The following is a 56,666-nucleotide window of genomic DNA, read 5'->3' as shown; positions in this document are numbered from 1 at the left end:
TATACTCCGGCGTGACTTATAGTCCGGAAAATACGGTACGTTAAAAATATTGAAAACTTGCTCAAAGGAAAATATATTTTCATTAAGGAAATAACATATAAACTTACCGATTTAATACTTTTTTATTCACAGAAAGATAGTTTTCATGAAAAAGCGCCGCAAACCACACAAACTCCGTGTGAGCTTCAGGTCGCTGGTGTTCCAGAGTTAGCTCCGGTTGTAGCTAGGTAGCGACCTCCATTAGCTTAGTTCCCACCTCCTTTGGGTTAGCTTCAGGTTAGCTTGTAGCTAGTTCGACCGGGAGTCGTCAGTTGATCCCAGCCTTACAGCCACACCCTCAGCTCCTCCTCTCTTCCCTTTTGTGGAATTGTCTGGGCTTGACGGAACCTGTGACACGGTCAAAATGGCGGTGGTGGCCACCTCCCATTTCTCCTCAAAAACGTGTTATTGGAGGCTATGGAAACCCATTGTCCATATATGTATATGGCGATGGTCCCAACAGGAGCAGAGTGAAAACATGAAATGTTTCTGGGAAAACTGTGAGCTGCAGCAGTATCTGATGGTCAGATGTGGATTTTTATGTTTTACAGTGTTTAATGTGGCAAAAGGATGAGTTAAACGAGCCTCTGCTCTTCATTAAGGAAGCCGGATAGAGCAAGGTCAAAAGTAGACACTGGAAGAAAGAAGCGTACCTCTGTCATTGGGTTTTGTATGAGCAACAACTTCATCCAGATGTGCATCACTGATATTTACCTCTGTAAATATGGTTCCTAGTGTGTGATGTCATGTCTCTGTGCATGTGGGTCACTTCAGGGCTACAGGCCAGTCGCTCGGGAGGTGATCGCATAGAAAGTAGAAAGTGAACTTCCATAAAAGCAATAATTACTGAACATTTAAGCAGTGCAGTGTAATAGGATTGTGTAGAAGTTTTCAAATGGAAAATCATTACAAATCAGTGTTATATTTTGTTTTTGCATCGTCCATGTAAATTAACGTGGTTTATATAGTAGAAAACATTTTCTGTAGGCTCTGATTGGCATTGCAGAAAAATGAGGATCCTCAGTTGAACTTCTTATCTGTTTCCAACCTTAAAACTGTGTTAAATTACACAAACGATGGGGCAATCAAAAGAATAGTAATGCAGTGAGATGTAGAAGATCTGTTTTTATTTTTGATAGTTTTTTTCTTCTTTTTAGTTCATTTACAAGCATCAGCTCATTCTTCTCTGTTGTTTCAGTCCAAAAAGGCTGTTTAAAACATATGGTGTGGGATGCACCTTGTTGGCTTTTTCTCTTGATTGTTTTTGATTTGTACAATATTTAATAACAATAGTGTTTCTGCCAAAGTGCAAACTTCATCTAGACAAACAGACCTCAGAAAGTATAATACAGGCTGCCTCTTGGACCCGAAACACCAGAAGCTGTTAATCTCAACCAGCTCATTGTGACCTTTGCATGGCCGAGGCCCACAAACGCACCTGGGACTTTCAGTGAGACGATGCCGTTCAGCCACATTTAAAGATGCACGGAGGTCTTAAAGGGGAGATGAATTAAATATCTTTACATTTGCAGAAACAAACAAAAAACCCATAATTTTACATAAAGCTTCACACATTGCATTAGACATTCATGATATTTTGCACATATTTACAAACGGGTGTGCATACGGTTGGCAAGTGCTCGTTTTCTGTAAAATCTGTTAATGTGCGGCCTTGATGAAGCTTTGCAGCTTCATAAAAGCTGTAAAAAGAAATGAAAGGTAAAAACCTGCCAGTAGGGGGGGTGTTCAGGTGTGCAGGACACAGCCGCCCCAGCATGGATGTAAACACGTGTTCTGGACGTTCATCCTTTCTTTAGAAATCTCTCACTCATTTGCTCGCTCTGGAACACACAATCAATCAATCAATCAATCAAAGCTTTATTTATAAAGCTTTGACACACACACACACACACGCACACACATGCCTGGTAAACCTTCTGGACTTTGGAAGTGGAGACAGATTTAGTGGAATGTATGTTTAAAACACCGAGTTGCGGTCCCTGCTGATTCGTAGTTTAGTGGTCTCTAAAATGATCCCGAAACCGTTTTACCGAGCTTCTCGGTCACATGCTGGATTCTCTTCTGCAGAAGTGAATGAAAACAGACATGTGTCTATTTAAAGGTGCACCTATAAGGCTCAGGCTGAGGAACTGAACCGCAGGTCCATTTCTTCTTTTTTTAAAAGGGAACAATTCAGTTTCTCTCGCTTTATTTTGGTCTGTGCACAAGTCCAGCATTTAACCACGGACCGAAGACGAGGCAGGCATTGGAAACACGAGTCCGTTATCATATTGGTCCACTGTTGATTTGTTCTTCATCCGACTGTGGTGAGAGAAGCACTTTCATAGAGCCCCAGGACTAGAGGATGACCCTGGTGTCTCCCACAGGGAGAGCTGGGTTTAGGTCCAGTCCCAACATGATCCTCAGCTGCTGTCTGGCGTAGCCAGGTGAGAATGAGAGGACCCCCCCCCCCCCCCCCCCCAGGCCTGAAGGAGACAGGGGAGACCAAAGGAGGACAAATGGAAGGAGCAGACGTGAGTGCGGAGATGATCTTCTGAAGAGGTTTGGAGAGAATTTAGGATTGTAATGGAAGACTTTTTTTTGCGTCACCCTCTTCGTCCACGTGGAAACGACACAGTGTGAGGAGGAAGACGAAGGTGAACAGGAGACAGACAGACAGGAAGATGGACAGAGACTTTATCCTCCTCCAGATCTGAAACAGAAGGATGAAAACAAGATAGTGTAAGGGAGGAAAAGCTGCTGTGGGACTTGGATTATGGATGAAGACATTCTACTCAAGTATATTTTGTTGTAAGTTCAAAATTTTAAAAATAAACTAAAAAGAAAAGATAAAATGTAAAAAAGTGGAGTAAGTTTTGTTTTCCACACCTTAGTTGGTTAGCTGTTCTGTCATTAATGAAAATGAGCTAATAACACACCCAAAGTTCAATATCTGTGTAAAGGTTTCTGTGGTGGCCATCTTGAATTGGTCTGACTGATCCAAATCTGAAACATGTGATCTAGTAGCACCTAAAATACAGCAACGTGCAAAAGTTTTACGCCAATGTGAAAAATAGCTGTAAACAAAGAATCATTTCAGAAATAGAAATAACGATTTATTTAATTTTTTATTATCAATTTACAAAATGCAAACCCCAAATATACAGCCAGTCATTCAGAACTATCTTCAGCTTTAAGAAGTAATCCTGGAAGTGATGGTCTGGTCCCCACAGAGCCTGATCTCAGTGTCTGGATTACACAAAGAGACAGATCTTGACAGTGAGGAAGCCTACATCCAGAAGATCTGTGGTTGGTTCTCCAACATGTCTGGAACAACCTACCAGCCCAGTTCCTCCAACAGCTGTGTTCAAGTGTAGCTAGAACTGATGCTGGTTTAGAGGCAGAGGGTGTCAACGCAGATATTGATCTGATTTAGATTTATCTCTAGTTCATTCACAGATTTTTGTTGATTGATGAAAAGAAATGATCAAAACTTCTGTTTTCAAAGCATCATTTTTACACAGAATGTTTTCACACCTGCCTAAAACTTCAGCACATCGCTGTCAATAATGAGGACGACTTAATAATTAAAACACAAAACCGTAGCCCGGTGTTCTTGTGTTTGCTAAGGTTGGCTAAGATTAGTTGTGCCAACAGTTTCATACTGGGCTGACTTGGGTTAGGGCTTCACTGATTACTTTCTAAAAGTTTCCTTAAAATCTTTCTAGCACTTCACAGCTATTGTCAAAGTTTTCATCCATTTTCATCCTCTTGTTTGGACTCGGGTCACGGAGGCAGCGGCCTAAGCAGAAGGGCCAGACTTCCCTCTCCCCAGCCACTTGGGCCAGCTCCTCCGGGGGAATCGTAAGGCATTCCCTGGCCAGCCGTGAGACATAGGCCCTCCAGCGTGTCCTCCTTTAGGCCTCCTCCTGGTTGGACGTGCCTTGAAAACTTCACCAGGGAGGTGTCCAGGAGGCATCCTAACCAGCAGCCTGAGCCATCTCAGCTGACTCCTCTTGATGTGGAGGAGCAGCGGATTTACTCCAACCCCCACCAGGATGACCGAGCTTCTCACCCTATCTCTGAGGAAACTCATTTCGGCCGCTTGTATCCCAACGCTCGAGACCAAAGGTGAGGGTAGGAACGTAGATCAACCGGTAAATCGAGAGCATTGCCTTCTAGCTCAGCTCTCTCTTTACCACGACAGACCGGTACAACGCCCGCATCACTGCAGACGCAGCACCAATCCGCCTGTCGATCTCACGCTCCATCTTACCCTCACTCGTGAACAAGACCCTGAGATACTTAACCTTCTCCACTTGGGGCGGGACCTCATCCCTGACCCGGAGAAGGCATTCTACCCTTTTCCAGTTCAAAACCAGGGCCTCGGATTTGGAGGAGCTGATTCTCATCCCAGCTGCTTCACAGTCAGCTGCAAACCGCTCCAGCGAAAGCTGGAGATCACGTTCTGATGACTAACAGGACCACATCATCTGCAAAAAGCAGAGACCTGATCCTTGGGCCATCAAAGGAGGGTAAAGCAGTGCATTACCAACAAAGTTTATAATGGGGACAATGTGTGACCTTGACTCAGGACACCAAGGATCGATGGGTGGAGTACTTCAAAGACCTTCTCAATTCCACCGGCACATCTTCCAGTGAGAAAGCAGAGTCCGGGGGCTTTGGGTTGGACTCTTCAATCTCTGGAGTCGAGGTCACCAAGGCTAAGACCTGCTCAGAGCTCTGGATGTCGTTGGCTGACGTAGCTCTGCAATATCGCGTGGACACCAGGGATGGCTCCACTGGACTTGCAGACTGGGGTGGTGGTCCCCCTATTCAAAAAGGGGGGCCGCAGAGTGTGTTCCAACTACAGGGGGATCACACTTCTGAGCCTGCCAGGGTTCTAGAGAGAAGGGTCCGTCGGACTGTCGAACCTTGGTTTCAGAGGGAACAATGTGGTTTTCTTCCTGGCCGTGGAACACTAGACCAGCTCTAAACCCTTAGGCGGGTCCTGGAGGGTACGTGTGAGTTCGCCCAACCAGTCTACATGTGTTTTGTGGATTTAGAGAAGGCATTCGACCGCGTCCCTCGGGGGGCCCTGTGGGGGGTACTTCGGGAGTATGGGGTACCAGGCCCTCTGATACGGGCTGTTAGGTCCCTGTGTGACCGGTGTCAGAGCTTGGTCTGCATTGCCGGCAGTAAGTCGGGCTCGTTCCCGGTGAGACTCCGTCAAGGCTGCTCTTTGTCACCGATTCGGTTCATAACCTTTATGGACAGGATTTCTAAGCGCAGCCAAGGTGGTGAGGGGATCCGTTTGGTGGCCTGGGTTTTGGACATGACCTTGTAAAAGCATCTATTGCTCTAAGTGCTTAACGAGGATCTGACAGTTTCACTTAAATTTATTCTGTTATTTTTTTGTTTTGATATTTAGCTCATGCACAGGCAAGCACATTATCTCCTGTTATTTATTGCTTGTGTCTTGTTGAGTTTGCGGCATTGCAAAGAACTCACCTTCCTCTTCGAATGTTCCTGCACCCGACGAGCACGCCATGAGAAGAGAGAATGTGTCAAAATATTTTGTGTCAACAAATAAAAAAGGACAAACTTAAGGCATAAACAGATATTTCAGATGTTTCTTAAAAATGCTACAAACAAGCATGAACAGCTGTGCACGAAGGAGATTCAACATGATCTGTTCCTGATCTGTTTCCTGTCGGACTGGCTGTTTGAAACACACCGTCAGATTTCAGGACAAAGCATAAATCTAACAACTCAGCTCTGCGGTTGTTCATCCACCAGTCAGCGTTTGGCTGTTTCACTAATGAGATCACATGCAGCAGGGTTAGCATGTGATGTGGAGCTCCACGCCACAAACCACAGGTTTAACAAGAAAAAAGAAAATCTGCACACGGCTCATCATGCACGCATGCACACACACTTACCTCTGGCCCTAAAAGGACTGGCTGCATGCAACAAATCAATTAATGTAGCCTTTAAATTAATGCTTTTGGTCAGCCAGTAGGAGCAGTCCTTTTAGGTCAGACCTTCGTTAGTTAACAATAGCGAGCATGCTGCATAGCTGGGATGTGGCACTTCATTGAGGGCTTTGGGGTTAGGAAGGAGCCTAAAGAGGAAAAAGAGTCATGGAGGCTTGAGAAACAATACAATGATCAAGTAAAAGACTGTTGAAGTCACTGTAAAGAAATGTTTTTGGAAAATGTACTGTGCATAAGTCTTGAGTCATTCCTGATTGTTTTTATTTCAAAGGAATAAAACTTTTAACAACAATAGAAACCGGTTGTGATCAAAAGATTTCCAGAAACTCTGAAGGTCTTCTAGAGTTTGGCCCTGGACCTGGCCTGCTTGTTGGGTCATTTTCATGCCATGTCAGAAAAACATCTTCCCAAGAAAGAAACTACTTTGCTGCACACATTTGGACAAGAAGACACAAAACGATAAACAGTTTCGCTGAAATGGTAAAAAACAGAACATTTTAAAGAAAACCATTCATCAGACAGGAGTAGGGATGGGTACCGAATTCGTTACTTTTTAAGGTACCGACCGAATTCCACAGTACCGACCGAGCACCGATTCACTTCATTTCAAACGGTGCCTCGTTTCGGTACCCGTCCTTCATAACGAGAACTTGGCTGGACAGCTGCGCATGCGCAAGAGCGTTATGTCATCGGTCGCTGTGAACCAGTTGTAAACAGAGCAGCATGGTAGAAAGAACGCATGCTAAAGCTTGGGTCCACTTCACTAAATGTGATGGGTAACTGGGTGATGATGAAACCAGCGACAACGATCTGAGTGAGACATCCTCATCTTAATCTGCTCCGGTAGGTAAATAAAATGTTTAAGATAACGTTAGCTTGATTTGTTAGCTTCCGTTTCACTAATGGTGCGTTCGCTTCCTCCTCGGAACTCCGAAATTCCGACTAGAAGAACATGAACGCGCTCTAAAGTTTGGCTTCACTTTACTAAATGCGACGGGTGATTGGGTGAAGATGAAACCAGTGACGATCTAAGTGTGAGGCATCATCGTTTAAATCTGCTCCAGCAGCTAAATACACTGTTTAAGATAACGTAGCTCGATATGTTAGCTTCCTATGCCACCATTGTCATTATCTAATGGTGCGTTCACTTTCTCCTCGGAAATTCTAACTTCCCAGTAGGAAAAATCAAATGAAAAAGGACGGTAAAAGGAATGAAGTTACACAGTAAATTTAGTTCACAGTAAAGATGTTTGCTTCAGTTTAATTATCAGCTTATAAAACTATAAGGACGATGTTAAAATACAAACAGTTGTATGTCATTTATCGTGATATTTATCAAATATGGTTATATATTGAGAAAAATATATATTTAATTATAAAAGAGAATTAAAAATATTAAACACTCAAAAGTATCGAAAATTGGTACCGTTAAGTACCGGTATCGATTCATAGGTACCGGGAATTAGTACCGAATCGATTCAAATGTCAAAGGTACCCATCCCTAGTGTGTGTGTGTGTGTGAGGGGACCCCTCACACACACACACACACACACACACACACACACACACACACACACACACACACACACACACACACACACACACACACACACACACACACACACACACACACACACACACACACACACACAAAAATAGAAGGGCTCAGCAATGAGAATGAAGGCTGACTATGAGAAGTGAACATACAGTAATTACTGCATTTGCATTTTGTGCAATAGTGAATATTATCTGTAGCCCTTAAACCAAAACTACCTGCAACATGCAACAAGACGAGGGAAAGAAGTCCAGAACTTTGAATCACCTAGGATCAAAATGCCCAAACCCAAAGAACTGGACAGAGAGAGAGCAACCTGCAGACACACTGGAAAACCACCGGTCACGACCACTTTAACACGATGCAAGGAGATCTGCCTACTCAAAGCTAATTATTTTAAATATTGTGTCTTAAAACTTTTGCACAGTACTATAAGTTTGTCTTTAAATGAAAAAAGTAGGGGAAACTTCCGGATGGCACCAGTGATGTAAATAAGAAGTACTGTGGTGCCATAAATCCTGGCAGAGGACAACTCAGTCCTGTTCTGTCATTAAACTACAGGGGGGTGGGGGGTTGGGTGGAGGGGGAGGTGCAGGATGGAGCTCGGGTTTATTCGAAATTAAAAACAAAGCAACCTCTGCGATGGTTTGATCTTAAAGTTTATAGCATTCAAGCACTCGAGTGTTTCAGACTCGACTCCCCCGTTTCCCCTCCCGAGGACCGAGCAGTGATCGGATCAGGGGGATGAGAGTGGGAGGGGTTGGCGGGGGGGTTCTCTAGGTAGAAGCAGACAGGTACACAAAGGCATGCCAGAACTCTTACTTAAATCCCCATCCTGTTCCCCCTAGGACTATAGCTGCCAGGAGAATAGCACCTGCGATGGACCCTATAATGATATTGGTGCCACTGGGACCTGCGCAGAGGAGGAGGGAGGGGGGAGGAAGGGTGCGGAGGAGGAAGAGGAGGGGCAGAAACAAAACAACACCACTAAAAAACACGTCAGAAGACAGCATCAACACAGTACATCAACAACATCAACTAGAGAAGGAAAGAAAACGGCAGATGGTGAGATACCTGCAGACAGACAGAGAGATGACAGGAGGGAGGAGGAGGAGACGATCACGCTGAGATGGGAGAACAAGCAGGTGAGCAGGGGAGGTCAGAGGGGAAGGGGGGGGACAACAGTTACATCAAAACAAAAGGAGTGTTTGTATTACTTTGTTCTCATCCCTTCTTGCTCAGGGTGGATTTTTGGCCCTAAAGCAGCAGCTGCTTAACTGCTCTGAGTCATTGGCAGACTGCAAGAAAGTAAGGAAGACACTTGAAGAAAAAAACAAAGTAGCGCCTGTAAGACATTCAGTAGCGCCACACACACATTTAAAAACAGCACACACATAAACGTGTCTCAGCACACACTCCAACAAGACGGGACTCAGCAGGGGGAAACACAGAGTGCCTCAACGTTTTCACAAGCACCAGGTGGGACATCCTACTCTGGTCCAGAACACGGAGAAGCTACATGGATGGAGAGCAGAGACTATGAGGGGGCGTGACACGAGGCTGGGAGCTGCTACGGACCTTTTTTTTCTGGACCCGTTGCCACAGTCGGCTCAGGAATAGGATCATACACGCTGCAGTCCTTCCCCGTGTAGTCCCGGTCACAGATACACTTCACCTCATTACTGCAAGTCTGCAGGGGAAAAAACACCACGTCAGAGTGAGTGCAGGGATGACCTGGGTGGCTACACTTGATGAAACTCCAAGAACGTCTTATGAAGCCCGATACTGATGTTTGTTACATCACTGGACCACATGGTTTAGCTAGATTAGTTGAGAAGCCACACTCAGACATGATTACCACCCGGCATTCACTTCAATAGAACATGCGTTTTGTGAGGCTTCCTATCTCTGGCTCCTTCAAAGGCAGTTCGAAATCTGGGTGTTGTGATTGATGAACACCTGAGCTTTAAAGATCATGTTGCCTCTGTTGCTCGTTCATGCCGCTTTGCGCTGTATAACATACGAAAGATCAGACCATACCTAACACAACATGCCACCCAGCTTCTGGTGCAATCTACTGTCATCTCCCGCCTCGATTACTGCAATGCCCTTCTAACTGGTCTTTCGGACTGTACTGTGAGACCTCTTCAAATGGTCCAGAATGCAGCGGCGCATCTGGTCTTCAATCAGCCAAAAAGAGCACACATCACCCCTCTGTTCATTGAGCTCCACTGGCTACCGCTAGCAGCACGCATCAAATTCAAATTGCTAACACTAGCATACAAAGTCCGAGATGGTACGGCTCCCATCTACCTGAATCCTCTTGCAAAGGCGTACGTCTCGGCCCAGCCGCTCCGGTCATCACAGGATCGTCGGCTAGCAGTGCCTACACCACGCTCAGGACAATCCAGACTCTTCTCATGCATCGTTCCACAAATGTGGAATGACCTTCCAAGCACTACCAGAACAGGGGCTTCCTTTTCAAATTTCAAGAAACTCCTGAAGACCCTGCTCTTCAGAGAGCATCTTCTAAACTAGCACCCTCCCTGCACCCGTACCCCTCTCTACTGTCCACTCCTTGTTCCCTCCTCTCCATGATTGATGTCAAGTTGTTGTTATTGTTGTTGTTAGCCTCAAGGGCAACATGCCGATTATCACTTGTAAGTCGCTTTGGACAAAAGCGTCTGCTAAATACATAAACATAAACATGTCTGCAACATGAAGGAGGCTAAAAGATCTCAAAAAGAACACAGAAGATCATCTAAAGGCCACTCTTGGGCAAGGTCAGAGGTCACAGTTTAATGACAGGAAAGGCATGTGGGACATGGTGTTGACACCATGAGCTCTTTCACTCATGAGCCATTCAGGGAGCCTCAAGTCGTTTATGAGTGGTCAGGCCGTGGCGGTCATGTGGTGCAATCGTGTACTTTTTACAAAAGATTAGGCGATGGCGGCATAAAGGGGGTATGGGGCGCTCTCTGCACCGCCGCAATCATTAGGTTTTTGTTTCAAGGCGCTCCTAAAGGTGTCTGTCCTCCACAGTCCCCGTGAACCGTCAGATGATCTGAGCTCCAGCTCTAACGAAGAGAAGCTCCTGGATCTCTCCAGCTCAGCTGGTTCTGGTAACAAAGGCTAAACTAGCTGCCCGTGTTTGCTTTCATTTTTAATACACTTCCCTGCCGGAGCTCGGCAGTAACTCCCCACGTGATCGTGACACCTCCCTCTGTTGTGCCAAGACATGATATACATTCACAAGTCCAGCGTTGCAGCAATATTATTAAAGAGCCTGCCGGCACGAGCGCCGCTTAATTCCCACATCGCCATGCCGCCATGGCGCTTTCATTAGGCACACCAAGGTGGCAGCGTTACATGGTGTGTCTTCTAAAAAGGGCTCATGGAGCCACGAATTTGGCCCTCCAGCAGAACATCTTGAAGAAGAGCATCTGACCTTTGACCTTAAACAGGCTGTTGCTGTCCATCTATCTAAGAAGGGTTAAAGGTCATTTTAAAACAACGTGGAGTTTGTCGTTCTACAGGGAGAACTTTACAAGACAGCAAGAAGTTACAGAAACATCAAGAGATCCGTCTCAGCCTCTACAGACAAGTACACGGTTAAAGTTAACAACAGGACAGTCGGAGGACGAGTCAAAAGTTTGTTTAGAAGCATTTTGGGAGAAATCCTCTTTTTTAAAAACAAAGATGGCCGCACGACTCAGGTTCGTCAAGTTCCGCCTGAACCAGAGGACCCTAAAGGTTGGTTTATGCTTGACGCGTCCACGAGGTCCGCACGGCTCCGCGCGGAAAATTTGCTTCATTTTGCGTCATTTTAACAACCACGCCCCTCCACCGCGGCTCCGCACGGCCCAGAATTTCCGCAACGCGCACCTCGGAAAATTTCTAACCACGCAGACGGACGGACGCGGAAAAACATGGCGGACCGGCAAGAACTAGAATGACAGAGGTCCGTAAATACAGACATTTGTATGATTCAGCTCTCAGAGATCACCGTGATCAACATGTTGTTAATAATTCTTGGAGAGAAATAGCTCGCACTGTCGGAAAAGACGAGGACGCTGTTAAAAATGCTGGAATGCCGTGTTGTAAACAGTAATTTCTACTTCTACTATGGTGTAGTGTTGGGTGCATGCCGTAGAGCTCCATGATGCCCCCTACAGTTTGGGAGAATATTGGCTCACCGCAGAGACGAGCCGCATGAACCATAAACGCTGCGAGTTGTGAAGCGCGTTCCATCCGCGAGCCGCATCACCGCGCGGAAAGTGAATGCGTCAAGCATAAACCAAGCTTAAAGCACGGCAGCGTCACTGGAGAAGCTCACACCCGCTCTCAGCTGGTGGATTTTCTTTGGTTTGTTTTATTTTCAGGTGACAATCTGGTTTCTACACTTTAGCGTGGATCCCATGATCTTTACAACATCAGATCTTTCTCATCATGTTCGGATACATGAACTCTAAAATTAAAAGAGCAAACTTGCCTTATAACCACGACTACTGCTTTGGTTTGAAAAGCAGCTATGTGAACAATAAACCAGATATGCTTTAGAAAAGGACGAATCATAAACGGCCTGTTCTGTATGGTTCCTTCAAAGGTTCTACAACCCCCCAAGGCGCTTCACAGCACAATCACTCATCCACCAACGCACACACACACTTTCACACGGTGGTTATGATGAGCTACGCTGTAGGCACAGCTGTCCTGGGGCGTGCTGACAGAGGTGGGCCTGCCAAACGCTGGCGCCGCACGTCTTTCCGACCAATCAGGATCAACAAATCGGTTTCAAAGAAAAATTTCTCCTAAACGAAAACCTTCATTTGTTCAAATCAAAAATTTAAACTGCTGTATTTAAATAATCGTCTGAAGTTCGTAGAGCATGTTTTCACCCCGTGGTCGGAGCAAATATGTCCAAGGGTGGACCCCGAACACGTGCTGAGGTTGAACGCCGTAACAGGGAGGCAGCGTCTTTCCAAGCACATCATGTTTGGACCACAGGGAGTGCCGTCCTCCACGTAGCCCATATCGGAGCCGTCCTCTAGCAGAGCGTGGCCACCTCTGTCAAAGCATCCAGAGGCTTCAGTCAGACAATACCGAGGGAGGACTCTCTACTTCTTTAATCTGGACGTGAACCAGACCCAAGCACCAACCTGCAGTCCAGGTACTTGTTCTGATGGTAAAGGGTGAAGCTGGTCACTTCACCCTGAAGATCTCCAAATTTTGGCTTGGCTGTGATGTTGGCACAGAAGAGGAAACCGCATAAAACATCTCTGAGGAGATTTGAGAAAACAAGCACAAAGCAAAGCAGATCATTTTTTTAATCCAGATGTGGAAAAGAGTTAGAATTACATAAAGAGTTGAGCAGAACTCACGGCTTGTTGCACTGCTGCCAGCCTTTCCCTTCAGGATCCCGACCACAGTTCCCCTTCTCTGTTCCTTCAGCGTTCAGCTTCTCGTAACAAAACCTGTCTGCTGAGCCTGAGGCGACAGGGAAACGTTTATGAAGGCAGGTGAGAAGTGATGATTGCAATCCTAATCTCAATTATTGCGTTTAATCACTTAATTTTGAAACACAGCAACTACCGTATTTTCCGGACTATAAGCCGCTACTTTTTCCCACGCTTTGAACCACGCGGCTTTAGTCAACCAGAAAGGATGGATGCTGGAAAGTCTAATGAAGGAATGGTTAAAGGAGTGGTACGGAAATCGCCCAGGAGGACTTTTTTCACAGTAAAACGGCGCTGCTTGTTTTCCCAGCTTCACCCGGGGATGATGACAGCAACACGGACATCACCACAGAAAAGGTATGTGACGAAGCTCTTCTGAGGCTGTTCAACTCCGACACTGAAAAAGAGGACTTTAATGGTTTCAGAGCGCAGGAGGACGATGAATAAACTAATCAATAACGTTTCTGTTTTGTTTGATACTGATCAGTTCAATTACGCTCAGTTAAACTACGTTTTCAGTTCAGTAGATATCTGTGGCTTTTAGCCCGGTGCGGCTTATGTTGAGGTGCGCTCTGTAGTCCAGGAATTACAGTATTTCTCCTCTTCAGGGGAAAACAGATCAAGAACTTCCTGGTGTGGCCTCAGAGCATCGAGTCTCATCTTTAATACGCTCAGGAAGCACCTTTCAGCAGGGCTAATTTATTATGGTCTGTTTATACAGCTGAAGGATTTTATTAACCGCAGAACATTTTCATTTCCAACAGGGTTTCTCTTGAAAGGACATCGTTTTCAAAGCAGAAGTTTTCAGATTCTGCAGGACATTTGTCTTCAGCCGTCAGAATTGCATTCTCTAGTGGCGATTTATGCTAATTAAAATCTAAAAAGTATAAACTATGAAACCAAAAAGAATTTCATCACCTTAGAATAAATTAAACGTGACTATTAATCAGTCATTTAAGACTTAGACAGACTGCACTGCTATAAAAGCAGCGAAGAGCTTCTGGAGAACATAAACGTGTGGTTCACACTTTACAATAAGGGTCCCTTTATTAATGTTACTTAGTTAATTAATAAGCATTAATAAAAAAGGGTCCCTTTATTAATGTTTCGGATACTGTTAACTACAGAGTATCATTTAGGTTAGGACAAAGGGTCAGAATGTGTGTGTGTGTGTCTGTTTAGTCATACATTAAATATTATTAACATTAATATTAAGCAGTTGTTAATACTTTATTTAATAGTTTATTATTGCTTAATAATGCACTAAATAACATTAACAAAGGGACCCTTTTTGTAAAGTGTTACCCAAGTGTTTAATCAGCATCAATGGACACTATGGCACAGGATGTGTCACGCCCAAAAATAACAGAAGCATTTCTTTCATATCAAATCAAATCAAATGGCTCTTTAGTGTTCCCATGGGGGAAATCCCTCTTGGACTCAGGAGCGTTACAGTGACTGCTTGCTTATACAACAGACAAACACATAAGTGTCACTCTGCAGCATTTACATGTGCTGACTGTTTAAAACACCACCACATGTGAATTTAACCTTTGCAATGCATGGAAATGAGTCTCACACAAGCAGTGTGACAAAATAAGAGCATGCTCGTTAAGTGTCTTCATTACATACTGAAGCCCCACAGTCCTTTGCATTGTCCATCATGTGTCCTGCATCGCCCACTGTAGCAGCGTCCCTGTGGAGGTGAAACGTGCCGATCAAGCTTTTCATAGCAGAAGCTGCGAACCAGAGGATGAGTCACAGAGCAGGTCTCACCTGGCTGTTATCACACATGTAACCATCCAGCTTGTGCACATTATGAGGGCACTGCACAGTAAAAACATCTTATGAAGATTGTTTGATACCATAGTGGGATAGTTTTGCTCAATTGTGTCTAGAGGAGGTTTTACCTGGCTGGAGTCTCCTGTGCAGGTTTCAGGGATATCACAGTCGTTTACGGCCTCTCGACACACAACTCCTCTGAGCTCGTACTGCAGGACATACAACCAGAAGGCCTCGGATCATTACTGAATAGATGGTTTCTTGTGAGGGCTAAGGGGGTTGGTTTTACTCTCATATTTCAACAATTCACACCAAAAAGCATTTATGTAACAGAAACACAATCACACATTTTCTCATTAAAACAATTTATCATATATATACATATGTATGTATGTATATATATATATATATATATATATATATATATATATATATGATAAATGACCCGCACTTGTATAGCGCCTCTCAGAGTAAGGCCTCCAAAGCGCTTTACACTACAGTGTATCATTCATCCGTTCACACACACATTCATACACTGGTGGGGATGAGCGGCGAGGCTGCCACGCACAGGCGCCACTGGACCCTCCGACCACCACCAGCAGGCAAGGTGGGTTAAGTGTCTTGCCCAAGGACACAACAGCAGAATTCTCTGTCCGGAGCCAGGATCGAACCTGCAACCTTCCGATTACTGGACAACCCGCTCAACCTGTTGAGCTACTGCTGCCCCAGATATATCTATCTATCTATCTATCTATCTATCTATCTATCTATCTATATATATATATATATATATATATATATATATATATATATATATATATATATATATATATATATATATATATATATATATATATGCATATATATATGCATATTGTAACCCAGAAGCTAGAACCTTAATGAGGTATTAACTAATTGGCTTACTAATATGATCCATCCTCAATTTAGATAAAATATAAAATATAAATTAAGGAAATTAACAATACTAATTAATAGATATCTAATTAACTAATAGATAATTTCATAATGAATTATTGGAAGGGTGAATAACTAAAATAACGAGTTTAATATTAAACATCGGTTAAAACAAGAATCTTGAACATCACTAACAGAAACAGAAGAGGAAAGCTGTATACTATTGGTCCAGGTGGGAATCTGAAATTTCATTGGCTGAGAGAAATAAGTCCCGCCTCCGCGAAATAAAACCGTGCGACGCAGCTGAGCGAGAGGAGAGACAAACGGCTGTGCAGCACGCAGATACAGAAAGCAAAGACTGAGCGGTTAGAGAGAGAGAGAGAGAGAAAAAAAAACAACGGTCGAGGCCGTGAAGAACCCTGATTTGGGTGCCGCATAGATAGAGGGAGAGGCGGACTTGACTCCTTCTAATAAGAGCTAGGAACTTGGAACCAACGCGATTTGTGTGGAGACGACAGAGTGAACCAATCCTCTGTAGGAGGGAACCGTTGGAGCGCGTTGGCTGGTTTTTTTTTTTTTCCTTGGGTTTGATCCCGACTCCTATGATCACTCACTTGGAACGAGAACTGGATTTCTTCCTGACGAGGGAGATGGCGAGCCTTAACCACTGAACGAACCAGGACATCTCAAGTAACTGAAGAGCAGACTGCTCTCTTCTGTGAACAATCTCAACGGTGCGGTAGGAAAAAATCGCACCACCGGACTCTGACTTTCACCCCAAGCGTGGGGATTTGACTTGACGCCGGCTGACTTGTGACTCATATGATCAAATCTCATACCGAGCATTTTACTATTGTCGATTGTTTTCATCTGTTTTTGTGTTATCTTTATGTGTTATATTTCCCATTATTATTAAAATTTAGTATATAAACCGTTTCATGCTATACCCGTGACTCCAGTCATTCTTAAACAACCTCCAATTCTCCCCGAACCTAATTATTGGCCCATTTGTTTATTTTTTCTTTTAATTATCTTATTGTATCCTGTAATCCGGTTACATAAAACTTGGCAAGCCAGCCAGGAGAATTGTAGAGTTGTTACCTTAGCTAACCATTGACTGACATCATAAGAGTGCCTGGAGGTCACAGTGGTTTGCCATTTTGGCATTATTGGTACTTTTGAGTGTTTTAAAATGGAAGTTGTGAAAACAGAAAAGGTCAAAGTTTCAAATGCTGTTTTAATCAGTGGGTTAACTGATACAGACCTTGATAACGAAGTCTTTGGGTTTATGGAAGGATTCGGACCAGTTAACAGGCGCATTAAGTTACCAAACTGTGATCAGATTATTGTGGAGTTTCAACATGAAGCCACTGTTAAGGAATTAAAGAAACAATGTTTACCCTATGACAAACCTTGTACTAGGAACCCAGATGTTTTCTTTCATATTCAAGACCTAGCCAGCGCGTACAGTCTAGAAACTAGCACATCTGCCACTGATGCCTATCTGTCAGAGCTCAGGGACATAGCTGCGCGTAGCAATCAATCATTTAAAGACCTTCTAATGGAGGAACTGGCAAAAATTGGGGAATCTTTAGGAAGGGATACCCATGCATCTGAACCAGTCACTGAACCAGAGCCAATGCTCCATAGTGACCAAGTTACATATTCCCTGCCTTTAACACCAGAAGTTAACTATATGAACAACTCAAAGGACAATTGTCCACCTACAGAGACTGGAAAACAAAACCCTTGCATTCCACCAAATCTTTTAAACACACCTGAGGTTCAGCGAGTTATTGTGGAACACATTGTTAAAAGCAGTGAGGTTATCCCTCCGCCTACTTCACAATACAGACTAAAACCGTTCTCAGGGCGAGTTCCACACCCTTCTTTTGAAACTGACTATGATACTTGGCGTAGTAGTGTAGTGTTATGCATAAATGATCCTTCACTCACCAAGTCCCAAATTGTACGAAGAATCGTGGAGAGTCTGTCAGCCCCAGCAGCGAGCATCGTTAAAGCTCTTAGTCCAAAATCCGATCCGGAAACGTACCTTGAACATCTCGATTCAGCTTACGCAGCTGTCGAAGACGGCGACGAGCTCTTTGCTCGCTTCTTAAACACAAACCAGGACAGTGGTGAAAAACCTTCCGATTACTTTCAGAGGTTATACACCTTGTTAAACCTAGTTATTCAGAGGAATGGAATTTCCTCCAGTGACGCCGACCAGCAGCTGCTCAAGCAGTTTTGCAGAGGCTGTTGGGACAGCTCGCTGATTTCAAACCTGCAACTCGAACAAAAGAAAGACAACCCGCCTCATTTTACAGCACTTCTCCTCAAACTGCGCACTGAAGAAGACAAACAGGCTACTAAAGCAGCACGCATGAAACAACACTTAGGGGCACAACGAACTAGAGTGTATTCAAATGTGCAAACAACATGCTCTCAGAGTAAAAACACTTGTGAACTGGAAATAGATGATAACTGTGATGACTTACGCAAACAAATCGCTGAGCTCAGGAGCCAAATTGCACAGCTTAAGGTTAACAACACAGATAAAAAGGCAAAGAAAACTCAAAAAGAGTCAAAACCCCGTGTGGGGACTAAAATTCCAGATGAGCCCAAACAGATTCAGCAGATAACAGCAGTGGTGCCCAGACCAAAGCCTGGATACTGTTTTAAGTGCGGAGAAGATGGGCACATAGCTTCTAGCTGTAGCAACGAGCCAAATCCAGCACTAGTTGCAACTAAAAGACTTGCTCTTAGACAGAAGCAGCGCGAGTGGGAGATGTCAAAGCCAATTGCTCAGTCTCCTCCTTTAAACCGGTAGAAGCTCCTATCGTGGGACAGATAGGTGCTAAAGTAGAACCAAGTCCCTCTAAGGAAAGGACAGAGAGACTTTTTTGCAAGCCAGTTCATGCTCATTCAGTGCCAAAACTTCCCAAAAGATTAGTGGGTGGGCGATGCACAGCTACAGTCTCAGTTAACAGTGTTGAATGTAATTGTTTACTGGATTCAGGGTCCCAGGTAACCACCATTGCCAATTCTTTTTACCAAGAACACTTACCTGACCTCTCAATTAAACCCATCAGTAATCTGTTAGAAGTCGAGGGCGCAAACGGTCAAGCAGTTCCTTATTTAGGATACATAGAGATAAGTGTCACATTTCCAAAAGAGCTCGATCAGTCTGGACTTGAGTTACCTACCCTCGCGTTAGTGGTTCCGGATATAAGCTCAAACTCTGATACACCACTACTCATTGGCACAAACACACTCGATCCTTTGTATGAGCAATTGTCTGCCAATAACTTACCTGATTCCAAGGCACTCTCTTATGGGTACCAACACGTGCTAAAAGCCTTAGCAGTCAGAAAAAAACAAAGCAAAGATGGACGAGTTGGTGTGGTGAAGCTTTGAGGGAGAACCCAAGAAGTTCTCCCTGCAAATAAAAAACTGTTACTAGAAGGGTTTATGCAACCCAGCCAAAACAAGCATGAGCCTTATGCACTCATTGAACAACCCACCAATGGTTCTCTACCAGGGGGTATAATTGTAGACTGTTGCCTCATTTCCTTACCTTCACATGGTCCATACAAAGTACCTGTTGTACTAAGAAACGAAACTAACCATGACATCACATTACCCACTAACTGTGTGATCGCTGAGTTAGTTAAAGCCGATCGTGTTATGCCATATCCAGAACCTGACAAAAGTGATCAGAAAGTACTTGCGGCGTGTAGTTCGCAGCAACAGACTTCACCTTCAAACCCTCCTCTCAGTTTTGACTTCGGTACTTCGCCCTTGTCCGAAGAATGGAAAGGGAGGATCACCAACAAACTTAACACTTACTCCGATGTGTTTTCGCACCACGATCTTGATTTTGGTCATACACAACAGATAAGACATCACATCAACTTAAAAGACGAGACCCCATTCAAACAGAAATCTCGGCCGATCCATCCACATGATTATGAAGCCGTGAGAAAACATTTGGAAGCCCTCTTGGAAACCGGTATAATAAGAGAGTCGGAGTCTCCATTTGCCTCACCAATAGTGGTAGTTCGGAAAAAGAATGGTGAGGTACGTCTATGTATAGACTATAGAAAGCTTAATCTGCAAACCATTCGCGACGCATATGCCCTGCCTAACTTGGAGGAGTCCTTTTCTGCTCTCGCTGGATCACAGTGGTTTTCTGTGATGGACCTCAAGTCAGGTTACTATCAAATAGAGATGTGTGAAAAGGATAAACCTAAAACTGCTTTTGTTTGCCCGTTTGGGTTTTATGAATTTAACCGTATGCCACAAGGAATAACAAATGCTCCAAGCACTTTCCAACGGGTTATGGAAAAGTGTATGAAGGACATTAATCTGAAGGAAGTGTTAGGTTTCCTAGACGACTTGATCGTCTTTTCCAACTCCTTGGAAGAACACGAAACCAGACTTTCTCACGTTCTTGAACGGCTTAGAGAATACGGACTCAAGCTATCACCAGATAAGTGTCGTTTTTTCCAGACATCTGTGCGTTATCTTGGACATATAGTATCTCGAGATGGCATAAAAACCGATCCAGATAAGGTGGAAGCACTCAAAACATGGCCGAAGCCTCAGACTTTGAAGGAACTCCAATCTTTCTTAGGATTTACCGGTTATTACCGACGCTTCGTTAAAGATTACTCAAATATTGTCAAGCCACTAACATCTCTCACGGCTGGTTATCCACCCAAACGGAAAAACTTTAAAACACCACCATGTAGATCAAAGTACTTGAACCCCAAAGAACCCTTTGGGAATCGTTGGAGCCAAGACTGTGAGAAGTCCTTTCAAACTATTATTGAAAAACTTACCACTTCGCCAGTTCTTGGCTACGCTAACGCAAAACTCCCATATCTAGTACACACAGATGCTAGTACGACCGGACTCGGTGCAGCGCTATACCAAGTGCAAAACGGTGTCACACAGGTAATCGCTTATGCAAGTCGCGGTTTAAGCTCTAGTGAAACTAGGTACCCTGCGCACAAGTTGGAGTTTCTAGCCTTAAAGTGGGCCATAACAGATAAGTTTCATGACTATTTGTATGGGAACACATTCACTGTCATTACTGATAATAATCCGTTAACTTACCTCTTAACAACGGCAAAACTCGATGCAACGAGCTATCGTTGGCTAGCTGCGTTGTCCACCTATAATTTTGACATCAGATACCGTGCAGGTACACAGAACGTTGACGCGGATGGCCTGTCTAGGAGGCTGCATGATAAACCTGAAGACAACTCAAAATTCACTGAGGAATGCCAACGACTAGATGAGTTCCGATCTCATCTTTTATCCTCTGTCAAAGAAGTCGAGCTTCAACTTCAAGCCGAAGCAGTGAAGGCAACATGCCAAAAGCACATGGTCTTGGATGAGGCTGATTCTCCTTGTGGTTTAGTTCAGTCACTTGCCATGTCTGCAGCGGCCATTCCAGACCTATTCCAGTTGGAAGACAATAGTGACAGTTTCTTTGCTGTGCCCAAGTATAACCATGCTGACCTTGTCTCCTTGCAGAGGAAAGATCCAACCATTGGCCGAGTCATTCAGCTGCTTATGACTGACAATAAACCGCCAACTGATACTATTGCAGAACCCCCGGTGGTTCTTAACCTTTTGAGAGAGTGGAAACGGTTTGAGTTTCAAAATGATTTACTGTACCGGAGACGCCAATTAGGACCAGAGACATCATTGCAGTTAGTCTTGCCTGATTCATTACGTTCAACAGTCATGCAAAGCCTACATGATGATATGGGGCATCTTGGGGTTGAACGTACGACAGATCTCATTCGGTCCCGTTTTTACTGGCCAAGAATGGCTAGTGATATCGAAATCAAAGTTAAAACTTGCGAAAGATGTATCCGTCGGAAGGCCCTCCCTGACAAAGCTGCTCCAATGGTGAGTATTACCACCACCAGACCTATGGAGTTAGTTTGCATGGATTTTCTCTCCATAGAACCAGACAGTAAGAACACTAAAGATGTCTTAGTGATTACAGACCATTTTACAAAGTATGCAGTGTCCATCCCAACCAAAGATCAGAAAGCCACCACCGTCGCGAAGAACCTGTGGGAACATTTTTTAGTCCACTACGGGTTTCCTGAGCGTCTTCATAGTGATCAGGGACGGGATTTCGAATCACGTACAATCAAGGAACTTTGTTCTTTACTTGGTATCCGTAAAGTCAGAACGAGCCCTTATCACCCTCGTGGCAAACCCGTTGAACGGTACAATCGTACATTACTCAGCATGTTGGGAACTTTACAAGCCACTGAGAAACATCACTGGCGCGATTTTGTAAAACCACTTACTCACTCGTACAATTGTACAAAAAATGACGTGACGGGATACTCTCCCTACGAGCTAATGTTCGGTAGGCAGCCTCGGTTGCCTATAGATATTGCCTTTGGGTTACCGCATTTGAACAAGCCCTCTATAACTCATTCTCAGTATGTTAAAGAACTGAAGAGTCATCTGGAACAGAGTTATGACATTGTCATAAAAAACTCTCAAAAAACAGCGAGGAAGAACAAAGAACGGTTCGACAGAAACATTCGTGAGTCCACACTAGGTGTGGGAGATCGTGTTTTAGTCCGAAATCTTCGCTTAAGAGAAAAGCATAAATTAGCAGACAAATGGGAGCAAACAGTGTATATAGTTCTCAAACAGATGGAAAACTTGCCAGTATACACTGTAAAACCAGAGAACGGAGAAGGACCCAACAGAACACTCCACAGAGATCTTTTACTGCCTTGTGGTTTTCTCTCTTCATTAGAAAATGAAACAGAACGCGTTACGAAACCTAGCAGACCTCATACAAGACAGAGTTCAGCCTTAGAACCTGACCCAGATGAGCCACTTGACGAAGAGGTAGATGAGTTTTATTACTCTGATCTTCCACAAGTGCTAAACCGACCATCCTATCAAATAGCGGTCACCTTGCCAAATAGGGAACTCATAGCAGATTCAGGACCGGTAAATAATATTCAACAACAAAACACACTATCCTTACACACAGGGGATCGCAAGGAACCAACCTTAGCTGGTAATGAAAATGCTGAATTGTCCTTACTTGACAAAGGCATCAACACCGAAACATTCTTACCTGACAGAATGAGTGAAACTGCGACATTCTTACCTGAAAGAGTGAAAGAAGCAGCAACATACTTACCTGAAAAAACGAAAAAAAACGAAGTATACTTACCTGACGTAGAAACGGGGGATGAAACTAACACAAACCTACCTCAATTGGATGGTGTCCTAAAGTCGCAGCAACGTGATGTAAGTTTTGAACCCATCATACACGATCAGACACATACATCTGAAAAGACCAAAGTCTTAGAGAATAGCTCATCAGCTCTGTCGGAAACAGAGAGCTCACTTCGTCCTGTCTCAGTTGAGAATCAAACCGAAACGGATGAGCATGATACTGTGCAACCAGAGATGTATGTCAGGAGATCTGAACGAAGTAGTCAGCCTCCTCAAAGACTAACTTACTCTCAATTGGGCAATCCACTAGTGACCGTAGTTAGGTCCCTTTTCCAAGGACTTAATAAAGCTTTTATTGACTCTCTTACTCAAGAAGTTGTGTACCCCGTAGAAACAATGCACAGGGACGTGCATGATATTTAATGGGGGAGGATGTAACCCAGAAGCTAGAACCTTAATGAGGTATTAACTAATTGGCTTACTAATATGATCCATCCTCAATTTAGATAAAATATAAAATATAAATTAAGGAAATTAACAATACTAATTAATAGATATCTAATTAACTAATAGATAATTTCATAATGAATTATTGGAAGGGTGAATAACTAAAATAACGAGTTTAATATTAAACATCGGTTAAAACAAGAATCTTGAACATCACTAACAGAAACAGAAGAGGAAAGCTGTATACTATTGGTCCAGGTGGGAATCTGAAATTTCATTGGCGGAGAGAAATAAGTCCCGCCTCCGCGAAATAAAACCGTGCGACGCAGCTGAGCGAGAGGAGAGACAAACGGCTGTGCAGCACGCAGATACAGAAAGCAAAGACTGAGCGGTTAGAGAGAGAGAGAGAGAGAGAGAGAAAAAAACAACGGTCGAGGCCGTGAAGAACCCTGATTTGGGTGCCGCATAGATAGAGGGAGAGGCGGACTTGACTCCTTCTAATAAGAGCTAGGAACTTGGAACCAACGCGATTTGTGTGGAGACGACAGAGTGAACCAATCCTCTGTAGGAGGGAACCGTTGGAGCGCGTTGGCTGTTTTTTTTTTTTTTTTCCTTGGGTTTGATCCCGACTCCTATGATCACTCACTTGGAACGAGAACTGGATTTCTTCCTGACGAGGGAGATGGCGAGCCTTAACCACTGAACGAACCAGGACATCTCAAGTAACTGAAGAGCAGACTGCTCTCTTCTGTGAACAATCTCAACGGTGCGGTAGGAAAAAATCGCACCACCGGACTCTGACTTTCACCCCAAGCGTGGGGATTTGACTTGACGCCGGCTGACTTGTGACTCATATGATCAAATCTCATACCGAGCATTTTACTATTGTCGATTGTTTTCATCTGTTTTTGTGTGTTATCTTTATGTGTTATATTTCCCATTATTATTAAAATTTAGTATATAAACCGTTTCATGCTATACCCGTGACTCCAGTCATTCTTAAACAACCTCCAATTCTCCCCGAACCTAATTATTGGCCCATTTGTTTATTTTTTCTTTTAATTATCTTATTGTATCCTGTAATCCGGTTACAATATGCATATGCATATATATATATATATATGCAAATATATATATATATATATATATATATACATATACATATATACATATATATATACATATATACATATATACATATATACATATATATACATATATATATATATATACATATATACATATATATACATATATATACATATATACATATATATACATATATATACATATATACATATATACATATATATACATATATACATATATACATATATACATATACACATATATACATATATACATATATATATATATATATACATATATATACATATATATACATATATATACATATATACATATATACATATACACATATATACATATATACATATATATATATATATATACATATATATACATATATACATATATATACATATATACATATATACATATATATATATATATATATATATATATATATATATATATATATATATATATACATATATATATATATACATATATAATTCAGCCATTCCTAAGTGTAATGTACACCACAACTGGCCATTCTGAGGTCAAACTAATTTTAAAAATACTTTGATTCAGCTGTGTGCTCGTGTGTGTTTTGTGTGTGTTCTTGTACTTACATACTGAGGACCATTTTGACAATTTTCTCTACAATGTGAGGGCTTTTTTCAAAGTGAGGACATTTTTGGTCCTCACTTTTCTTTAGAAGCTTACAAGTTTTAGAGGTCTGGTGTGAATTAAGTTTTTGTTAGGGTTAGGAACAGATCAGCATTGGTTATGGTTATGGTTAGGGTATGAGTTAGGCATAGTGGAGTCACAAAAATGAATGGAAGTCAATGGAGTCCTCACTATGATAGAAAGACAGACATGTGGGACATGGGAATCTGGGGTCATTTTGTAAAGCACTTTGAGTAGCACTTTGTTTGAAAAGCGCTTTATAAATAAATCTGATCTGAGCTGACGTGTGCGTGCGTGTGTGTGTGTGTGTGTGTGAATTTAGACCATTTCAGGTGTTCTTGGATAGTTTTTGCAGATGGTAATGTCCTGCACAAACTCTTCAAAAACAAAATTACAGTATTCTCTGATGAATCATATTCATATTGTAAAAATATACACACAGAAGTAAAACGATGGTTTCTTGTAAAAACGAAATAGTTCTTTAGAGCAAAATGTCATTTTCCTGGACACAGCTTTAGTTTATTCTCTATTGTCTGAGTTAAAAAGAACAAAATGTAAATAGACATATGAACATTTCTAAACAGTTTTATACACACCTTAAGGGTCCAGTATTGGTTTTGTGTGGATTTCATTTTGAAGGAAAGTGATAAAAGTGGCTCTTTGAGTTCTTCTGGTTTAGACATTAGTCTGTACTAGATCTACCACTAGGTGGCAGACTAGGATTTCTTCTGACAGAAACATGACTGTCAGCAGCGTCCTACCACATAAAGTGTGTTTATTCTCTGAAATCAGTTGTCAGTTTTGCATTTGCACCTAAACACAACACACGCCACTTGATCTTAATGTTTACATATGTGCACGTTATGGTGTTTGGTGCAAATCTTTCCAGAGTCAAAACCCTTTAGATCTCAGAAGATGGAGGCAAGTAGCTCCGTATGGAAATTAACCGTTTCATATTTATGATCCTCTGTGGTACTTCAGATTACTCAGATGGCTTTAGCTCCTCCCTTCACTGACTGTTTAGATTTTTGTTCAACTTACTTTACAGCCACTGCAGCAGAGTCCATTGCTGCACATGGCATCATGGGTGAGGGTGCACTTTTTGCAGCAGGCTCCTCCATTGCGTGCACACTCCTGCAGCCAAAAAGCAGGAAAACAAATAATCAGCTAAGTGCTGGGCTGATGCATACTTAACAAAAGCCAAAGTTGCTACTTACCACCAGGGATCCACAGTCGCACTCTTCTCCTGGCTCCACAAAGCCATTGCCACACTCTGGAGGGTCTAACAGCTGATCATAACAATGAAAACAACATGGGATTACTGACTAGAAGTGTTGGGATACTCAGAAGAAGGTGTTATTCAGGATATTTAGAGGCAGATGACACACGGCCCTCACCTTACTGGGCTTGTTGAAGAGGCAGCTCCCACCCCCCTGGAGTAGGAACTGGTTGTACTCATCAACACTGCAGCGAGAAAACTTTCTGGGCAGATAGAATCTGTGAACACACACACACGCACACACGCACGCACACACGCACAAACAAAGTAAAACACAAGCAGTACAATGCTTTTGGCTGCTAGTGGACAGCAGATCCATTGTGGGTGTCTGTGCCATCACTTTGCAATCTGACACAAACGTTACCATCTGCAGCAAGATATGACTCAAATAACTGAAATCTGTATTGTTCCATCTGCCCAGGGGATCCTAATCCAAATCACTCATGTAGTAAATACTTTTAGTTCACAATCTGTAATGATGGCATCTGCTGCCTCAACACTAATTCTCTGAGCTTCAAATGCAGACTGTGACCGTCAGCAGCTGGAGGTCAGGATAGGGGTCAAAGTGTTGCTTTTGTACAGGTGTTGAATTGGTAATCTGAGAGAAATGAAATGGGACAAACTTCCACGTCGAGGACATTTACCCTGTGTCTTCCATGATGCAGCCCACCCAGGCATCTGGACACCTGCAGTCACCTGCAAAAAGACAAAAAACAAAACAAAAAAACAAGTAAAACATATGAAGTTACACATCAGCTTAACACAGAAGTAGACAAAACAAGAATAAATTACACCGAACATCAGGTTTAGTCTGCTTCATGCTTTTGCATTCAAAGTTTAAACAGGTCTGGATTTCCCATGACTGAACCGGTAAGTTCCTGCATGTTAAACCTTTTCCTGCGGACTCACCTGCTGACGTCCGTGCGTTGTTCCACCTCATCCCGATGTTCTGACCCAGACTCTGACACAAAGTGATGGCCATCGCTCCGACACTCCCGTACTGAAACAACCCCACACACAGACCTACATGTTAAACCCAGAGTTCAGTGTCGTGATAAAAGTTAGGTTTGGGTTTTTTATTCGTTAGATTGGCCGAGACACCATCCTGTTGCCTCATGGTTGTTGCTGCTTTCTGCCATTTGAGGGCGCTCTCACAAATACTGGTGGTTTCCAGATAAAGTGTGTATCAGTGGTTTTGGTTATGTTTGTTTAAACAGCTTTTAGCATGCAAAACACCTGCAGAATGACAACAACCAGCTTGATGATCCAGACTTCAAAAATAACTCCACCAAGGAAACTTAAAGAGTAACTAAACCCTAAAACTACTTTTTGCTGCTTATAAACTGTATAATTGGGTCTTTACAAATGTAATGTATCTGTTTCTGTGCATTTTTGACATGTTTGTGTGAACTAGATTAAATCTAGACTCTAGGTCTAAAAACGCCTTAGTGCTGCCCCCTGTGGCAGAACAGCGGCTACTGCATTTTGAACTTCTGCAGCATCATGAATGTCCTGTTTTTGACCTAAAGGTCATGATCTGCTGCGTCTGCTCGAGCAGAGACATAAAGTCTCTGACAGCCTAATCTACATGAGATAGTGGCCAAGGTCTTTCATGCACTCTGTCATCTGAACTGCTTCACCTCTGTTACAACGAAGACAAGAACTCTCTTGTGATAAAACACATAATCAACAACTCTGTTATTACCAATAATAATGTGAGCCCAATGTTCAATCAATCTGTGAAATGACAATGTATTACTTGATGTTATAATCCTGTGATCAGTAGTATTTTACAAGTTATTATAATCCTGGACATCTGCACTAGACACTGATGACACGTAATGCTAAAGTCACACGACACATTTCCTTTTGTCTGATCCAATCAGAACCTTCGTTTCTGGCTGGGCGTGGTTATCTGTGGTGTTTGTATAAACCCTCTTTGGCATGTCAAATTCTGATTCGCCAGTAAACCAAAATATGACAATTATAAAAACTATCCCACGCCACCTTTTCTTTAGTTCAAGCGTTCTAGAGAAGTCCTGGACCGGCCATCCGGACTTCCTCTTCAGCCTTAAAGAACCTCGACAAGCTGGATAAAATCTGTTGCACGTTACACCTGACCGCAACGGTTCCTTCAGAATAAAAGCTGAACCTCATGACCCCTTCAGGGACTGGGAGACGCCAGTGATAACCTGTCGTGACCTGGAAGCATTCCAAGACTAGTTTGGTCGGCACCGCTGCTTTTCTACCGGCTTCGGTACCAAGGAGGGTCCAAGAGGACCTCGACATTCTGGATCTAACGGAGGCTTCCCCTGGGGTACGTAGACCGACAGATGGCGTTTCATGTGTGTTATAAATCTACTAAAGTTTAGAGCGAAACATTCACTCCCACTCAGAACTAAATGCTTCTCCAGATCCGCTGGTTCTGAATAACATTCCACACACACACACACACACACACACACACCATCATCATTCATCACGTCTCACTCCACCTTACTCCATCAGTACACAGAGTGTTAAAGTTACCCCCAAATTCCGCTACCTCCACTCCGCTGCGCTCCGCTCCGACACGAACGCCGGAGCAAAATCGGTCCCGTTCTAGTCAATCAGAGCAATTCCACTACTGCGGCCGTGCTCCGGCAGTGCGGCGCCGTGCGCCGCCCTCTGTTCCGGCGTCCGGCAAAAATAGAATCGATCCTATTTTCGCCGGACGCCAGAGCACCTCCGCAGTAAATGGACAGAAATCACAACGGCCCAACAGGAAAAGGAGCAAGCACAATTTCCGTATTTCACAATAAATCGATAAACAAAAGGTGTTTATCACCACTAACTAACTAACCACTATCAATCACGGCTGAAGTTTAAATGCACAAAATTAAGCCATAAATACAGTTTCTACTATCAAAGTAGTCACACTTTGTTGATCCAAACACTGCTGATCTCTCAACACACATGATGGGCAGATTAAACAGTTCATTTCGATGCTTCTCCCACACAACGGGTGTTTGGATCTAACTTCCGCGTTTATTGCTCGGACTGTATCGCAAGATCTCGAAAATCCCGCGCATGCTTGTTTGCCCCCCTCAGGTCTCCGCACCGGAGCGGAGCCGTTGTAGAGCGGGTACCAGTAAAAATTGAGTTCGGAAGCGAGCGGCTGCGGAAGGCGGGGGCGGACCGGAGCGGAGGTAGTGGAATTTGGGGGTTAGTCTTGTTTAAATTGTGTAGAAATAAATTTCTTAACTATTATAAACCAGACTCTCTCTCTTTCCTTGGAGTTAATACGAAGTGTCGCTTAATCCCTGCAATAAAAAGTTCTCATCTTCTGGTTAAAATATTCAAAGATCCATCAGATTGATATTTCATATTTCTATGGAATCTCACATTTTATGGTTCATAAGTAAGATGTAAACTACCCATCCTTTACACTTGTGATTGACTGGGGCTGGAACAATTTCACATCATCGACACAGTCTCCTCCCACTCCCTCGCCCTCCCGTGATGGAAATTCCCCACACTTGGCCATGCCACTCTGTGCCTCCTGAATCTTGACTAGGGGCGGAGTTACGTTTTCTGATGGTGTGCAGTCCCTCTTTAACTCCACCTGACTTCAGTACACCCGCAGGCAAACTGAGACTAATCACCATCAAAGTATGTTTAAAATAAGTGAACTAAAGATGATTTAATTGTGCACTTATTTAACCAGCTCTTTTAATTTACTTTAAGATACCAACTGCAAAATCATGACTGTCGCCTTTCAGAGAATTTGTGTTTGAAGTATTGAGTAGAACATTATTTTATAAGTAACATTTTATTTGATTAAACTTAGAATATTGAACAATAATTCAATGGTTTTATTTTTGACTACATGAATGTTTTAACATTTATCTGAAAAATACTTTTCTAACTCAGTCCTTGCTAGAGACATTTATTATTCTCCTCACGTCATTGATTCCTCCTCCTCTTGTCTGAGAACACACCCCTCCTGTGTAGGCTGTCCCACTGCGGCCGCTGTGGAAGGTTCTCCCTCTGAGAAATAAACAAACAGAAAAACAACAACAACCTTTCATTAGAAATGAAAAGTCACCTAGAACCCAACTCCCATCAAAACCGACCCTCAGGAAACACGGCTTATATTTATAGATTTATCTTCTCGTACGAGAAAAGATGGATGATGTCACTCTGCTCCTTGATGCTGCCCTTCCTGTACTTCATGAAGTTCTGCAGTGTCACCAGCGGGTCCTCCACTACCGGCACCATGTTCTCAGAGGTCCAGGTCTCCATAGCAACCAGCACAATCCGTGTGTTCAGTTGTTCCTGAAAGATCTGAGGAGCACAAGCTGTTCATCAGCTTTGACTGTGAAGAGAAACTTCTTCCAAACAAGAACATCCAGCTGGTGGTTTGTGTGTGTGTGTGTGTGTGTGTGTGTCTAGCAGGAAGTTTTCAGACCTTACCGTGTCGGCTGTGTTGACCACAGCTTTAGCAAAGTTCTTGGTTTGGCTGCCTGAGCGACGCAGCTGTACAAACTGCAGAGAGATGAAGGTCCACAGATGGATAAAGAGGAGGATCTGATAAATGCTCACATCAGGGGTCTCATTTATCAAACATTGTGTAGAATCCTTACTAAAACCGTTCTTAAGCTCAGTAAAACAAAAAGTTCTTACGCCAAGGTTTGTGGTCTATCAAACATGGAGTACAATATACATTTCTTTTATTTTCCCCAATATAAATAACCACAATGAAAATTCATTAATGTCTATACATACTTTTCATACCCTGTAAGTATGTGACACTTCACACCTGCTTTAAACTTTAGTAAGGAAGTACATTTCTTCAAATCATCATCTAACTCATTCCACAATTTCACACCAACAACGGAAACATCTTGATTTCACATTAGTTCTGGCTTTTACACATTCAAACATAAATACACCTCTGAGATTATAATGATCATCTCTTGGTTTGAAATAAACTTTTATGCAATTTGGGATATTATTATTAACTACTTTATGAAGAATCTCTAAGATTTTTACTTTAATAATATCTCCTAATTTTAGCGTTTTAGTTTGACTAAATAGATTATGGGTTGGTTCGAGGTATCCCGATTTATTAGCTATTCTAATCGCCTTTTTTTGTAATTTAAATACAGTCTCAACACACGTTTTACCTGCATTTCCCCAAACCTCTGCACATTAAGACAAATAAGGCATAACTAAAGAGCAATAAATCAAAAACAAGGCTTTTTTTATTTAGTACATCACTAGTTTTATTAAGTATAGCAATAGATTTAGACACTTGCTGTTTGATATATTCAATATGTGGTCTCCAACTGAGTTTACTATCAATAATCACACCGAGGAATTTAGTTTCATATACTTGTTCAATTGGGACTCCATTTAAATACAGCTTAGCACCGTCATTGTCCCTGTTCCCTGAAAATATCATAAATTTGGTTTTATTTTCATTTAGTGATAGCTTGTTGTAATCAAACCATTTTTTCATTGAACCCAATTCATTTTCAACCTCTTGTAATACTTTACTCATATCTTTACCTATACAAATAAAATTAGTATCATCTGCAAACATAATAAATTTTAACCAAGACGATACAGAAAAGATGTCGTTCAGGTATAGGTTGAATAATTTCGGTCCTAGCACCGAGCCTTGCAGTACACCACATATTACTCTTTCAAGCTGTGAATCTATATCATTAACATTTACATATTGAAATCTACTGCTTAAATAACTTTCAAGCCATTGCTTGGTTTTACCATGAAGACCATAGTATTCACATTTCTTGCGCAGGTATGTGTGATCAATTGTATCAAATGCCTTACTCAAGTCAATCAAGACAGCCACTACATTAAGATTTTGATCCACTGCTGTTGCAATCTGCTCTACCAATTCCATAACTGCTAATGAGGTTGAACAATTCTTACTAAACCCATACTGATGGTCATTGAAAAGATCAAACTTGTTGGTAAATGCTTCAAATCTAATTACAAAAAGTTTCTCAAGTATCTTTGAAAACTGTGGCAGTAAAGAGATAGGTCTATAGTTACAAGCTAATAATTTACCACCACTTTTATAACTAGGAATAACTCTGGCTATTTTCATTTGTTCAGGGACTGTGCCACTTGAAAAGGATTTATTACAAATATAAGTGAAAGGTTCAATAATGCAATGGATAACCTCCTTGATGAGAGACATGTCTATCCCATGAAAATCTAAGGACTTTTTACCTTTGAAACTATGTACCGCTTGGATCACATCACTTTGGCTTACACTGCTCAAAAACATTGTATTATTATTTTTATTTATTTCATGGTTAATGTCAACTTCTGGCAGCTTTTTAGCTAGATTAGGGCCAACATTCACAAAATATTTATTAAACTCATTTGCATTGTTCTTTTCATTTTTATGTGAATATCTATACCTGCTTCTTTTGTATTTCTTATTAATTTATTTAACATATTCCATGTACCCTTGATATTATTTTTGTGTTTTAGGAAAAGCTGATCATAATATTCCTTTTTTTGCTTCCTTATTATTGCAGTTAATTTGTTTTTTTATTCCTTATACCTTTTTTCTTTTTCCTTTGTTGGACTTTTTATAAGATCCAGATACAGTGAGTTCTTTTTCTGGCAAGCCCTTTCCAATCCCCTAACAATCCAGGGTGGGGACCTTTTTTTAAGTTTTGATTATGATAGTTTAGAGGACAATGTTTATCATAAGCTCCCAAAAATATTTCTAGAAATGCATTATAAGAATTATTAACATCAACAACATAAACATCAGTCCAATCAGAGCAAAACAGTTCATATTTCAGAGCTTCAACTGCAACAGGAGTTTTTTTTCTAGTTGTGGTATAATTTACATTTTCCAGAGATGTTTCATCACTTCTCATCATTTCCACCACACTAAACACCAGTAAATGATCAGTAATATCAGTTAAAAAAAGACCATTCTTTGTCTTGATGTCAGATTGATTTATAAATATATTGTCAATCAGTGTAATACTATCGGCTGTTATCCTGCTTGGTCTCAATATCAAAGGAAAGAAACCTAAACTAAACATTAAATTGATAAATTCAGCTATTTTAGTATTATCATCTGATTTAAACATGTCAATATTAAAATCACCACAAATTAAAGTCATTTTGTTCCTACATTGCCCAAATAATGTTTCAATACGTTCAGTAAACTGATCTATGGAAGAACCAGGACTACGATACATACAACTTATAATGATGTTTCTGGATTTTTTACACTTCATTTCAATTGTCAGACACTCCATCAAATTCTCAACAATGAAGGTCATATTCGTTAGAATCGTACAATCAAAACCAGTCCTAACAAAAACACCCCCTCTTTTGTTTTGTCTGCTCTGAGTAAACATTTCATAGCCATCCAGTTTATTCAATAACTCTTTTCCATCTTTGGTCCAGGTTTCAGAAATTGCAACTACTGTAAATTTCTCCTTGAACTCATGTAGGTAATCTGAGATCTTAGATAAATTGTTGTAGAGACTTCTGCTGTTAAAGTGTATGAATGAAAATCCACACATACTCACTTTGAAGTCCTCTACAATATAATATTCGCAGTCCAGGTGGGTGTTGCTGCAACCATTAATTTCTGAGTCAACTCCATTATCTATCAGATTTGATTTATGATCTACATCACTGACAAACCTAACAAATCTGCTACTTCCTGATTTCTTGTAGTCTGCTTTGTCCATGAACTAAATACCATCTTCTTCTTCTCATCATTTAAGTTTTTCCAGTTCAGAGAGGCTCCTGATGCTCACCACTTTAGCCTGTTCTGGTGGTGCATTAAGCTTGATCATTACTTTACAGTTACTTATCCAGGTATCCTGTGTTTTCCTCTCCTTCTTCAGAATTCTTGCTTGCCAGGCAATCTCTGCATTCTTCTTTGTCAGGTGCTCATTTACATACACTCCTGTGCCCTTAAGCTTCTTTACGACCTTTAACAAGTGAACTTTATGTTTCCTGCTCACAAACTGAATTATTGTTTATTGATTTTTTTTCCTGTTTTTTAGGAATTGTGTAGCATGCAGCTATAGTGGTGCTGTCAATAGAAACGCCCTTACTTCCAAAGAACTGAATAACTTGTTTCTCCAGTGACAAGTTCTTCTGCTGGCGCATCCTCTCCAGCATTTCCTCCAGAAGCTGCCCGTGCATATGTACGATGTGTAGTCTCCAGGCCTGAAATCACCACCTCCTCCATTCTTGCATGTTGCTCCAGCTGCTCCACTCTGTTTTCAAGCTCTTCAATCTTCTTATCTTTCTCTTTAATCATTTCCCTCAGATTTTGTACTTCAACTATAAGTTTCATCAAATCACTTTGTTGTGTCACCATTTTAGTTAGGTCACCTGACATAAAGTTTAGTGACTTCTTGACTTCATCCAAATCTTTTTCCATTTTCTTAGCCATTTAGCAGGAATGGATTTCCATACCATCCAGTAGGCCTCAGAAGGCAAAAGGTGCTCCACAGTACAAGTATAAAAAAATAGTCCCAAAGTCTTAAACATCACTTCAAGATGTATCCAATAAAATTCAACCTTTTGGTGAAACAAGTGAGAAATAAAAAGAAAATTAAACATGTGGCCATCACAGCCTTCTGTTTCTCACAGACTTTGTTTTTTTTTAACAAAAATCGGCATCTGTTTGTCAGATGTTTTCTGTTTTAGTCTTAAATCCTGTCTGCCTATAGAAGCATTTTCACTGAGTGAGTTAAACAGGTGTGTAGTTATGATGGTGGCAGAGGGGTTTAGTTCCCGCCTCGCGACCGGAGGGTTGAAGGTTCACTTAACCCTAGTTACCTGCTGGTGGTGGGTGGAGGGAGCGGCCATTTATGATGGTCCAAATGAGGCATTGTCACTGACACTTTCCTTTGATCTGGTTCTACTGTGCCGTTTTTAAAAAAGGATAATATGTCCTTTTAAAAGTATTCTAGCTGGAATTAGCCATCCTAGTTTGTGGTATTTGGTTGTAAATATAAACGAAAACCCGTGTGGTTTCTGCTACGTCAAGACAAAAAAACATGACATGCTTTTAAAGTTGTATCAAAGTAAAACTGTAAAACTTTTACAGATTCATTTATGTATGATCATCTTTAAACATCTCCCCAGAAACATTGTCTTTATCTCCTTTTTGAGTCAAAACGTAGCAGTCAGGAAAACAAGTTCAATCTAGATGTTAAAACATGTTTATCATCTACCCTGCTAGTGATGATAACCCCCCAAGGCACAACTATTTCCTTTAAACAACACAATCATTTACACACACACACGCGCACACACACACACACACACACACACACACACACACACACACACACACACACACACACACACACACACACACACACACACACACACACACACACACACACACACACACACACACACACACACACACACACACACACACACACACAGAAGGAAATGAGGCTGCCGTACACTGGCACCACCAGTCCATCTGACCACCACCAGAAGGCAAGATGGGTGACGTGTCTTGCCCAAGGATAGAGCAGCGACAGACTAAGGGCGGCTTAAACCTACAACCTTCTGATTGCAGGGTGGAGACAAACTCCTAAACCCACCACCGGCAGAAAAGCAGACAAAAAAACTTTCACTCACCAAGTCATAGTCATTGACGACCATCAGTTCTATATATTTAGTCTCGGCCTGGACTGAAGGCTTCCTAGCAAATCTCTTTGATCTTCTCAGCCCCCCGGTCAGGTGGTGACCCCCCGTTTGGTTTGGTCTGTTGTCACTGCTGCTGCTGCTCCACTCGTCCTCAGAGCAGTCTGCAAACACAAACCAGTTACTTAACGATAAAAGTCCTGTTTTATTTTACTGTGATGAAACGGTCTTCTAACAATAGAATAAAAAAGGAATACAGCTACTTATTTTTAATGAAAAGAGCTTCTTTGGACGTATGAGAAGCATTTAGATGTTAGAGTAAAGTTAGCTTACTTAACATAATTACTGCTTTTCTGGAGTGTAGTATGAATAATGAAGGAGAAGTAGACACATCATATTTAATTGTTAACATTTAGTATAATGCTACACATTCATAGATTCATATTCGTATCTAAAACATTCTCCTGTGCTACACTGGTTAAAACAAGTTTAACCAAACATCACCTTCACAACTTCTGCTGATTGAAAGACAAAAGGTGTGTTTGATAGCAAAATACCTCGATTACCTTCTGATAGATTTCAATGTAATCCTTGAACATACATCTACAAAGGATTACATTTTGGGTAGGGATGAGCGAGTACACCATTATCTGTATCTGTATCTGTTCAACCATCTAAATTATCTGTATCTGTACTCGGAGTGGGCGTGGCATAACCCGGAAGTGGGTGTGGTTTATCCGGAAGTGGGTGTGGTTTACATCAATACGTTATTTTAAGTCTCATCAGAAGTTGCTATGTGTATTGTTTATTTGAAAACTATTTACAGAGCAGCCTCAGAGTTGAGATTAAATGTTTTTGATCACAATAGTAAAGAAACTATTACAGAACAAGTTTTTCAATAAAATCAGAACATTAATATTTAAGTGCATGAATTAAGAGAGAGAGAGAGAAGAAAATATATTTTCTATAGTGCCTCTCAAGATAAAAATCACAGGGCGCTTCACAAAAACAAAACATGTAAAGTAGAAAAAAGAATTTAGAAAATGATTAAAATATATTTAAAATTAGCAAAAAATAGATAATTGTGATTAAAAAATGTAAAGAAAGAGAGAGTGAATAGGAAAGAGGGAGTGGATCCTGAGGAAGAGGAGAGAGAGAGAGGAAAAAAAAAACGACCGGAGCGGAGGCAGTGACTGACGCAGCACGAGCCGTTTTCAGCTCTGTCTTGTCAAATGCACCACGTACGTTACGAAAAAAGTAACTTTAAATAACTTTGAAGTAACTTTAAAAAGAAGCAAACTGAAGAAAACATAGGGAGCACTGAAGAAACATGAACAGTGAAGCAAGCACAGAGAGATCCGTTACTGCCTGTGTGTGCGCGTGGATGGACCGGACGCAGACTGAGCTGTGAGTTCCCGGCTGCAGAGTTTTGTGTGTAGGGAGGGGTGGGCGCTCTATGTGACTGGCCAATCACAGAGCGTGAAGACAGTCAGTTACCCAATGAGGATTTTCCTTCAGCTAGATTACAGATATTTATGAGTTTTACTCGTTTCATGCTCGTACTCGTCAAAAATGCATTATCTGTACCGGATACTCGTCTGAAACGAGTATCCGGCTCATCCCTAATTTTGGGAATCAACCCAATTCCTGATGGCTGCTGCAAATACGAGTGCTGACATATCACTTTGTATATTGCAATATAAGGTGGTGGACTACAGCATGTCTCCAAAGAATTTTGAAAGAAGCCAAATAAATTTTGTCCCGGTACATAAAGCCTTAGACGACATACCTGGGCAGTACGGGGACAGTCTCACATCTGGCATCCTGTGGATGAAGTGAGCACCATCGGCCTCAAAAAGAAAACAGAACAGCATCCAGATTTCACCAAACATTAAAAACTCTTCAATAATCACTTTTATTTATATTGTAAAATCTGATATCCATCAAGATATTTTCTACCATTTAGACATGTATGATCAAAACCTTCATAAAGCATCTAAAACATCATGTTAAAGTCAGAGAGCGGCTACCTGTTTGCTCCTGTTGTGGACTGGCTCAATTCCATAAGAGAAGAAACCATCAGAGAACATGCCCCTGCAGGGCAACAAAAGGATAGTTGAATAGGAGACATGCTGGTGAAGGTTCTCAGTCATCCAGGTCAAGATAATCCAAAAGGGTTCAAATCAAAGCAACTAGACTTCTCTGGTTTCTTGAAGACATTTCGCTTCAAGAAACCAGAGAAGTCCAGTTGCATTTATTTGAACCCTTTTGGGTTAAATAGGAGACAGAAAAAACTGGTGTGAAGACACAGGTACAGGATTTGAACCAAACCAGTTCTCTGAGCTCACCACAGGCCATGGCAGGTGGAGACGGCTGCCCAAGACTCTGCTAAACCTCTCAGCCTTCCTTGGTAGTAACAGTGCTCACCGCCCTGTGGGAACATGGAGAAAACATATTCCTTGTCTTTTGATTTTTTTTATTACAGATAGTTTAGTCAGTTTTCATGCTGTGTAACTTAAAAAAACCATGGAAATTATGCAACAAAACCTGAGGTTCAGAAAGAAACCAGTTACAGCTTGTAGCTGCTAACATTTCCCCAAAGACAGAAACAGGATTTTGGTTAAACATTTTGGAGCTGTATGGGGAGCCCAAGTCACGCCCATCTACTTCTGGACCATGCCCCCCCCAAATGAATGGAAATCCGTGAGAAGATACATTATCTTCTGAGCTTGTTTGATATGTGCCAAGGATTTCACATAGGATGTCCATAAATTTAAGACACACATATTTTCACATGGAGCACACATTTTTTAACAGTGGCAAAAGTTTTTTGGGGGGATTTGCGTGAACAGATGTAACAGACTACAAATGTGCGTCTCACCAAATGGATTTCAGAAAATCAGACACACCAAAGAGAAGAAGAAAGCTGGCTGTGAGTTTAGAGAACTTCAAATCCTTATTAGGATGACAGAAAGAGTATTAAACGAAGAGAAAACCCCAAAAATCTGGCTACGTGGTAAGAAGCAGTAATGATGGGGGGAAGAGATTCTGCTCTACAGTCATATATGCGACATCCGATTTGTAGTCATTTTAAATAGGAGGTTTTACAAGCTAATAAAATCTAAAGGTATGTGACAGACAGTCTGTTCAATTAAAATCTTTTTCTTCCCACCCTGTTGCTGTTTCTGCCGGTGTTCCCAGGGCTCTGTCCTTGGACCTCTCTTATTCATCATCTACATTCTTCCACTTGGCCAAATCTATCGCAAATACAAGATAAATTTCCACTGCTACGCAGATGACACCCAGATCTATATCTCCTCTCAACCCGATGTAATCTTCCCTTTGCCCTCCCTGTCCATCATGGTTCTCATCAAACTTCCTGAAACTCAACAGCAATAAAACTGAAACTCTACTCATAGGGAAACCCTCCACTCTGAACAAATCTCGCAGCATATCAATTAACATAGAAAATTCCTCCATCCTTCCTTCCCCCCATGTAAAGAGTCTTGTTGTCGTCCTTGACAGCACTCTATCATTCAAAGCCCACATCAACAACATCATTCGCTCAGCCTACTTTCATTTATGCAACATCAACCGACGCCGCCCCTCTCACACCCCTCATGCTACAGCCATCCTCGTACACAGCCTAGTCACTTCTAGAACTGATTACGGTAACTCTCTCCTTTTTGGTCTTCCCCATAAATCCCGTCATCAGCTCCAACTCCTCCAAAATACTGCTGCACGAATCATCACTCGTACCCCCTCCAGAGATCACATCAGCCTGTCACGAGTTGGTTCAGGAGGAAGTTTAGGACCCAAGATGCAGATACCAGATGAACGAGGCAGAGGTGGAGGATAAAGTAAAAATCCTTTATTAAGGTTGTTAATCCGAAAGCAGGGAGCCAAAAACCAAAAATCAAAAAATCTAAACTGAGTCATCAAAAACACTAGAGAAACACTGGAGGCTAGGAACAGTAATGAGACGAGACTGACAAGAACAATGGACTGACAAAATATTGAGACACAGACAGGGTTATATACAATGGGGAGAATGAGAGGGAGATGAACAGCAGGTGTGTGGGGAGAGAGAGACCAGGTGAACTCAATTACTAATCAGGGAGGAAACTAACATGACCTAAGAATAAAACCTAAAGACAAGAAGAGCAGGAAACATAGCTAATAACCTAAGAGGGGAGAAAAACCACAAACACCAGTGGGAAAAACACACCAAAGAGACTAATAACATGAACAGCTGTAACTAAAGGAAAATGACCTAAGAGAAAAACCTAAAGACCAGAAGGGCAGCAAACATAACTAATATTCTAAGGGGGAAGCTGAAACTACAGGAAAACACTACAGAAAGAAAAACTACAGGGGCGTGACTAAAGGGGGCCAAGGGAGCACAGGACCTGGGAGGGGGATGCCTGAGGAGGGAAACCTAGAGGGCTGAAGATCTGGGGGCAAATGAGGAACACAAGGAGACACATGAGGAAGACGCAGACAAGGACACATGAGGGCACTAGGAGACACAAAAGGAGAACCTAGAGAGGGATGGAGAACACAAGGAGACACATGAGGGGAGACGCAGACCATGACACAGCCCTGCTCTACAGCATCTCCACTGGCTGCCTACTGAACACAGAATCTCCTTCAAAAGCCTGCTTCTCACCTACAAACGAATCCACTGTCTCGCCCCTCCTTACCTCTCTGATCTCATCCATGTTGCTGTCCCATCTTTCTCCCTCAGGTCTTCCTCTGCCATTCATCTTGTGGTTCCTCCTGCTCGTCTCACCACCATTGGAAACAGAGCTTTCAGTCGCTCCTCCTGACATCCAAAACACAGACTCCCTCCTCTCATTCAAATCCAAACTCAAAACTGGCTTACACTTTCTAGTCCACAAACTTTCCACTCTGTAATTTATAGTATATTCTTTGTAATTCTATTGTTTAAATTATCGTATTCTTATTTTTGTGTGAGTTTTATCAAGTTTTTGTGAGGTGACCTTGGGTTTTGAAAGGCGCCTAAAAATTAAATGCATTATTATTATTATTATTAATAATTCAAACTCACATCATTACTTTTCATTTAAATTGAAGTTTAACATATGTGTGATTCAGAGCGTAAGGCAAGGTGGGTTAGAAAATCATTTTTATATCCCCATTCTTTTACATTCATGTTATTTTTTGGAGTTCAGGGAACCTATGAGCCGTCCAGAAGGGGAGGAGACTAGAGGTGTTTCTCAATGCCAAGGGACCTTGCCTTGATCTCTTGGTCCCGCCCTGGTTGCCTGGGAGATACATCATCAGGAACCACCAAGATGTGTTCCAATGTTCATGTTCTACTGAGGCGTGTGTTCTCCATTTGTTAGCCGTTTAGCTAGCTGAGCAAGGATACACGGGCAGTATCTTGTAGCCTAGCCTTGGTCAAAATTTTCTCAGAATACACAGCAGTATTTTCAAAAGGACGGCAGATCAGAAGCCGGCAGCTATTTTGGAGGCAAATTTCAAGTTTAATTGTAAGCCAACCAATTGTAGCTATCGGGTTGATATCTGAAATGTTTTTTATATCCAATGCTATGGTTGGTTACTGCTCAGTAGTTGCAGCTTCGGTGGCTAGCAGGTAGTAACTCACTTATATATTTAATTTAACCAAATTATACACAATTTAAAATTAAAAGGCTCGTTACATATTTATATTGAAACTTATACATATAAAATATAACGTAAATCTTGAGTCACATGATGCAAGTCTGTTCCATTTAACTGTTTCTTTGACCAAGGGAAGACAGTGCCCTTGCAAGCAAGGGGCCTGGCCTCACAAGACATCGCCTTGTGAGGCAACAGAGGCAGATGTCATGATGACGTGGGGAGTTATTGCTGAGCTCCGGCTGGCAAATTTATTGAAAATGAAAGTAAACACAGGCAATAAGGTTCGCTTTTTGAACTAAATCAGCTGAGATTGCAAACTGGAGCGCCGCAGTGCTCCACGAGCCTTTCTGTTAGAGCTGAAGCTCAGATCACCAGAGACTACACAGGGACTGATGGGGACAGACACCTTTAGGTGCTGCTTGTTAAAAAAAACTTAACGATCACAGCTTCAATCGCAATGAAAAGCAAGTTATGTCCAAGATAAACGGAAGTCTGCGGCAGCGCAGAGACCGCCCCTATACCCCCTTTATGCCGCCATCACCTAATCTTTCATAAAAATCCCACGATTGCGCCACATTACCGCCACGGTCTGATCTTATAAACGACCTTTATCCACCCCAGGGAGCCGCGGCAAATCCCGTTTTGCAAATGCTATGGTCCTGTAAAAACAGCTTATATCTCAGGACGACTATATAAAATTCATTCAGAGTTTAAATGGATCACAAAAACAGTATTCAATTGACAATGGATGACGTCACACTAGTGTCTGCCTGCTTCCACCCAACGTGTCTCTCACTGAAAAAAAAGCAATCTTTTATATGGCACCTCTCAAGAAAAATCACGAGGCACTTCACAAAAACAAAAAATTAAAAATATAAAGAGTTTAAAAAGTGATTAAAAATATGTTTAAAATGAGAGAAAAAAATGTAGTTAAAGAATATAAGGAAAGGGAGAGAGAAAATGAATAAGAAAGAGGGAAATCGGATCCCAGGAAAGGGGGAATTGGTAAAAAGAGCAGAATAAGGAGAAGGTGGTGATGAAAGTCACACCAAAACCAGCCTGAACAGGTGAGTTTTCAGCTGCTTTTTAAAGGAGACCACTGAGTCCACTGATCTCAGGCTCAGGGGGAGAGAGGTCCAGAGTCTGGGGGCCACAGCAGCAAATGATCTGTCACCTTTGGTCTTTAGCCTGGTGCTGCACAACCAGTAGGCTTTGGTCACTGGACCTCCACTGGACCACCTGTAGATGGTTCAGGGAGGTTCTGCTCAGACACGTGAAAAGAGAGTTGCAGTAGTCTAAGCGTGAGGAGATGAAGGTGTGGAGAACAGTCTCAAGTTCAGAGCGGGACAGAATGGGACTCAGCTTAGCAATGTTCCTGAGATGGAAGAAGGAAGTGCGAACAAGAGGACTGACATGAGAATCCAGGGTGAGAGCTGGGTCAAAGGTCACACCAAGATTCCTGACAGAGGGTTTGGTGTGAGATGCAAGCTGATCAAGAGAGTCTCTGACTTTGGGAACCAGCTTGTCTGCGGCACAGATGAGGATCTCAGTCTTATCTTCATTCAGCTGTAGAAAGCTCCCAGCCATCCAGGTTTTGAAAGAGTCTAAGCAGGTGTGTAACAGCTGCAGCTTAGACATCTCATGGGGCTTAAAGGAGATGTACAGTTGGATGTCATCTGCATAAAAATGGTAGGAGATTCCTTTGAAGGAGCTCAGAATGTGCTGAAGAGGAAGCAGATAGAGGAGGAAGAGTAGAGGCCCCAACACAGAACCTTGTGGGACACCATGGGTGAGGAGGGTGGTGGAGGACCTAAACTTGGAGATGGCTAAAGAGAAGGAGCACTCAGAAAGATAAGAGGAGAACCACTCCAGAGCAGATCCTGATAGGCCTACCCAGTCTCTCAGCCCCTGCAGTAGCAGGTGATGGTTAACAGTGTCAAAGGCTGCAGTCAGGTCCAGCAGGACCAGAACCGAACAGTCCCCTGCATCACTGTGAGTCAGAAGGTCATTAGAGACCCTAAGAAGAGCTGTTTCAGTAGAATGAGTTCTACGAAAACCTGACTGGAAGCTATCATAGATGCTATGTTCATCAAGAGCAGCTGTGAGTTGTTTAGCCACAACCTTTTCCAAGATCTTGGAGATGAACGGAAGTTTAGAGTTGGGTCTGAAGCTGCTATGGAGAGAGACGTCAAGACTCGGTTTTTTAAGAAGCGGGTGGATTACAGCGTTCTTAAAGTAAGCAGGGACCTGACCAGAGACCAGAGAAGCATTAATTATAGAGAGCACACTGGGACCGATGGACTGAAAAGCACTTTTAAACAAAGATGAGGGTAAGATGTGGAGGGGGCATGCAGAGGTCTTCATAGAGTTAACTAGTTTGGTTAACTCAGGCAAAGAAACAGGAGCAAAGCTATCTAGGATGATGGGCCTGGTTGGAGTCGGGAGAGGCAGCGATAAGGCTGAAGGAGAGATGCTAGATCTAACCTTATTGACTTTGTCCACAAAGAAAGACAGAAAGTTCTCACAGTCTGTAACAGAGTGGATGGAGGCTGTAGGAGAGGCAGGAGAGACAATGCTGCTGATGGTGTTAAACAGCACCTTGGGGTTCCCTTTGCTCTGGGACACCAGGTTGGAGAAATAGGAAACCCTAGCGTCTCTGACTGCAGAGTTAAAGGATGTCAGAAGACCCTTTAGATGCCGCAGATGGACGTGGAGATGGGTTTTCTTCCACAAGTGGTAAATTTTTCTGCATTGTTGCTTCAGGCTGTGAATGCTGTCATTAACCCAGGGAGTAGGGTTCACTGCAGGAACTGATCTGGTTCTGACAGGACAGATGTTGTCCAGAAAGGAGAGGCAGTGCTCGTTAAACTGAGAAGTTAAGGAATCTGGGTCGTTATCAGAAGAACAGGGTGGATCCAAAGCAAAAGAAAAAATGCTAGCTGTGGTCTCATTAAGAAAACTAGAACTAACCATACGGCGAGCAGGAGGTGGGGATGCAGAAACTGACAAGTTAAAGAAAATGCAATGGTGATCTGAAATATAAAAGTCCTCAGGACAAACACTGTCAGCATTTAGACTCAGGGTAAAAACGAGGTCTAGAGTGTGCCCCCTGGTGTGTGTGGGGCCAGAAACATGCTGGGTAAAGCTGAAGGAGTCCATGAGGCTAGAGAAACTCATGGCAAAGTGGTCTGAGGGATCATCAACATGGATGTTAAAATCACCAACAAACACCAGACTTGACAGCTTCACAGTGGAGGATAGAAAGTCACTAAACTCCTGAAGGAAAGAACTGTTAGGACCAGGTGGACGATGGACCACAGCACAGTAGAACGGGTCCTTACGCCCGACTTTAATCAGCTGCAGTTTAATGGAAGCAAAGCAACCAGAGGTTGTAGAGCTACATGGAAGATGGTCTCTAAAAACAACAGCAAGGCCTCCACCAAAGCCAGGGCTGGCTAAGAAAAGAATAACCACTCGGGCAGAGTTCAGTCAGACCAGAATAATCAGATGTTTGCTGCCAAACTTCAGTCAGAAACAGAAAGAGAAGCTGTAGGAATGATGGATTTCTCTCAAATCCTCTCAGAGTGCAGAAGTTCATACTCCCAAAATTTTATTTTAGCTCAAAACCTTCTCTTTCAAACAGGAAGTGAAGGATCTTAACTCATCTTAGCTACACAAACACTGTAGAAACAAAGACCAGATCCTTCTCACCATTGCATCACATCACCACTGTTGATCTGGGTTTTTTGCTACACTTTTATTTTCACATTGTGTGATCAAAACTTTTTGAGTTTCTACATTAAAACTTCAGATTTATTTCTGCAGGGTTGCTCCTGTACTCCATTAGATATAACAACATATTGGAGCAGTCAACAAGGAGATTTAAACACCTTTTCACCCCTCACCCAACCCACTATCACGACCACAGTTTGACTGCGACCTACTTTTCCTGTGCTTCATTCACAGCAGGTGTGGGGAAAAACACGGATCAAGGTGTTTTCATTAAACCTGCGATTACATTGCCAACAGTTGGGTTGAAAAAGGAACTGTACGGAGACTCGGCTGCAGTTCAAGAACATGAGATGAGAAAGAAACCTGTAGCAACACAAGGTTACAGCTGTCAGAAGGAACCACCTAGAGAGGCGAGAAATGTCGCTTCATCGGGCTCAAATTAGACTCGACAGGGGTTCTGATGCTCACTGCGACTCAGACTGAAATGATGACGCAGTGGATCACTGTGGTGGTGTTCAGCCCTGAATCCATTGCACCTGCCCTGTCCTGCTGTCGCACCAGCATCCTGTGAGTCCAACGACCAGCTGAGCTACAATCTGGTCTGGCTGCATGTCCCCACTCTTAGCCCTGCTAGCCTCCTCTCTCTCTCCCACCTCCCACAAACACGCCCAAAAACTCTTCCTGCTTTTGTCTGACATTTTCCTCTTAATATCTCCTCCTGCAGCTCTGATCTTCCCTCTCTTATGGTCTTCTTTCATTCTCTTGGCTGCCAAGAGCTTAATGATACTGCTGAGCTGACTGGTTGCTATGGAAACAGGCCTGTGATTGGTCAGGAGGGCTGAAGAAGAGTTGGGCACGACTGTGGGTGGGTGCTTGAGGGGTATGGAGTGGTATGTTCAAAAATTTAAATATTAGGATTTAAAACAACATCCATCTCTCCTGATGAACAGAAAGCAAACACACTGGAGTACAGTCTGTCCAGCCACTCTCCTTTTTTGCTTTTTGGTGACTCTTGATGATGTGCACCACTTTTTTTTCTGTCCTGACTGTCTGAGAAAAACCTCGGCTGACTGCCAGGTGAGCCCACGTAGTGCAGACCAGCAGCATCAGAGTACAAGTCGCATAGCAGCCTATTTCTGAAGCAGAAAGCACACAATGCTCCTTCTATAAATAGATAAACCACGAGGATGAGATCAAACTCTGGAGAGATGAATAAAACTTCTAAAAATGACTTTAAAAGAGAAAAAATAAATCCACAAAAGGCATCTAATTTGTTTCAGAAATAGGGACAGAAACAACAGATATTAGATAGTCTTAAATTACCTCCTAAAGGGAGATCGGATAAATGAATGCACTCTGGACAAGTTGAGGATTTGATCTGACAAGTAAAACTTTTAATTGATCACTTGAAAAGGAACCAGAGCTTCTAGAGCCAGAGAGGTGCCTAAAACGCTGCAGCTCTGGTCATCCCATTAAAACGTTGCAGTATGTGCCAGAAAAACAAGATCACTCATCAACATTGTGTCATCAGCACATCGTGCATTCACGCCCCACGCAGAAAACCTTACCACAGCCTGAGAGGGTCTGCCATCGTCGTTAAAGTGCCGCTCCACATAATCTGAGGACAGCAGGTGACTAGAGGGAAAGCAGAGACATACATCTGTAAGAGGACATTTGTTCTGGAACCCCCCCCCCCCCTCACACACACACACGCACGCACGCACGCACGCACGCACGCACGCACACACACACACACACACACACACACACACACACACACACACACACCTGTTATCCACTGAGACTCAGAGAAATGATTAGCATGTGGTGTTATTAAAACACACGCCACACTGGTATTCCCCTATCTTGTCATGCAACATAACAGAGGCGCTAAGTGCACTTGCTCATGAGCAGAGAACATGCTAATGAGAACAGCTGCAGTGAATTAGCAGAGCTCGCTGACACACGCGTGAAGAGAAAAACAGCTCTGATACTAACTGGTTCAGCTCCAGGTCAAGAGTGAAGGTGCGTCCGAAGGCTTCCACCAGAAAGCAGCTCTGGGCCAAGTGAACAGGCTACAGATGGAAAAGAAAAGACAGATTGGACAGATTATAAGTTAAAGAGGAACAGTTTAGTTTGAGTGGGCCACTCCAATAAAGCCACAATAATCTTTATTAACTCCCACGAATAATTCGGCAGGATCGACGAGCTAAGACAGCATCCCAGTTGGTGAAATATTCTCCTGATTGATGAAGTCATTATTGATCAGCACTCGGGCAGCAACGGGTGAACAGAGTTACGGCTGTTTGATGTCCATCGTGACGGCGATGATGAAGGGGGTTTGACGGAAGAAAGGCAGAGAAAATGTGTCCTTGATGGATGGCGGCCAGCAGGGCCAGAAGACAGAAACCTACTACAGACCAAACATTATGTCTCCTCGGCAGCGCTGACTGCCAGCGTAGCTTTGATTTCAGTCTGGAGGAACCAGAGCACAGTGAATCACCAGACTTTTACATTGAGATGCATCACTAAGCAGAAATTACTCCCCCAGTGAGCACAAACAACACATTTCTCTCTACTGACCTGAAGGACTGTCAGCACTCTATAACAGGAGTGGGGAACCCTGATCCATCGAGGGCCGCTATCCAGCATATTTTTGTTTCAACCCTGAATCATCACCTGATTTCAACCAGCAGGTGATTAACGGGCTTCTGTAGAGCCTGATGAGCTGCTGAACAGGTGGGTCAACCACTGAATCAGAAGTGTTGGAGCAAAGACGTGCAGGATGCCGGCCCTCGAGGACCAGGGTTCTCCACTCCTGCTATAACGGGTCATGGTACACACTGGCTGCTTTTAGCCATACTTAGCATTTTACCAGCAACATGTTCATTTAGAGCCTCATAACATAAAAAATGGGTTGAGATTTGTAGTTCATGTCTGCCTTGGCTATAGCCAAATAACACGTGTAAAGATTGCCCTGTCGGACGGGAAATCTCGTAAGATCAAACGTGACTTTGAAGTAAACAAACATCGGAGCAAAGGTGCTCACTTTCGTCACCTTGCTTTCTGATTGGCTAAATATCTCATTCAATGGGCAGCATGTTTTTTTGACCTCGAAATACCGAGGCGATCCAACGCGTTTGATGAGCCCTATTTTATGATCGGAACCGTCCTGTCATCCTTTTGAGTGGTCCAGAGCGCTCATGACACGCCACACATGGTAGGATTGTCTGACCAGATTAAGGAGCGGGTCAGAAATCAGCATGATTATCCTGCTGTAAGAACTTTGCATTACTCCATAGCTTATCAGTCTTGATGAGCTCTACTTCACTGAACTGAGGCTGTTCAGGGCAGCTGTCCTGTAAGTAGTTTTCATTAAGTGTAGACAGCACCTTAAAATCACCCCAAAATCATGAAGTGGATCTGTTGTGAATTAGTGAATTCAAAGTGAGCAAACAGTGGAATAAAGTATGAAGCTTTTCTAACCCGTCATTGGTGGCTGTTTCATAAGAATCAGTCCAGTTATTGGTGGGTTTTGTCATTAATTTAGAATAATTCAAGCAAACATTTTGAGATGTTTATGTCATATAAACACTTTTAATATCAAAATAATAATTTCTGGTAATTGTATAATGTTTTATAAAGTCACAGATTAACGGAACTAATCTGGATTGCTTTTTAAACCACTCTGTGTGTGAAATATTCTTTCAAAAATGAAAATCACCTAAAACATTTCCTCCACCTCTCATGACAGAAGCTGAGAAGGTGACATGATTGTTGCTTTGTTCATTTGACTGATTAATACAGTAAAATACACCAAAGGCAGACATGAGCCACAAATTTGGCTTCATTTGACTAATTTTCTATTGGCTAAATATCTCATTACAACATTGCCAACTCCAGGTCGGGGGAGAGGTCCTACCTCAAGTGGAGGAGTTTAAGTATCTCGGGGTCTTGTTCACGAGTGAGGGTAGGAGGGATCAGGAGATCGACAGGCGGATTGGTTCGGCGTCTGCAGTGATGCGGACGCTGAGCCGATCTGTCGTGGTGAAGAGGGAGCTGAGCCAGAAAGCCAGGCTCTCGATTTATCGGTCGATCTACGTCCCAATCCTCACCTATGGTCATGAGCTTTGGGTAACGACCGAAAGAACGAGATCGCGGATACAAGCGGCCGAAATGAGTTTCCTCTGTAGGATGGCCGGGCTCAGCCTTAGAGATAGGGTGAGGAGCTCGGACATTTGGGAGGGACTCGGAGTAGAGCCGCTGCTCCTCCGGATCGAAAGGAGTCAGTTGAGGTGGTTTGGGCATCTGGTCAGGATGTCTCCTGGACGCCTCCCTGGGGAGGTGTTTCGGGCATGTCCTGCCGGCAGGAGGCCCCCGGGTCGACCCAGGACACGTTGGAGAGGTTACATCTCCAATCTGGTCCGGGAACACCTTGGGGTCCTGCCGGAGGAGCTGGTGGAGGGGGCCGGGGAGAGGACGGTCTGGAGCTCCCTAGTTGGGATGCTGCCCCCGCGACCCGGACCCGGATAAGCGGAGGAAGACGACGACGACATTACAACATTGAGCAAATTTAGTTCAGATCCACGTTATAATGAAATGTTTACGGAATGCTAAAGAAAGTGGTTTGTTCATTTGCAGACCAAAAATCAGAAAACGTTCTGATCTTAAAGCCTCCTACTTCTAAACATACCTTGAGTTTTTAGAAGACACGCTACAGCACATCTGGACTAGTGAGAGCGCAAAGCGTAACCATGCTCTTCATCGTTTTAATTATACATCACAGTGGTCATGTGACTGTAAGATGTTTTGTGCTTCCTCCTTACATCATCATCATCATCATCATCATCACCACCAGAGAGAATCAGAGCTGACTCTAAAGAAAAGGGGAGTGCTGAACCCTGTTGGACCAGCCCTTCTAACACAGGCCTGTTTCATATTTAATGGGGACACACTGCAGCACACTACTGAATAATGAAAAAGTCAAGACTCAGAGTGGTAACAGAATGTGACGTCGGAATATTTTGGACCGGGTCTGAGGAGATGATGGCGCACCGCGCTCTGATGGACTTTTCGTCGACTGCTGCTGAAGGCACAAGATGGGCGAGAAAGTTTTAGCCTGTTCGTCTGCAAAACATCTGATGGACCAAAGGAGGGATTTTATTGAAACACTCAGAAATTCTTCATTTGATGTACTCACTAACTTTTGGCATCTGTCCAATTCAAGATGGCTGACACAGCTAATGGAGCTTTGCAAACACAAAAATGCTCCAAGTGCTGAGCTAAAGTGTGGTGCTGTTGAGGCTTTTTCTCATCTCCCTCGAGGAAAAACAGATTTAGCTTAAAACTTCGACGAATTGTTGGAGCCAACCCAGTTAGCTGTTAGCTAAACATGCCATTCAATTGGTTTTTAATAAAACCATTGGAGGAACGTTCACCCTGATGTAGGACGGAGATACAAATGACTGTGACTTTGCTGTGATAGATGAGAGACTTTCACAAAACTGCATGCCAATAGATGCATACATGGACGTAATTTGGGGGGTGGGCAGGGGGGACATGTCCCCCCACTTTTTCCAAAGTCAAGTTTTGACCCCTGCACTTTTTACCATACAAAAACAATATTACGCTATATTAAATTGACACTGGTTGAGCTCTAGGACCAAGCAGAAAACAACCGTTTGTGTTGAAGCCAGTTTCCCATTAGAGCATACTGTAAAGATACCCCCCCCCCCCCTCTCCATGTGTCCCCCCACTTCTAAAGTGAAAATTACGTCCATGGATGCATATAAAATAAAACAATGTTGGGACAGAAAATAACGATGATTCTGTTTTAAAACTCTGGCATTTAACGTGGCGGCTGATTTGCTTTCCTTCCAGGAACTCTGGAACTTCAACCATCTACAATGGGTCAGCGGACGTTGATACCTGTTCACAGACGACCAAATAAAACAACTGAGCTGTAACATGAAGCCACTAAGTGGGTCAAAAATCCCAGCGTTGAAGCTGCTGCGAAGCACCACCCTGCACTAGGATTCCCGATCTGCAGATGTCAGCCGTGCAGGGCAGGTTGAGATGAGGATGTTATAGAGCAGAAAACTTTAAATGTGTGAAAACCAAGCAGTTCCTCATAGGTCCATCTGGGATGTTTTAAATGAGATCTAGGTCTCACCTAGTGGGAAGTTCCCTGGATCCTTGGGTATCCCTAGATGCCAAAACCAACCAGCTGGGTTGGGAATCCACAGATTAAAGGTACAATGAGCAGAACTGGGGATCTGTGAGAGGAAGAGGGAACTCACCGAGCTGTCCCTGCTGCTGTTCTTCGCCCTGGTATCTAAGTGCTCATGAGCCATTTCCTCCTCTGACTCGGTTCGCTGCACCAGTCTTTTTGGATAAGTAATCTCAGTCACAGCTTCCCCACTGTCCAGCCGGCCCGAGGGGAGAAACCAGTCCCACATGCCTCCATCTGCACCTGCACAGGGAAATCAGTGCACAATGCTTTAGGCGATAAAGTCTTGCACAACCCTTCATTTCTAGTTTTATTAAGCACACGATGATTTGGTGACCTAATTTAGCACTAATGGTGTTTAATCGGTTACTATTCTGAGATCTCTAATGGATATCATTAGTGTGTTTTGATGGGAATTATAATTAATGCCGTTATGTCACAGCTTCTGCCCATATGCGGCAGATTTTGGATCTATGGGCATTTAAAGTTATTTTTTTAGGTAATCTATTGGAAAAAGGTGCTATCATGGTGTCAACTGGATGCTTATGGGAGTGAGAGATCTTCAGGAGGAAATGTGTTGATGCAGCAAATCTACCGGCTGGTCAGGGAGTCGCTTGGCACCGAGATCCGGTAACAGTAAAACCAAGTGCAGCTCAAGAGATAAAAATGTTGATGCAAAGGAAAAGGGTGCTCCCGCTGTCCAGATCCCCCTTCCTCCCCCCTCTCCCCCTCGCTTACCTGAGACTGCAAGCCTCTCGCCCACTGCAGCGAAGACCATGAAGCACCACACCGGCAGCATGATCCTCACATATTCCCTCCGATCACAGCATCGAGAACCGCAAAACAGGCAGGCGTGGAGGTGGAAAAAGACCAGCACGCGCACAGCAGAGACGATGGCGAGGATCCGAGGTTAACCTGCTAAACATCTCTCATCTCTCCCACTTGTCTGCCTCTCAGCTCCGGACCAGAATGTGCATTTCAGAATGTTGAGAACTGGATCGATCCGGGCCTAGGGACAGATCGGGGACGGGAGAGCGCGCATCGCGGATGCATCGCTCCGCAGCGGCTGCGCGGGTCCGGCGTTCTGGGTGTATGGAGGAAGTTGTGTGTGTGTGTGTGTGTGTGTGTGTGTGTGTGTGTGTGTGTGTGTGTGTGTGTGTGTGTGTGTGTGTGTGTGTGTGTGGTATATGCGGAAACGGAGGGATGGGAAAGCAGTCTGCGGTGAGGAGGAGACGTGGGGCCGCGGTACCCTCCCTCATCCCGAGCATTCTCCTCCTCCCGTTGCCATGCAGCTCTGCAGGGAGGAGAGGATGCGACAGATCGGCTGGAACATAGGGACCAGCGGGAACAAGTTCCTTCATTCGGCTGTAACATAAGGTCTGCAGAGGATAAAGGTGTGTCCCGACCCAGGTCCAGCCAAAGCCACCCGTGTTTCTGGAAGGATGTGTTAGCTGTATGCCTTTTAGATATTTGTCACATAAAACAAAGATCATCTGATTTGATGAACATTAGCGGATGTATGGGGTGCCAATGAGTTATATTTAGCCATGCCAACAAGTTTATTCATTGTAATTCAGGACTCTGTCTACATAAGAAAAAACATAATGTGATTTAGTTTCTTTGGCTATCTGTTGAAATGTAAATATAAATGTGATTGTTTATGAATTTGGTGGTAAAATCGCACGTGCCTGTTTAAAAATGAGCCATTTATCAATGTTTCTGTATGAGCGCTTTTCCTAAAGGACTCTGTGGTGTTAAATAGGTATCTTGCATTGTTTCACTGCATGATTTTGGAAGCAATATAAAGAAGTTTCTGCTAAACTTGACCCCGGAGTGGATCAAGGTGGAGAACAAACCCAGACTGGAACACTGATGAATGCTTGAACAAATTCATTCAATCTCACCATCAACAAGGACTCAGAGATGTTAGACGTATCCTAACTCTGTTTTCATTGAAGTCTAAACCACAACACTTACATTAGGCCTAACTTACAATTTTAAATTGTATTCTAAATATCTATACTTAATATGTGATCCTTTAATTATATGAATTTAAAATTGGCACCCCAGAGACATTTGACAATTATATTGTTTTAGATTTAAAAATGTAAATCAAAAACTCTCAATTCCCAAATTGTAAGAATTATAACATACTGATGTGAGATTTCTAAATTAGATTTAGGTACCCTTAGACAAGCGAACCACATTGGAGCCCCTAAACACATGATTTTAAACATTATTTTGGTGTGAAACATACACGACATTCATAAGACTTAAAGGCATCAACAGATGTGCATTTCTGGGAATTGTTAAAGGGCTTTTGTTCCAGAAAGAATATTCACAGCAGGAAAAACATTCAGGAACTCAAATCTGCATTTAAAAAAAAGTCCAAAAGCTCGAGAGTCCCAGGCACGTTAACGTGTTAGAGTCAAAAGTTTGAGACCTGGGGAGGGGGGTGTATTTACTTTACTACATGTTAAAACCCATTTTAATGCTTGTTTATATCTGATACTGTTACAATCAGAAGGTCTGATGAAGCTGCTAAAGCTGAAAACACACAGGTGACCTGGGGTGCACTGACAGAGGTGAGGCCTGCTGAACATAGGCGCTACCGGCCCCTCTGACCAGCACCAGCAGGCAAGGCAAGTGTCTTGCCCAAGGACACAACAGCAGCCTTCTCTGGATGGAGCCAAGATTGAACCTGCAACTTTCCGATTACTGGACAACCTGCTCTACCTCCTGAACTACTGCTTTAACTAGTATTTTTCTGATTTAAGTCGCTTAAACAACATTTTTGGGATCATTGCAGAGTTACGAATCCCAGTCCTGTTGTGCTGGAGCTGGAGTTAGCATGAAATTCCTGACGTCCCTGCAGGATCACTTAGTTTCAATGCACCAGTGAAACTATTGATTAGCTCGTGACAGGAAGCCATACATGAAGATGAATGTTCTCAGAACCTGCAGAGCTCCATGCGTCGCAGCCCTCCAAACATGCTGCATTTCTGCCTCACCCCACTAATGGAGGTCTATAGGCATCGCCTGCCCCCACTGAATATTTAATTTACCCCCCTCAGAGACCAAAGATGGAGCAAAAAGAGGGAGGGGTGAGAACTATTCAGCATAGAGGAACAGCTATGCTATCTTCCTTCCTAAGAAGGTTGTTGGGATATTTCAGCTCTCAGATTCAACACTTTTTTTTTACGGGTATTTTTGCTGATAATTTTATTTAAAACATCAATAACGTCACGACTTTCCTCTTCACATATTTGGATTTGGGCCCCATAACAGTTCGTTGTGTCCTACGTGGAATCAAACCTTTTATATAGATAGTTTACACAAATATAACTAGTTTTATATCAAAATAGAAACAAGCTAAATGAGGCTTCATGCTGCTCAGCAGCTGAAAACCTCAAATTTTACTCATCAAAACAACCCATAAAAACACCCTCTTGTCTGTTGACACCAAATGATAAATAAATCTACATTTTGTTTAAATGTAAACACTTGTGAGATATTTAGACTTTGTATTATTTTTAGGTACGGGGTTTTCACTCCTTTATAAAATCCCACAGTGGATGTTTAAGTGGAGCACCACCCTCTGGTGTGCACAGAGCTGCATCACACCTTCTGTACCATCAAACTGAGGACAGCAGCACAGAATGTAAAACTTTATTTTTTGAAAGAAAAATGTAAATTAAGCTGCATTAAAACAAAACTGATCAGTTATCGCTTCTCACCGTAATCACTGTGGATCACAGTCTCCTGATTTCACCGTTACAAGAGTCTGTTGGGGTTAAATGAGTTGCTTTGGACTGGTTTAAGTCCTATTTGGCCAAGAGGTCGTTTTGTGTATCATTAGGTGGCTTCACGTCATCTCGCTTGCCTCTCATATGAGGGGTTCCTCAAGGATCGGTGCTGGGCCCTTTGTTCTTCTCTCTTTATTTGCTACCTCTGGGTTCTATTTTTACGAAACATGGATGTTCTTTTCATCTATATGCAGACGACACCCAGGTTTATATTCCCATTAAACGTGGCCTACCCAATTCTTTAGATCCTCTTCTAAACTGCCTCGATGAGGTTAAAACCCGGATGTCTGCTAATTTTTTACATTTTAATAATGACAGGAATGAGGTCATGCTTTTTAGTCCTAGTGCGGGGGTCGGCAACCCGCGGCTCTGGAGCCTCATGCGGCTCTTCCATCCATCTGATGTGGCTCTCTGTGCTTGTAAAATAACGACTGGATATTTAAATAAAATGCTTTATATTTCACTGCATTAATTTTATATCTGCATGCCAATTCTAAATGTAAAGATTGTCTGCGTGAACCTGAACAGGTCCAACCCGGTCTTACTGTGAGACCGGGTTGACGCGTCACGCTTGTGCGTAATCATAGGAGCTTTCTGAGCTGAAGAGAATGTGAGATTCTGGGCTTCTCCTCAGACGGCTCCTGGATGTGTCGCCACATTGGAGACAAGAGCAAGCACAATTCAGCCAAAGTTTGATAATCAGGGAACATTTTCTAAGTGACAAGTCTCTGAGAGACAGGGTTTGGAAAACACTTGCTTCAGTCGGAGGAATCTTCCCACATGCGCTCTGGTTCTGCGACGTGCTCCAAGCCCCTCTCCACATCTTCAGCTCGCTGTGCACCTTATGTACATGCTGACAGTGAGCTGCACTGAGCAGTGTCCAGCTCAGATGTTCAGAAGGAAATCTTTTCTTGAGTGATTTAGCTACATCTGCGATGTGCGTAGAATAAAATGTCAGTTCGTCTGCATGCGTCGGGGTAATTCTTTCTATTCTTTCTCCATCAAAATAAACGGCCAAACACGGGAACTTTCCGGTCAACACAAGCCCTGCTTTTAACTGTTCTGTTTTCTTGTGAAAATTGTTGCAAAGAGATATAATTTAA

The 56,666-nt window shown here is 42.7% G+C and overlaps 1 protein-coding gene across 1 annotated transcript; it reads right to left on the bottom strand.

Annotated features, from left to right (window-relative positions):
• Positions 1-2,598: 2,598 nt before the first annotated feature.
• LOC107395130 (disintegrin and metalloproteinase domain-containing protein 11) lies at positions 2,599-52,820 on the bottom strand. Its single transcript, XM_015974420.3, is given in 27 exon segments — positions 2,599-2,752; positions 5,551-5,568; positions 8,413-8,503; positions 9,169-9,280; positions 12,489-12,657; positions 12,750-12,869; positions 12,972-13,077; positions 14,679-14,742; positions 14,823-14,873; positions 14,957-15,037; positions 26,241-26,333; positions 26,417-26,488; positions 26,597-26,696; positions 27,123-27,174; positions 27,388-27,478; positions 30,423-30,507; positions 30,638-30,804; positions 30,934-31,005; positions 36,142-36,311; positions 37,937-37,997; positions 38,178-38,241; positions 38,496-38,578; positions 47,097-47,163; positions 47,527-47,603; positions 51,828-52,000; positions 52,496-52,596; positions 52,598-52,820. Coding segments are annotated over 27 exon segments (2,442 nt in total). The 5' UTR covers positions 52,684-52,820; the 3' UTR covers positions 2,599-2,736.
• Between the last annotated feature and the right edge of the window lie 3,846 nt (positions 52,821-56,666).

The sequence above is a fragment of the Nothobranchius furzeri genome, chromosome 5, assembly GCF_043380555.1.
Source record: "Nothobranchius furzeri strain GRZ-AD chromosome 5, NfurGRZ-RIMD1, whole genome shotgun sequence".
In the NCBI taxonomy this organism is placed as follows: Eukaryota; Metazoa; Chordata; class Actinopteri; order Cyprinodontiformes; family Nothobranchiidae; genus Nothobranchius; species Nothobranchius furzeri.
The sequence above is the reverse complement of the archived record's forward strand: the minus strand, read 5'-3'. Positions and strand labels throughout refer to the sequence as shown.